The sequence below is a fragment of the Odontesthes bonariensis genome, chromosome 11, assembly GCF_027942865.1.
Source record: "Odontesthes bonariensis isolate fOdoBon6 chromosome 11, fOdoBon6.hap1, whole genome shotgun sequence".
Taxonomy (NCBI): domain Eukaryota; kingdom Metazoa; phylum Chordata; class Actinopteri; order Atheriniformes; family Atherinopsidae; genus Odontesthes; species Odontesthes bonariensis.
The window spans coordinates 30,236,619-30,308,707 of record NC_134516.1 but is presented as its reverse complement, the minus strand read 5'-3'; the positions used below and the strand labels follow the sequence as shown (position 1 = coordinate 30,308,707).

General features: G+C 44.1%; 1 protein-coding gene and 1 long non-coding RNA gene across 2 annotated transcripts; both read right to left on the bottom strand.

Annotated features, from left to right (window-relative positions):
• Positions 1 to 25,950: 25,950 nt before the first annotated feature.
• LOC142391242 (NLR family CARD domain-containing protein 3-like) lies at positions 25,951 to 55,838 on the bottom strand. The gene is made up of 8 exons (XM_075477014.1): positions 55,801 to 55,838; positions 54,926 to 55,004; positions 54,579 to 54,786; positions 52,667 to 54,455; positions 52,245 to 52,418; positions 42,046 to 42,207; positions 26,616 to 26,662; positions 25,951 to 26,489 (listed from the first exon to the last, which is right to left on the bottom strand). Exons 1-8 carry the CDS (start codon positions 55,836 to 55,838, stop codon positions 25,951 to 25,953), a joined length of 3,036 nt encoding a protein of 1,011 aa, XP_075333129.1.
• A 7,230-nt stretch (positions 55,839 to 63,068) lies between these two features.
• Positions 63,069 to 68,282, bottom strand: LOC142391900 (uncharacterized). Its single transcript, XR_012770633.1, has 3 exons — positions 68,170 to 68,282; positions 63,285 to 63,395; positions 63,069 to 63,200 (listed from the first exon to the last, which is right to left on the bottom strand). It is a non-coding gene; the product is annotated as an uncharacterized LOC142391900 (long non-coding RNA).
• Between the last annotated feature and the right edge of the window lie 3,807 nt (positions 68,283 to 72,089).

Below are 72,089 nucleotides of genomic sequence, written 5' to 3'. Positions count from 1 at the left end.
AATCCTCTACATCCTACTTCCACTGGACAAATTCTAACCTTCCATCCTCGCTGCTCTGCTTCTGCCCCCAACTCCACATATCTAAGCTTTTTCCTTTCATATGCTTCCGCAACTAATTCCTCCCAAGGAACAGTCAGCTCTATGAAATAGACTCTCATTCTACTCCTAGACCACAAGACTATATCAGGCCTTAGGTTTGTAGAGGCTATTTCCTGGGGAACAACAAGCTTATTTCCTAAATCTACCTGCATCTCCCAATCACAAGCATCCTCCAAGCTGCCGTGCCTCCTTATCGTCTTTTTAACTTTCTCCCCCTCTTGAACAAACTGAATTGCAACTCTCTTCACCTTGGACCCTCCTAAGTTTACCTGCTTTAGTTTATCTTCAATACCTGCAGCTAAGCTTCTTAATACTTGGTCATGTCGCCATGTATACCGGCCTTGTGACAGACTAACCTTACAACCTGACAAAATATGCTTTAGAGTTGCAGTACCTGAACATAACGAACATAACGGGTCTCCATTTACCCAGAGTTTTAGGTTCTGGGGAGTTGGCAAAACATCATATGTTGCCCCTATCAAAAATCTAATACTCCTTTCCTCCATACTCCACAGTTCTTTCCAACTAAGCTTTTTCTTTTCTACACCTTCCCAATTCACCCACCGTCCCTGCTTAGCCTGAGCCACTGCCTTTGCACCCCTTAACATTTCCTCCTGTCTACGAACCTGCTCAACAACTAGCTTTCTCTTTTCCTTGGGACCTGCTCTACTCCACACTGGTTTGCCTGGGCCAAGTCCCAAGCCTCCCCGGCCTATTTGCACATTACCCACAATCTCTGTATGTCTAAGAGTTGCTTCTGCCTCCTGAGCTGCCAATCTTGGTTTCCACTTCCTCCCCTTGGTTGGGTTTGGAACCACCTTACTAACTACCACATCTTTACTCCTAGCTAACAGGAGCTCTGTCCTAACTTTAGTACATTTAAACTCCTCTACTAGACTAGATACTGGGAGCTGGAGTATTCCTTTCCCATACAGTGCCACAGTACTTAAGCATCTAGGAACACCTAGCCACTTCCTAATATAAAAGCTAACTAATCTTTCCATTTTTTCTACAACAGATAATGGAATCTCATACACAGACAGTGGCCACATCAACCTAGGAAACAATCCAAACTGCAGACACCACAGCTTCAACTTTCCTGGAAGCTCTGATTTATCTATTCTATCCAGTCCCACAGCAACATCTTCCCGAAACTGCACTGACTGCTTTCCATCATTCATGTCTGCCTGGTACCACCTGCCTAAACTCTTTACTGCCTTTTCCCTTATTATTGGAATGCTTTCTTCATCTATTACAAACTTTCTATCACTTAATTTCCCTCTTATTATTGAGATACTTCTAGACTTAGTAGGTTTGATTTTCATCCCAGCCCACTTTAGATTTTTATTAAGTCTCTCAAGTATTCTCTTCATACATGGCACTGCTGTAGTCACTAACGTCATATCATCCATGTATGCTCTAATTGGCGTAAGGCGCATGCCATCCTGACGTCTCTCTCCACCTACAACCCACTTGGAAGCTCTAATAAGTATCTCCATGGCCATTGTAAATGCTAATGGAGAAATTGTACACCCTGCCATTATGCCTATTTCTAGCCTCTGCCAACCTGTTGTGAAACCTGCTGTACTTAAGCAAAGTCTAATATCTTGAAAATATGCTCTTACTAAGTTAACCACTACTACAGGCACTCTAAAATACTCAAATGCTTCCCAAATAAGGCTATGTGGCACTGAACCAAATGCATTTGCTAGATCCAGAAATATAACATGCAAGTATTTTTTCTTAATCTTGGCTGTCTGAATCTGATGCCAAATCATGCTAGTGTGCTCTAAACACCCTGCGAAACCTGGTATTCCTGCCTTCTGCACAGTAGTATCTATTAAGCTATTCTTTTCTAAATAACTAGCTAATCTCTGTGCAACCAAACTAAAGAAAATCTTCCCCTCTACATTTAGGAGAGAGATCATCCGGAACTGACTCAGTTCCGAGGACTCTTTCTCCTTTGGAATAAGAACGCCTCCTGCCCTACGCCATGCTCTAGGAATAACCTGTTTCTCCCAAACTATTCTTAATTGCCTCCACAAAAACTTTAGGATATCAGGTGCACTTTTATAAACCCGGTAGGGGACTCCATTTGGCCCTGGGGCCGACGAAGCCTTTGCACGTCTGACTACCTCCTCAACCTCCTTCCACCTAGGTGGTCTAACATCCATCTTATGAGCTATCTCTCCTAACGGTGGCATGTCAGGTGGAAGGCCTACTACTCTACGCTGCTCAAGATCTGAATATGTATTTCTTAGATACTCTTCCACCTCTAACTTTGTTGCCTTAAGCTGCCCTCCCTTTTCCTGGTTAAACAACCCTTTAACAAACTTGAACGGGTCCCTATAAAATGCCGTCCTTACATATTCTTTCTTCTTTCTCTTTTTCCTAAGACATTCAGCCCTTCTAAGTATTGCTAGCCTGCCTCTCAGTTCTTCCTGCAAAACATTAATTCCCTCTCTCTCTTCTTCTGTAGCTTTTTTCCACTGCTTTCTTAAATTTCTTCTTTCCTTAACCAATTTCTCCATCTCTTTTTGCCGTCTAGACTTACTTAACTGTACTCTTTCAAACCTCTTTCTATCTTGCACCCCAAATCTTTCTACACCATAGGAATAAATAATTTCTCCCATCTTCTCTAGCCTATCGCTTGCATTTCCTCCTAACCTACCCAATATTATTGATAAATCTTTATTGACTGCCTCCCATTCTTTGTAACTATTTGCCCTAGGCCACTTAACTCTATCTTTCTGCTCCATATTTCTCTCTCTAACTGGCCTGTTCACCTCAGTATCAGCTGCATCCCTTCTTAGAACCCCCTCATCCACCTCCATAGCTGTGTTATTGATATCCTTCGGACTGTGGTTTTCTACCTGCCGCTGGACTTCATCCGACTTACTCGATTGACTTCTTAAAAAGTACTGATCGATGCGGCCACACTGCCCTTCTTTTACCACACATCTCTTTCTTCCCTGATGCATTTTAAGGCCTCTAACTGATGTTACTTTCTGCCAGCCACAAGGACAAACCTGAAGCTTACTTCCCTCTAGTCTACCACTTTTATTTACGCTCTCTTTCCTCTGAGAACTATTCTGGTCAGTTCTAGCCCTAGAGAATAGGTCCGTGCCCCTATCTTTCACTGAGTCCCGTATCCACCTCTTAGTCATGTTCGTTCCAGTGTCAGTTGCCATGTAGTCTGCCTGTGAGTCATCTTCCGCCCCTGCTCTCGCTGACTCGAGGGGTATTCTCCTTAATCTTTCTGTAGCTTATACTGGTTGTAACAAAGCGGCTAGGCCTTGCTACTGCTACCATGGATTGCTAGCCCATGGCAGCACCTTTGGGGTCTTTGCCTCCTGTCAGCTGTCTTTCCAATCTGTCACATGGTCTTTCCCTTGTTGTCAGCTGCCCTATTCACAACAGTCACTAGCTAAGCTAGATTTGGATTCAATATAAACACAAGAAACTTGTGCTAAAGAAAATAAAAATAAAATAAATAAAGGACCAGACTCAGTGAACAATTCCCTACACTCCGTATTATATAGATCAATGAGCAGTGCTGACCAACATATCATTGGGGTCATCAGGTGGGAACCTCCTTTCATCAGTGTTTCGTCTAGTTGGGCCCACGACACCTCCAGGAGGCTAGACAATGACCACTGGCGTCCCAGAGTCACCCCCCTAATGCCAGCCAACACTGCCCCTCACACCACAACGACCATAATCTACCTCAGCCTCTCACCAACTGCACACCAGTTACAGCGGGGTGGGGATGCAAACCCTGGTTCGGGTAGGGGAAGAAATAGAAGAGGTAAGAAAAGCAGGAATGGGATTCAAACCCTGGTTCGGGTAGGGGTAATGAAAATATAGAGAGTGCCAGAGGTGGAGGAAGGACAAGACACACTAGCAGATTCAGCAGACAAACTCACCTAAATAGTCCTATAATCACTAAAATACCAGCAAAAACAAATCCATACAACTCACTCTCACCAACTGCACACCAGTCACAGCGGGGTGGGGATGCAAACCCTGGTTCGGGTAGGGGGAAGAAATAAAAGAGGTAAGAAAAGCAGGAATGGGATTCAAACCCTGGTTCGGGTAGGGGTAGTGAAAATATAGAGGGTGCCAGAGGTGGAGGAAGGACAAGACACACTAGCAGATTCAGCAGACAAACTCACCTAAATAGTCCTATAATCACTAAAATACCAGCAAAAACAAATCCATACAACTCACTCTCACCAACTGCACACCAGTCACAGCGGGGTGGGGATGCAAACCCTGGTTCGGGTAGGGGGAAGAAATAAAAGAGGTAAGAAAAGCAGGAATGGGATTCAAACCCTGGTTCGGGTAGGGGTAGTGAAAATATAGAGGGTGCCAGAGGTGGAGGAAGGACAAGACACACTAGCAGATTCAGCAGACAAACTCACCTAAACAGTCCTACAATCACTAATAATGCCATCAAAAACAAATGTGATAATTGTCTGTCACTGGCAGGACATTGCTGCCTTCCCCCACATGCTGGCTGAATGGGGCGTGTTCTCACCTGTGAATAGCCACTCAATCACCTGGTACTTTACATGTGAATAGCGATAGGTGTGGCCTTGGAAGCTGCTGCAGTCTGAGACTACAGAAAATCCAAAGATTTCTGTTCACTCTCTTTAAAAAGGGCCACCTATATAATTTATTTGAAAATATATATATTTGAAAACTAGAAGTTTCAAGGGTTTTAATGGTGTCACTTATATGTTTCAATGACAAAAACTCACAGAGTTACAGATGTGTTTTTGGAGATGTGTCAAAAATGCCCACTGGTGGGCTTTAGACCCCAGAGTGTTGCCTACAGACTTTGGCTACGGCTACACGAAAACAAAACGAGGTTTTTTTTTAAAACGGGTACGAAAATTATTGCGGCCATACGGCAACGCTGCTGTAAAGACTCAGGTCCAGACGAAAACGATGAAAAACGATGAAACGATGCAGTACACACGAAACACCTCTAGGTGCGCTGTAAGCCACCCCCACCGGTTACACCAGAACAATAGAAGAAACAATGCGCATGCGTGTACGCCCCTACTTCTACCAGCGCGAAGCTCACGTTGCTTCAACAATGCCGCTGTAGTTAGCAGTGTCTGCAGCAGTGCTGCTATCAATGTTGTGGGGTCCATGATGATCGCTGTCAGTCCTTGTTGTGTTGTCTTCTTCCGGATTTTGAATGGAAGCCGCTTTTTGTTCTGGTCACTGACGTATGTATACGTCACTGCGTTAGCCATGTGACTGATGCAGAAACGTTTTCGCTGTAACAATGGAAACGAAACGACACCGTTTCCAAATCTTCCCACTCTGGAACCCGTTCTCAAAAACTATCGTTTTGGGGTAGTGGGAACGCCGGCTCCGTGTGGCCGCGACAGCCAAACGATAAGAAAAAGTATCGTTTACAGTGAAAAACGTTTTCGTGTAGCCGTAGCCTTTATTCACTTCAGTTACTCCCCGTAGAGGGCTTAACACTATTCTGTAAATGGTAGACCTACTTTTGCAACTTAAATAGCCGAGAATGTTACCTAACTGCTCTACTTGTTTAACATGTGGAAACCACAAGACCTGTGTTTTTTTTTTCTGTTACGTGGTGGAGGGAGGGGTGGGCTGGGAATAGCGTTAACTGCGTTTGATGTGGCCACGTATCTTATTCTTGTATGGGGGGTGTTGCGGTCTCGGGGGGAAAGGGGGATTTTATATTTTATGTTTTTGTCACACCTTGCTTATTTTTCTAGCTATACAGTCTGGTAACAGAATCGTTTAAGTAGAAAAGTCAGGTAGAGTACATGTCAAGCTACAGCAACATTTAGAAAATGGCTGAACTTTCTGTTATGTCAGTTAATATTAGAGGTCTCAATAGCCCAGTCAAACGTCACAAGTTTTTGGATTTTCTAAAAAGAAAGCGCATAGACTTAGCGCTCATACAAGAAACACACCTGCACCAGAAAGATGTGAATCGTCTACAAAATAAATATTACAAAGTAGCAGCTTCATCTAGTGATAATACTAAGACCAAGGGCTCCACTATACTGATATCAAGGAAATGCGGCCTTACCATAGATAAATGTAGCAAAGGCACCACTGGAAGAATATCTTATATATGCACCACCATAGGTGATAGAAAAATTGCTTTTGTGAATGTATATGCACCAGCCATATTTGATTAAACTTTTTTCCCAAGGTTAACTAATGAATTGCTTGCGCTCTCAGTTAGTGAATAGTCTTTAATTGTCGGAGGAGATATGAATGCAGTGCTGGATTTAAAACAAGACAGATCAAGTGTTACCTACACGAAAGCTCAACAACAGGTGTCAGAGATGTTTAAAACAACATTGGATAATCTGCACTTGACAGACATTTGGAGACTTCATAACCCAACTAGCAAAGATTACACATTCTTCTCCACGCGTCACCTAACACATTCCCGCATTGATTACATGCTATGCTCTACTGAACTGAGACCAATGTTTCCATCTATAGTTATGGAACCAACCATCTTATCTGATCACAATCCAATAATATCAACATTTAACTCTTATACGTCAGGGGGGAAATCTAGAAGATGGCAATTTAATACATCCCTTCTTCAGAATTCAGAATTCGACACAGAGTTCAGAGCAAAAATGGCTGAATTTCTAGTAATTAATACAGCTTCAACTACAGACCCATCATATGTATGGCAAGCCACAAAGGGGTTTATTAGGGATTTTACATCCTCCTTTTCAGCCCATTTAAAAAGGAAAAGACAAGAAAGGATTAAAGAAATGGAGGAACAATGTCAATCATTGGAGCACAAACTTAAAAACAAATTTTCTAGAACAATACATAATGTTTTTGCAACAAACCGAGCAGAACTAAATGATTTACTGCAAGAAGAGCTGAATTTTTAATGCATAGAGTAAGACAAAACTATTATTCCAATGGCTGCAAACCAAGTAAACTACTTGCTCTTAAGCTAAAATAAAATGCATCCAGGGCCACAATTAATAGCATATTCACAGAGAACGGCATCTTAACAAACTACCAAGATATTAACACCACCTTCAAGTCCTTTTATTCAGAATTGTACAGGTGCCCAACCAATTTCAACACAGCGCAATGTCAAGAATTTCTTAAAAATCTTTAGCTACCTTGTCTAAGTCCAGATGAGGCAGAAGAACTGGACCAACCAATCTCATTAGAGGAACTTAAAACTGCCTTGAAGGGTGCTAAAAAGGGCAAAACCCCAGGTTTAGAGTCCCATCAGAACTATTATTGCAGTACTTTGATATACTTGGACCTACAATTCTACAAGCTTTAACATCAGCTATGGAGAGAGGCGCTTTTCTCCAACAAGCAAATACTACACTAATATCAGTCTTACCCAAAAAAGGCAAAGATCCGAAACATTGTGCGAATTGCAGACCTATAAGCCTACTGGGGACGGATATTAAGCTGTTTTCCAAGGTGTTGGCACTGCGCTTGCAACGTGTCATTGAAAATCCAGACCAAATTGGCTTCATACCCAACCGCCATGCAGCAGACAATATACGCAGACTGCTACACATAATTCATGAAGCTAAAAACCTCACAACTCCTTCAGCAGTTTTATCTCTAGACACGTTCAAAGCATTTGACCGCCTGTCCTGGAATTATTTGTGGCAAGTACTGGAGAAACTTGGTCATGGATCAAAATTTATTGACATGGTGCGCACTTTATATGCAAACCCAACAGCTATTGTTTCAACCAATGGTCTACACTTACTGCCTTTTCATATTGAACGTGGCTCCCGACAGGGATGCCCACTGTCACCCCTCCTATTTGCACTTTCCCTGGAACCGTTGGCCCAAGCTATAAGACAAAACGGAGTCTGCAATTATCCACTCAAATCATGTGACAACTCAATATCCTTATTTGCTGATGACATTCTACTGTATATATCCGACCTTGAGGACTCCATACCTAAAATTCTACAAATCTTCAGTATATTTGGGTCAATCTCTAGTTACAAAATCAATTGGGACAAATCTAATTTGCTTAAACTAAACAATGTACCAATTAATGGGCCAGCTAATAATCCAATTCCATTACAAAACAAAATCACTTACCTGGGTGTCACAATTCATACATCTATGAACAAAATTGTCCAAGACAACTATGAGACTATGTTAAAGAATGTGCAGAGAGATTTGAAAAATTGGGCTGCACTTCCAGCATCATTCAGATCCAGGGTAGCAGTGATTAAAATTAATATTCTGCCCCCTGTGAATTTTTTGAGCGCAATGATCCCTCTAGCACCACCGGTAAAATACTGGAAGAGACTTGACTCACTTATCAGACAATACATCTGGAACAATAAACAACCTAGACTAAAATTTTTAACTTTGCAACGCACCACAAGTAATGGAGGAGTAGCTCTTCCCAACTTTAAAGTGTACCATCTGGCCTTTCAGTTACGTGCTCTTAAGATATGGATGGACCCCTTAGCTACTGTTCCATGGAAAGATATAGAACAACAACTTATTCATCCTGTAAGAATAGAGGACTTAGCCTTTACATGTGTTAGTCTGAAAAAATGTTCTTTAAGCTATGGCCCTATCATCACAAACACAATATCCAATCTTAGACATGCAGAGGGACTTTTGGGCTACACAAATAAATGGCATAAGCATACACCTTTATGGCACAATTCACACTTAATGTCTGGTAATAAACCCTTTACATGCAAACTGTGGAGTGAGAGGGGTGTGTATACGTTGGACCATATTTTTAACGAAAAAGGTTTATTGAGCTTTGAAGAACTTAAAACCAAATTTGATATCCCTAAAACTACCTTCTACATGAATTTATGCATACGATCAGCCCTGAAAAGTCAGGATATATCAGGGGGAACCTCACCTGATACACACCCCATTTGGAAATTATTTTTTTACTTTCCAGTAAAGAGAGTGGCATCTACCGTCTATAAGACAATGATGGAGGCAATTATAGGGAAACTTCCAATAATTCAAATATGGGAACGAGACTTAAACATTGAAAACGACATGATCGACTGGGAAGCAGTGTGGGAGAACATTTTTCAATGCTCTAAAAACCCAAATCACCAACATATATACTTTAACATCTGTCATAGGACATACTGGACACCTCAGAAAAGGTACATTACAAAAGCCATTCCAAGTCCCCATTGCACTTTCTGTAAACCAGAACAAACTGGGACGTTTCTACACATGGTCTGGGAGTGTGAAGAAGTACAGGAATTTTGGCACAAAATAGCAGAGACTATAGGTGGTTTAATAGACCGTCCAATTCCTGTTGACCCCATCGTCTGGTTATTGAATGATGATTCCAAACTTCAGCTGTTTGGAAAACAGAGAAAAATCTGGCTTGCGGGGTCAACAGCAGCCAAAAAAATGATAGTGCAGAGATGGTTGCCACCACACTCACTTTCTATGCAGCAGTGGATGTCTTATTTCTTGTTTTGTTCATATATCATTCTGTGAATAAGGAGAAAGTTAATACAAAAAGACATCAATATACTCTACCTGTACAGGAAGATCTTGTAAATGTAAATGTACCACAAGCAAAGATATGTAAGTGTTGAATTTCATAATTGATTTCAATAAAAAATTGATCACAAAAAAAAATAAAGACTTTTAAAAAGCTAATTGACCATGTGCTCTGTTTTACATATAACATCAGTTATAGAGGTAAACACGCAAAGTTAACATATTGACAGGTTTCAAATATATTTTTCAGTGGCGGCCGTGCTTTGGCTCACTGGGCCTTCAGTGCGGGTTTACCGTCCATTCAGAGTCGCTATTTAAATCCGTCCTGAGTGCCCACATGGATCTGGATCTCACTAACCGTGCTGTATGCCAATAAACACAGAGAGACAGCTGTTAGAAGACTTTCTTCTGCAGGTTTCCTTCTGATTTTTTATTTTTTAAACACATATTCAGCAGCAGGATGTTTATTCATCAATTAGCCGACTAATAATGAATTATGAGAGAGATTTCACGTGTTGAGAGCAGCTACCATTGTTATTGTTATTATTATCACATATATCAGCAGATCAGAATATTTGATAATTTATATTTATAATCTAATATTTATATATGTAACTAAAATACATAATACTCACTAGAGTTCCTGATTATTATGTATTTATTGACATAACATTGAGATGCTCCATATGTTAGTCCATTGTTGCCAGTTAACTGCAGCCTTGTGTAACGGAGTGTTAAGGACAGGAAAAGTTTTAAACTTCAAATTTCAAAGTTCTTCTTACTTCGAACCAGACAACGCCACCCTGGGATAATATTGGGAACTACAGCCCAGGGACTGTACAAGAACCTCTTATTTGACCCCCACACAAGTTCTACTGCATTTAAGGTCCACTAAGTTAAATCAACAAAATTTAACAGTGATCTAGTTGTGTTTTCATGTGTCCAGATAGATACCTTACATTTCTGATAGTGATTTTTACGAAAATGTACTAATATCTGGAAAACGATATTTCATCCGTTATCAGGTCCAAAAGCTCCACCCTTCAAAAAAATAAACAATGCGCGGGGTTACCAAGGTTACTTATGATGACGTACATTTCAGAATAACAAAGCGCGGCAGGTAGCAAGTAATTTGAGTTGGTAGTCCGTATAGTAGATCGTAGGTTATTACAAAAGACAGTTTTCGTTTACAGTTTTCGTCGCTAGTATCTAAACCATGCCTACTAGATGTATCATCGCAGGTTGTAGTAACACTTATGAGGACGGGGTAAGCTTTCACCGCTTCCCCAAAGATGAGACCATCAGGAAGGTGTGGATGAAAAAGGTGAGGCTAACTCGAGCTAAATGGAAGGGACCATCGCCCTCAAGCTCAGTGTGCAGTGAACACTTCACTGACTCGGACTTTGAGGATTCGGGGAGCCATTATTCACAGTTTGGCATGAGCAAAAAAAAAATTTGAAGCCTACAGCCATACCCAACGTAACGCTTGGAGTAAAGCGGTCACCGAAACCTCAGCCAACAAGAACTGTTTGGATGAAGAGAGAGAGGAAGAGGGTAAGTAGTAGGTGATTCATACATTTATTATCTCATGTGGGCTTCTATGAAAAATACTTTAAGTGTGGGACATGTTGGACATGTAACAGAGCACTCGGCTAGTTCATTTGTTGGCGACAACTCCTAGCTAGTCGGCTAATTCATGCTCGCGACGCACTGTGTCCCGCTAAAATGAAGCGCGACTCTGGATGTTCTTTACAAGGCTATAATTCAGTCCAACTCGTCATTGTTATAAGATGGTAATACCATCATCAAATTTGCCCTGTTGAATGGGTGTAAGATTTTGCTCCACATCATGTTGTTGTTACTAAAATTACGTGCGTAAATGGAAATCCATGAACTTGTCAGCAATGAAGCCAGTCTTTTTGTATGGCCGTAATGGCTTACAGATCGCGAAATAAACAGACAAAAGGCCAGCTACTCGCGGTGCGTACTCTTACGAGTCGGTCTATATTATTCTCTCTTGCATTATTCATTTTCAGGCGGTCGAAGAAGCACTTGCAGGTGTGCAAACCGACCAGGCTCCTCCACATCAATCCGAATCGGAACATGAACCGGGATACAGCAGTTGGAGTGAGGTAAACATCACCTAATGTTACAGGGAGTTTGTATAATAGAAACCTTGTATATCATTGCTAGTCTTATTCTGCTTCCCTTCAGCAGAAAGAAAATGTTGTGCTACATCACGAAAAAACTTCATATGTTTACTGCAGTGGTTTACTTTGCCCTACAAAGGCAAAGTGCAGTAACTACGCCAACATTGAAACTGAGAAAAAAAATCTACAAAGTATTGGTATTTGGTTGGATATTGTAGTTATTGCAAATTTGACATAGCGATATCTCTAACACAGGACATATTTGGACCATAAGACTTTGTCATGATAAACGGCCGATTTTCAGACAATTTTCAGTCTAAACTCAATTTTGACCAAATATGTAGTTACTGCACTTTGCCTTTGTAGGGCGTGGACCCAATCATGTTCGAAAAAAAATATTGCCCTTGTACCACAGTGTTTTTCACATGGCTGGTGAGTGTCATATGAATGTTATTGCTATTTCCTTTTCTGCAACAGCAACCTGACACTAGTGAGCAATCTAGCCAGTGTGCTGGTACCCAGACGTGGGTCCCTACCAGCTGTATTGGTACCCAAACACAGCCTGCCACATTGTACACAAAGCGTAAGTCTGAATTAAATTTACTAACCATGTACCTAAAAAGTACACCTCAGTCATCTTATAGTTTGAATAAACAAGCAAATGCACATGTAGCACTGACAACGTGGAAGTCCGTCTGACATCAGTCTGTCAAAAGATGACTACATGTGTTCAGCGGAGACATGCATTATGTCATGAGGTGGAAAATGTGAAAGCCATGGCTCATTATTGTTATGTATTTGTCTCATTTTATTTAGGTATTCAGGTGTCAGTACAGACACGTGATGCTTGGACACAGTACATTGCACCGGATGTGACTGGGAGGAGCATAGGGACCTTTTGCGACCTGTCAGAGGAGGAAGCCCAGATGGACATTGAAGAGGCGAGGCAGGAGGAAGACCAGATGGACATGGAAGAGGCGAGGCAGGAGGAGGAAGGCGCAACCTGTTCAGACTTCATACCTGACAGTGATTCCAGCTCTGAGTCTTCTGATGGCCAAAGCACGCCCGAGAGACCCACACAAAGGCTTAAGAAGTACGTATGAAACATTTCATATAATACTTACTCCATAGCATAGTAAAACAAAAGCCAGAAAACAGAACTATTGTCATGCATTCAACCCTAATACACTGATTCACTGTCACCGATCTGTGATGTTTTAGAATTCTTTTACACAATCTGGACGACATGTAGAAAACTACTACTGAGTGACAATGATATGTCATGTTTTTAATACTGTATATCCTGTCATTGCAGACAAGGTGGAAGAGCTCCTTCTGTCGAAGTGAGGCACAACAGGGTTATTCCTCCCCATGAAGACAATAAGTACATTGTGTTTGAGACAAAGCTCCTGGACCTCTTCAAGCTCTGCCGGGATTGCGGGTCAGGCAATGTCTACATCAAGAAAAGAGTCATGGGCACATTACTTATCATAATTGTCGAGTGTTATTCGTGCAACAAATCAAACAAGTGGGAAAGCCAGCCTTTCTACCAGAGCCGTCCAGCAGGAAATTTGCTGTTGTCTGCTGCAACGCTATTTTCTGGAGGAAGCTGGACCATGATGCGGCGCATCCTTTCGCAGCTGAGACTCGCTTGCATAGCTGACCAGACCTTTTATACCACACAGAGAGAGTTACTGCAACCGGCTATTGAGCGCAGGTGGTCAGAGGAACAACAGAGAGTTGTGGGACAGCTGCTGTCGACCAGTATTCCTCTCGTCATCGCCAGCGATGGACGCGCCGACAGCCCAGGCCACTCTGCTAAATTTGGGGTTTACACGGGACTGGAGGCCACCCTCAACAAGATTGTCGATCTGGAGCTGGTGCAGGTATTATTCCTTTTCACTTTTTGTTGATTTTACAAAATATGCACATGTTATATAGTTCCATCATTTACATGAGGAAATTTGTTTTGATATCTTTTGATTAACCAGAGCAATGAGGTTAAGTCATCATACCATATGGAGCTGGAAGGATTCAAAAGACTCGAGGGTTTCCTGTCTCACCATGGGCTACAGATTGGTAAACTGATCACGGATCGCCATCACCAACTCGCCAAGCATGTCAGGGAAAACCTACCGCACGTCTTGCATGTGTATGATGTTTGGCATATAGCAAAAGGTAAACAATGTGTGTTTTAGGAATCACACATTTGCATGAAAACACCAGACAGAAAAATCTGATTTAGTAATTTAGTAACTTTCATGTCATTATTACACACAGTAGAAAGTGTCATTTGATATTCTTACTTACACCTTTCTTACATATAACTGTGTTACATATAACTATCCACTGTGGCTTCTAGACATGTCTTATGTCACCTGATTATATATATCCTGTTCTGTACTTTGTCAACAGCTGTCCAAAAGAAGGTCCATGCCCTCGCCACACAGAAGAACTGTGACGATCTTCTTGGTTGGGAGAAGAGCATCAACAACCACGTGTATTGGGTTGCATCTTCAACTCAGGACCAAGAGGAGGAGCTGCGTGGTGCGAAATGGAACTCCTTGGGAAACCACATACAGGGGATCCACTCTGGGCATTCAGCAATCTTCCCAACCTGTCTTCATGGAGACCTACAGGAAGATAGAGCCAAGAATTGGCTCAAGCCAGGTAAATGTATTTGAACTTCATCTGTCTTGACCTATCCCTAACAGGGATATACTATGAAATATATCCCAATATCCTCTGAGCTGGCCAGGATACCATGGAACCTATGAGGTCCTTCAAAATAATGAAGGCCTGTGCATTGAGATATGTATTTTTCTGTATTCTCAAAACATGTTGTGTTCTCTTGTTCTGTCTAGGCACAAAAGTGGCTGAAAAGTTTGATGAAGTCCTCAATAATACCACCTTGGTGAAGGACATCAAGAAAATGTCATCAGGTCACCAGACATCATCTCTTGAATCCTTCCACAGTGTCATCAATCAATTTGCACCAAAAATTAAGTCGTACAGATATCATGGCATCCTCAGCAGGTAAGTTCATACCTCTCACTAATGTTGATCACTCAGAATGTTACTGTATTCATGCTGGTGGTAGAGAACATCCCATTCAATATCAATATTAACAGCATAAACAAAATCATTGTTTCTTTCCCATCATTTCTACCTCAGGTTTCAATTGGCAGCACTGCACTACAATGCAAACAGTGGCAGGGAGCAGGCAAGGACAAGTAAAGGGGACCTACGCTACAGCATTCGGAAACCAAAGTACAGGCCAGGGAGTGCTTCAGCTAAGCCAGTCAAAGAACCATGCAACTACTGTAAGTCAAAGGTGGAAAATGTCACCACTTTGTGTGTGTGGGGGTAGTTATCTAATTTACTTAGTGTTACAAAACAGACACCCCACCAAAACTAAGATCCATAATCTTCTTTTCAATGTGTTTTTTAAATGTGTGTACTGTGTAGCCTATGTTGAGCAACTCATGGCTGATGTGGCGGAGCAAGACTTCAACACTTCTCCACGTGAGAGGCAGCCATCACCACCACCTTTGAGCAGCGGCCATGTGTACCCCCCCAAAGAGGAGATAATCCGATGCCATCACAGCCGATTTTCAAAAAATTAATCAAATACAGATCAGAGCGACTTTTTTTTTTTTTTGAACTTCTTTTTATTTCCTTTTATCAGGTGCAGTCATATACATTCATACATTCAGAGGTACATCACAGGTAGAGGTAGTCCATGGATTTTGGCATCCCAACAATGTCCAGATAGAGTCCGTATTTGAAGGTGGGCAATTTGAATGGCAGGAGTGGGGGGGAAATAAATAAATCAGACAAAAACACATGCATATAGAACACTGCAGTCACATCAAAGGTCATATCAATTAATAAAATGAGAGATAATTGGGGACCATTTAGTCAGGAATACATCAGTTTTCAAGTGCAACCTTGCAGTTATATTTTCCATATAGTAAACATCTTTAACTTTCTCTCTTCATTGTGCTACTGTGGGGGGCTGTGGTCTCAGCCAGGAAATTGTAATCATCTTCTTAGCAATTAGAAGAAGAATTCTCAGCAGTATTCTCTGATTATTATTTTCTAGATCTTCTGGCAATATTCCTAATACAAAACACACTGGATCTAATGGAAGATCTACATTTAAACACTTCTTTATTTCATTTTGTATGTTTAACCAGTATCTTAACAGTTTCGGGCAGTCCCAAAATATATGCGTGTGGTCTCCTATAATGCCACAGCCCCTCCAGCACTGATCTGAGATGTCCATAAATTTTGATGTGACAAGAGGAGTCCTGAAGAACCTCATCTTAATTTTCCATTCAAATTCCTTCCAGATGGGGCTATTTGTAGTTTTGTGTCCCTCTCTGCATGACAATTCCCAGTTACTATCTGGAATAATGGTGTTCATTTCCAGTTCCCATTTTTCTTTAATGTCGAAACTGTTATCTGTCAATTCTTCTTGTAGTATCTTATATAAGTGTGATATAATTTTCTTCTTAATAGTCCCTTTAATTATTAAAATAAAGAAGTGTTCTAGATTAGAGGGTGAAGTGCATATTTTTTCCCATTCTTTGTGCTTCTGTAAATAGTGTCTCAGTTGAAGATATTTAAAAAGATCATGGGCTGGAAGGTTATATTTGTGTCTAAGCTGCTCATAGGACATCAGGACTCCTCCGTCAAATAATTGGTCTAGCATAACTAAGCCATTCTGCTCCCATTTCTTAAACCCTGTTCTTAATTCGGATGGAAGAAAGTCTATATTATGCGCAATCTTCATTGCTCTGGATATTGATGCCGGGAGTCTTAATTTCTTTCTCACATTGGACCATATTTTTAAAGTGGTTTTCACCCACTGGTTATTAATTTTATTTATTTTCCAGGTGTCATGACTCATAAATGGGATAGTGTCTAGGGGTAAGTTTAGGCAGTCACTTTGCTCCATCTTAACCCAAATAGTATCATTGTCTTGAGAGATCCATGCAACCAATGATCTGAGCTGGGCCGCCCAGTAATATTTTTTCAAGTTAGGTAAATCGAGGCCCCCCTTTTCTTTTGTACATAGCATTTTTTTCAATCTAATTCTGGGCCTTTTGTTCTGCCAAATAAATTTAGATAGCCAATTATCGATTGTTTTGAATGTGGAAGCGGGGACCTCTATGGGTAGAGATTGGAACATAAAAAGCAACCTTGGTAATATATTCATTCTTATTGTTTCCACTCGTCCTATTAGGGATAAGGGGAGAACTTCCCATCTCGTGAGGTCATTTTTTATTTCGCCCATCAATTTACCATAGTTGGCCTTGTACAGCTGTGATGTATCAGGTGTTATAATGATACCCAAGTATCTGAACCCTTGATTAGACCAGTGGAATTTAATACTTCCTGTTAGTTGTACAGGCCAGTGCCCTACCAGCATCATTGCCTCTGACTTTGATTGATTAATTTGGTAGCCTGAGAGTTCTCCATATTCCTTTAAGTTTCTCATTAATGCTGGGACAGAGGAGACCGGATCACTAATATATGTCAGTATGTCATCTGCATAAAGAGAAATTTTGTGTTCTACTTGGCCTTGATCTTTTATGCCCTTAATGTCTTCATTTTGCCTGATTAATGCAGCTAGAGGTTCTATATTTATGGCGAAAAGCAAAGGGCTAAGACAGTCACCTTGTCGAACCCCCCTCTCCAAATAGAAAAATTGTGAACAACATCCATTCACTCTGACACGTGATTTTGGTTTTGTGTAAATAACCTTTATCCAGTCTACAAATGTAGGATGTAACCCCATAGCAGCCAGTGTTTTATATAAAAATTGCCACTTCACTGTGTCAAAGGCTTTCCGAGCATCAAAACTAATAAGCATAGAGTTTTGTGTATTTTTTTTCTTGGCACATGTTATGATGTTTAATGTTCTTCTTATATTATTAGCTCCTTGTCGCCCAGGAATGAATCCTGTCTGGTCTGGATTAATCAATTTTCCTATAATTTTTTGCATTCTCTTCGCCAGGATATATGTCAGCAGCTTTTGGTCATTACATAGCAGGCTAATGGGTCTATATCCCTCACAAAATGCAGGGTCCTTACCCTCTTTATGGATCACTGATATAATAGCTTCCGACCATGTATTCGGTGGGTCGCCTTTAGTAAGAACATAGTTAAAAACTTTAGTTAGCACAGGTATTAAATCATCTATGAAGCATTTATAAAACTCTCCAGGTAGTCCGTCTGTTCCCGAAGATTTGTTGTTTTTCAGTGTTTTTATGGCTTCTCGTATTTCAAGTTCGGTAATATCTGATATCATTTGTAATGCTTCATCTTCAGACAATGAGGGAAGATGCAGGCTGGAGATGAAGGCCTCAGGATCGCCGTTTTTAGTTTTTGATCCAGTGTCCCCATACAGTTTTTCATAGAATGTTGCAAAAGCATCTGCTATTTCTTTTGGATGCGAGACTGTTGTTTTAAATGTGGGGTGTACAACCTTAGAAACCACACGACTAGCCTGGGCCTTCCGAAGTTGAAAAGCTAGCACGCGACTTGCTCTGTTTCCCATCTCATAATATCGTTGTTTGGAGAATCTTAAGGCTCCTTCTGCTTTATATGTAAGGAGTTTGTCCAGAGCTTTCCTAGTTTCTTTTAATTCTAACAAAATGTTATGTATTCCTGTAGATTTATGTTCTGATTCCAACTGCTTTATCTTATTTTCTAATTTAGTTTGTTCTTCCAATCGTATTTTCTTTAATCTAGACGCAATTTGAATCATCTTTCCCCTTAAAACTGCCTTAGCTCCCTCCCATAGGATTGACGGAGTCACCTCCCCATTATCATTTATCTCAAAATATTCTTTTAAATTTTGCTTTAGATCCTGTATAATCACAGTATCGGTCAATAATGAGACATTCAGTCTCCAGTATCTGAAGAAATTTTCTTTGCCTAAATCTATGTTTAAAACTACAGGAGCATGGTCACTCAGAGTTATTGGTTCAATATGGCAATCTGTTACTTTGTATGTATGCTGTTGAGATAGACAAAAGAAGTCAATTCTAGAGTAGCTGCTGTGTACACTAGAGAAAAAACTAAAGTCTTTTCCTGAGGGGTTTCTAGATCTCCAGGGGTCAACAAGTCCTAATTCTGAAATCATACTGTTAAGTGTTTTGGTTTTTATAGTTTGGGGTCCTCTCTCTGCTGGCATTCTGTCTAGCCTTCCATCCTGTACAGCATTGAAATCTCCCCCAACTATTATGATGCCCTTAGCATTATCAGCAATAACCTTTGCAATTTCCTTAAAGAAATTCTGGTCCGTTTCGTTTGGAGCATACAAATTCAATATAGACATTTATACTTCTCCTATTGTACCAACGACCATAATAAACCTCCCCAACTTATCCTGAATAACTTTTTCAGAGGAGAAGGCCAATGTCCTGCTAATTAGGGTTGCAACTCCCCTTTTTTTACCAAACGATGCACTGAATACTTGACCCACCCATTCCCTCTTTAGTTTTTTATGTTCTCCTTCTGGTAAGTGGGTTTCCTGTAATAGGGCAATTGAACAATGTAATTTTTTTAATTGACTATATATTTTTTTTCTTTTAATGGAGTGATTCAGTCCACGGACATTATACGTAATTATGGTCAAATTATTCATACATGTAAAGCAAAAGCTTCATCTTGTCCTCAAACCCAGACCTCTGTTTCACTGTAATGCACCTGTTAAGTACCTGAGACATAACACATGACTGCACAACTGTCAGAATGATATGAACAAGTATTGAACGTGATGAGAAGAAAAAACTTCTACATAGGAACAAAGAACTAACTTCCAAGACCTGAGCTGGTTGCCCGAATCAGAGCGACTTTGTATGGGAAAATGTGTGTGATGTATGATATTTGAAAAAAATTCAGTCTTTTTTTCTACACCATATATATATATATATATATATATTTTTTTTTTTGCTTGTTTGTTTAAAATCCATTGCTGAGGTTAACAAATGCATTATAACAAATAAATCAGATTTATCAGGTATACTGTACATTCAAATGTCTTTATTTGCCACATTACACCACATCCTGGAAACCTGCAAATTCTGTGGATGGGAAGGTCTGCCGGATCTTTGTGACGGCACAGGATGGCAGTGGAACACGAACATGGCGGCCTAGGAACTCCCAGCACCATCTCACCAACTGCCGATATGCAGTATGCCTGAATTTCCTATAACATTGTGTACGGGTTATTATTGTTGTTACTGTTGTAATAATAACAATAATAATAATAATTATTATTATTATTATTCATACTTCATTATTCATACTTCATAGAATGATTCTAGGGGGACAACTCACTCATTTTCAGATGGATCCTGCCGTGCAAGCCCACCATATTGCTGAACATACTGGTAGTATGCTGTCTCCAGCACCCATCTGTCTAAGCATACTGTGTTAAAGCCTGGATGAGATGTTATGCACTGTAGTTGTGCGTTGTGCTCCTCGTAGGCTTCTATTTTCGCGGCCACTTCTGGTATCTCCCTGCAGCACACAGATTCAACTGCAGTCGGCATTGCCGCACAGGCAGAGCATGTGCACCTGTGTCACAGAGTGAGCATAGTATTACAAATCAGGACTTTGAAGTAACATTGTATGTGCTACACAGACCTACACTTTTCGTGACTCCCACGATCACCATGCAGAAATAACAATGTATATAAGTTGAATGTTGTAATAACACACGGAGATATAGTTCAAATCTATAAGGTTGTTAGAAGATTTCCCTAATACAATCCCGTATTGCCTTTTTACAAGAGTCGGCGGGCCTGGATGCCTTATATAATGACATTGTAGTACACCTCAAATGGGAAATGAAGGGGTGCTGCCAGTTATAGTTGCTGTCCAAGGTAGCCCACATTTCACCCGTTTGAGATGTACTGCTACCGAGTTTAGAAAGTCGTCTGTTGCGATGTTAGTCTAAGCCGATTCGGTTCAGGTGGCAAAGCCAATTAATTTGAGTTTAGTTGACAACTACAAAAAACATTTTGACAGCTTTCCCCGTAGCATATGGCTACTTCATCGACATCAAGACTGATTTGTAGCCTGTAGGCAACATAGCCTGGTAAATCCCATGCTGCCTTTAGTTCTACACAATCGTAATCAAACTTGTGATTAGGTCTGGTGGTAACCAGGTAAGTAGGCAACACATAGCATTGCTATATCATCTGCTAAAAACAAAGCTAAAGGAAGGAAACAGACAATAATGATGACAACGTTCATAAACGAAATGAGATGGTTTATAGAGAGCCAACACTACTCCGTTTATTGACACTGTTTCAACATGTATTTATTTCCCTTCCCGATATATGAGCGATATTGACACGACATTGAAATGTGGTTGTAGCCTACCAATTGATGTGCCCCAAACGAGCGCCAACTCCTCCCGCAGCCTCCCCGTCCATATCCACCTGTTCCCCAGCCTCCTGCGCTGGTGGTTCAAATAAATACGGTTGGACACCTCGTGGAATAAACGGTTCATCTTCACTGCTGGAACTGCTGTCGTCCATTGTATTGAGCTCAATCCAGAGATACTGAATTATACGTCATTATTTCGATCAGTATCAATCACAACAGCGCGTTGTTCAGGTAGGCGCACAGGCTAGTTCTGCGCTGTCTTCTGAAATGTACGTCATGACCTGTTGTCCAATCAGAAAGACGTATTTTATAACTTCACTAAAAATTACGATTTTGACAAGTACAACTTTCTCACTTTACTCAAAGTTTGAGTTTGTGTATTTTAGGTAACAATAGACGTATAAGGAACTTTAATTTTGTTAATTTAGTGGACCTTTAAACAGGAAACGTGGATTCCGTAACAAAATAACTTTTTATTCACAATCTTCGCATCTAAATATTAAAATAGACACTTAAAATGTTTCCCAACCACTCGCACACACAAATCTGTAAACAAGTAAGGGGTCCTCGACACAGGGCAGGTGCACCCGGAAGGGGGGGGGGGGGGGCTATACTAAGCCCCCTGTACAGGCCTTGGGTAAGTACACACAAACACGCGTGCTCATGCACACACTAAGTGAAGGTGAATTATGGCACTCACTGCTGGAACACTCCCACAAAGGTAACACTGCACTGCAATTCACTGCACACCACGTGACCGGACCCACCACCAGGGGGGAAGAGGACCTCCCTCCGGGATTACCTGCACCTGTTAACAAGAGAACAAGGGTAAATGAGGGGAATAAAAGGTCTGCCACTTGACCAACAAATAAAAACAAACAAAATCAACAAAGAGACAATTGCGGGATCAACACAAAATAAATGCAACCACCACTGGTCATGCGAAGTTACTATAGGCGAGAGTCACACTGGTGGACAGTAGTAACAACAGCAGGCCAGGGACACTGGTGTGTGAGGTCTACACACCCCCAGGGAAGTTACAAACAAAAGGAAAATAATACAAATTGAAATACTCAACTCAATCAAAAGAAAATTTCAAAACAAGGAAAGAGCATCCCACCAAGAAATATACAAAATAAACAAATTAATCGTGCTCTCACCACGATATACCAGGACACTCACTCGCACAAACTAATAGTTAACATTCACACATTGAACTTGACCACAGTGGAGCACCACCAGCGCGGGTTGAGGCTAAAACTAGCCCCACAATGGGCTGCTTAACAGCCTCAGAGTGATAACGGGTGACCGGCACCGCGTCGCGTGAAGTCGAAGCAATTGCCCGGGTGGGACAAAACAGGAACAATCCCGAGAGAACTTGGAATCAGCAGCTACACCCAGGCGCCTACAAATACAGAGCATAATATGATGTAACTGGGCCATTGTACTAGTTCTAATGGCGTGATGGAAAGTTGAAATGTTATACTCACGTTCCAAAGCAGCAGGAGGAGAGGAGGGAGACAATACAGGCCGACGAGCAGAAGGAAATTCATAAACCCCCGCTACAAAAATAAAACCTTGTTTAGAACCGAGTCAACATTCAAACACCTAACAGGCGGTTAGCGTCGCAAGGGTGGCCTACCTGAGCAAGAAGGAGAGAGCTTCGGAACTTTGGTAGATGACAGGGTAACCAACAAACAGATGATGGCACCGAGCCAGTAGATACTCTTGTACGAGGCGGGGAGCGTTAGCACGCCAAGTCGAGCTTCGCAACAGATTGCAGCGCAAAAAGCAGACCAAAGTGCACACATGGATGAATGAGGAAAGGCACGTTGACCGTTGGTTCTTCCTCCTAGCTCGCAAAAGCCAGCATCTCAGCTTGAATGATATCAGCTGTGGAATCAGCTGATAGGTCAGCGTGACGTGATGGCGCACGTAACGTGATGGGAAAGGAGCGTCAATGCCCACCTTGCTACAATCTACCCCTAGGATTTGCATCGCCGTCTGGCTACTGCAGCTGACGATGTTCAGCTGCAGTAGCCAGACGGTCCCGTGCCTCGCTAAAGGCAAGATTGAGTCGCCGTTGATGTTCCACTATCCAGTCATTAATCCAGTCATGATGACAATAAATGTGACAAGACCCCCACTTCGCCCTTTAAGTTATTTGAGCCCTTAGGAGCCCCACCTGAACTGCGACTCAACAGATCGGTGGGTGTTAGTTTTCCTGCACCTGAGTGGAGGATGTAGGACCAAAGTGTTGCATGGAAGAGCTGGAGGTGGAGGCCGCCCGGGAACGCGGTGGGCACCACTGGCCACCGCAATCACGCGCAAAATGTCCTGGTTGCTGCCACCGCCTACAAATCAGGGGACCAGAGAAAGGCGGGCTAGTAGGGGCCTTAGCTTCCTGAAGGAGGCTAATGCTAGGGTAAGAAGGTCCAACTGTTCTTGCTGGCGCTTTAGAATCTCCTTCACGTTGGCGCTGGCCTAGTAGCTAACGGGCGGGGATCGCCCTGGACACCGTACACCAGGCCATACGCGGAGGGTACAGACTGACTTCTGGCCCTCATGGCCACTGGCATGCCTTCACGCTCCCACCTAATTGCCTCCCCTCGAACATCAAGCAATGTAGCAGTCGGGGTACCTCGAACGAACTGCTTCAAATCCCTGCGCAAGGCTCCATCCATGACGTACTCTATAAATTGGTCTCTCAAAAGAACATCTGCGTTTGGTACTGCATTTGGTGCCACCTGCTTGATCTTCCCCATTAAGCTCATCAGCCCCAAAGAAAATTCCAGCAAGCTCTCACCCTCCTGTTGCTTTCTTGAAAAGAAAGCTTCCTGTAGTGCCACATGTGCCACACACTCCAGTTTGATGGTTCTGGGACTAAATTCCCAGTATGATATCAAAGGAGAATTCTGCTTTGTTTCCCTTTACTGTTGCTCTAGTTACTGCATGATCATTTTAAACAAGGACTCAAAGAAAACAGCTGTTTGAACAGCATGATCCTCCTTCAGATTTCTGGATGGAAAAGTAATTTAGTTTCTGGTTCCGACTCTGTCCCAAACCCAAGAACTTGAAAGCAGCAGAACTGTTTGTTATATTCTTTATTAAGGTTCATACATTTTCAAACTTGTTTTTAGACATTTGACCCTCAACTCATTTTCAGGTGCTCTGCATTAATTATCAGAACTGAACTGAGCCTCTGACATGATTCAATAAAAGGATTCAAAGTATTTTAGAAGAAGCTGTTGACTTCAGTAAAGAAGTCTTTGTGGATCTGAAGCTGCTTCATTGATGTGTAACAGTAAATGTTGGCTGTAAAAAGTGAGTCTGTGTCAGATTTTCTAGATATTGTTATGTCACTGTTAGCACTGTCACCTCACAGCATATGAGGTGTATGATTGGGTTCTCTCCGGGTACTCCGACATCCTCCCACCGTCCAAAAACATGTATGTTAGGTTCATTGGTGTCTCTAAAATTGTCCTTACGGGTAAGCGTGAGCATGTGTGTGGCTGTTTGTCTCTGTGTGGCCCTGTGATGGACTGGCGACCTGTCCAGGGTGTACCCCGCCTCTCGCCCAATGTCCGCTGGGATAGGCTCCAGCCCCCCCGCAACCCGACCGACGGATTAAGCAGTTATGGAAAATGGATGGATGTTAAATCACTATCAGCTGAAGCTGCAGTCAGGAATGATTCAGACCATCAGTTTCTAATGAGATGTGTTTGTGGCCGGACAGAGGTTTGACTTTGCTTTTTCTCATCTAAATGTCTCTCGAGTTGCTGGAAAAAGCTTCATGTTTGACATTCAAGGTTAATCCACCATTAAATTAGCCTGGGAATTCCCATGCTGCTTTGCGCGCGATTTCATTCACCCTGCAAAGGCAGCCTGGAAACCACCGCCCTTATTTTTGCCTGAGTTAGGGAACCAATCACAGAACGGGGGGGGGCAGCAAGACGATGACAACGTCTATGCGCGACACCGAAGCTTGTAGAGTGTTAATCCAACATGGCAGCGGACACAACGTTACCGTTCGATGCAGCCTTAGAAAGTGTTTTAAGTAGCTTAGAATGCAAGTTTACTTTTAAAAAAGAGCAACGTTTGGCGTTGAAAGATTTCATTGCTTTCTTCCTCATCGAATTTCTGTCGCTCTACATACGTCATCTGGTATAAGTGATACAATTGGCTATGAATCGCGCGCAAAGCAGCATGGGAAGAACCAGACGCCATTTGATAGACATTCGTAGCGCCCAATAAACGGCTCGAGGCATTCGTAAACCACGCCTCAAATACGAGAAAATGCACACCTAGTTCCCAGACCACCATCTCATCGAGATTGTGGATGCGTCAGCCAGGCTACCATTAAATATTACATTTTGTTTCCTTAAATATTTGAATTATTCAAAGAACATTTAAATATTTTAAAAGAAAAATCTAACAGATAAATGCATTCAGAGAAAAAGTAAATATTCTTCAATTAAAGTTCAAATCAAGGGTTTCAAAATGATCAAAATTCAATTCAACATACTGATATTCAGTGTGAAGCTTTGACTGGAGACACACAGAAAAACAACATCCTGGAAGAATGGCAGCTTTCAACTTTAAAGGACTGGAAGAGGAAGAAGTTTCCAAGGAATCATTCAGAAGAGTTTCAAACAAACTGACTGAATCCATGAATCTGAAAAGGTGTTTCTGAATGAAAAAGACAGACATGTACAGACTGAACTATCTGTTCAACAGTGATTCTCTGACAGGAGGAAACTCTTTATACTCATCACAGAGACACTGAGGAACCAGATGAACTGAACAAAAACCCAAAACCAAGATATAGAGGTTCTTCAGTGAATGTGGTGTTGAAGGTGTGGAGGTGGATCAGTGTGTCAGAGGAGACTCTGTAGAAGGACAGAGTGCCAGCAGAGTGGTCCACATACACTGCTGCTCTGTTAGAGACGGAGGAGGAGGAGGAGATGTGTGTTGCTCCCTTTTTATGACAGACGGAGAAACCATCATCATCTGAACATCTCAGACTCCAGGACTGATCATTCCATCCAAACATACACTCATCACTGCCCCCTTTCCTTCTGATTCCTCTGTAAGTCGCTGAGAGAAAAACTCTTCCTCTCCACTCGACCTCCCAGTAAAAGCGACCAGTCAGAACATTGCTACACAGCAGCTGAGGCCGGCCATCAAATCTGTCTGGATGATCAGGATATGACTGAACCTCCTCCTTCACATATGTCACCTTCCTGTTGTTGTCAGACAGTTTGAGGTTTCTGTTCACTGTGTTTGTGTCGATTGTGAGTTGACAGGAATCTGATGGAGAGAACAAACACAATCCAGCTGCAGTTATTGATCTATCATCTGTTCACTTTGATTAATGAGTGATGTGACAGTGTGACGATGGCTGGATGTCATGAATCAGATGAAGAACACACTTACACTTCCTCAGACCTGGTGTCAGCCATTGTTCTCCAGCAGGCTCCATCCTGAAAGGAGGAGGGGGGTCAGAGCAGCACATTTCAGCATGCAAACATGGACATTACATGGCTCTCACACACACATTGTTCTACACAGGAACAGGAAAACATCTGGACAGAAACATTCGAATGGAGCATCTTTTAAGTCCTGTCCAGTAATCTTTATTAAATTAGAAAGAAAGAATTGGAGACCATTCAGTATGGAAATTAAGTTGTTTGAAGTTCAGTATAGATTAGATTTAGATCTGTTTGAAGAAACAGTACTTTGAGATTTGGCAAAAAAAGTAATGTACACAGAGTGTATAGTGAGCTAACAGATCTTTTTTGTGGCTCTGCATTTATTACTTCCAGTCGCATTTTCAAAAGATTGTTGGTTCTCCCAAGTCAAACTGGTCTGAGGAATCAGACTAAGAGCGATTCAAAGACATCGATAGAGCGACACTGTGTCACCTTGTCACCTATCCGGAAAAGAGAATCCGGGGGACCCCATGGAAGGGGGCTTGTCTGTAAATGCCTGATGGCTCAGCCCGAAGAAGCCACAGGATGCCACCTTCATATTGGCTCGACACCTGAGGGAAGGAAATTTAAGGTTGGGTGAAGTGTGAGCTGAGTGACAGAAAAGGCGGGGGCCAGGGCATATGATTCCTAAAAATCGCAAATTTGGATCTGCACATGCAGAACATAACTTTGATGGCAGAGAAAGAGCCTGAGCTAGTGTTTGAGGTGAAGTAATATTGATTAAATATTGTTGGAATCACCGGGCTCTGGAACCTAACTCATGGAGAGGGGGTTGACTCAAGAGCTCCCAACTGAGGCATGTTAGTGTTATGGCGCTTTTCCACTAGCTCGGCTCGGTTTGGTTGTGTTTCCATTACAAACGAGTATACTTCGTGCCTCCTCGACGTGGGCGGGGTCGTAGTAACACGGCTGTGCGTGTTGCTGCTCACCCTGTGGCTTTTTGTCGCACAGAAGGCAAGAGAAGAGAGCCAGAGAAGACTCCTGGCCGCCAGACAAAACAGTATTGAAAAGTACCGGAGAGTTTTGTTACGAGCTTCAAAAAGACGACGTTTGGAGGTAAGCTAACGGTTGCTAACGCTAGCTTTTATTATCCGCGTTATGATGCTTCCAGTGACGACACCCATCGCCCAATCAGTGGAAGGCAGTCGACTGGCGTCACGTTTTAGTAACGCTTCGGCCCGCTTGGAACCAGGGCTGAGGTGATACGGAAAATCGTCCCGGTTCCAGGTATGGCGTGCTAGTGGAAACACACAATAGCACGCCGAGCCGAGCTAGTGGAAAAGCGCCATTAGAGTTCAGTGACCAAGAGATTTATCTCGCTGTAGCTGTTAGAAACTCTGGCTGTTGTTAGTGTGCATGCAACAAACAACGTTTCAGATGATCAGGCCTTCTTGAAGTCTCTGGGTGACATCCTGGTGGGATTGCCACCTGGTGATTCTATTGTTCTTCTGGGGGACTTCAATGCCCATGTGTGCAGTGATGGAGTGACCTAGGAATGCATGACTAGGAGGAACAGGCCTCCCTGATCTAAACCCAAGCAATGTTTTGGACTTCTGTGCTTGTCATGGATTGTCCTTTACAAACACCGTTGCAGGAGCCATATATTGTTTTGCTCATCATTTTTTGGGGTTTGATTTGTTTGGTGTGGTTGACACGGTGATATGTGGGGTTTGGGTCACATTGGCGTCGTAGATGACCGCCATAGGTTATAACAGGGGCGGAATCCCCTGCACTTGGGCAGAAGAGAGGCGAGTTAGGTATCTGTAATTTTTGTTGACCGCTTTTTGTTTAGTTTGATTGCTTTGATACATACGCAAACGGTGTATACGTTCTTACATCTTATGTACACGTTTCTTATTAAATACCTTGAAAAGCCGCAATAACCTTGTTCAATCATGAAGTGGTTCATTTGTGTAATTTGTACCAAGGCACCTGCGGCAAAAGGTCGACTATTGATTTTCTGGTTCTATCATCAGACCTGTGGCCATATGTCTTTGATACTCGGGTGAAAGAGGGGCAGAACAGATCACTTGCGGGTGGTGAGTTGAATCTATGACAGGAAAGACTGCCGGACAGATTTTACATCTTCGACATACAGCTCTGGGAGTTATTTTCTTCCCTACCGGGAGTTGGGCACATGGAATCTGAATGGACTATGTTCAGGACCTCCATTGTGGAAGAAGCTTCCAGCAGTTGTGGCCAGAAGACTGACTATCCTTACCTGACTCCCGCCCTCTGGTATTCGCATACCATCTGGGACGAGCCCACAACCGACATGATTTCAAATGGGGCTATTTTTTCTAAAACTCGTGCATGTGATTGGATGAAGAATCTGTCCGTCATCTTGACTGACACGCCACTTCAGCCACTCCCAATGACTCAACCTGTGACGTAGCTCAGAGCTTACCTGACTCCCGCCCTCTGGTATCCGGCCATAACGCCGCCCATTCATCCAAAGTCCCACCCAGCGATTAATGATTGGCTCTGATTATTTTCTAATCAGACGAAACACCAATGACTCCCAGGCTCCTCAGATGGCTGTGTGAGGAAAGGGAATGCCCCTGTGTGTAGTTGGTGAACGTAGCCAGATGACGTGAGTCAGGTTATGACTATCCAACCACGGAGGAGGATGTGCAGTGTGGTATTCATCCAGGTCGTATAACAGTGGGCCAGACGTTCAGCCATGTACAGTTACGAAGGAAGTCAAAAGAGACTGACCATCCATTCTACATGTGTTTCGTGGATTTGGATAAATGTTACGATCGTGTCAACTAAGGAATTCTATGGGGTGTGCTGTGGGAGAACAAGGTACTAGAGTTGCTTTTGCAGACTATTCCTGTCCCTGTATAAATAAAGCAAGAACTGTGACCACATTCTTAGCACAAAAAACACTTGTTTTCTTTTTTATGGTTGTTAGACTGCCATGACTGCCACAAGTCCTCGATCTGTTTGTGGTTTTCATGGACAAGATCTCAAGATCTTTTGTTGGGGAGAGGAGGGGGTCTGGTTTGGGTACCCCAGGGTCACATCACTGCTTTTTGCAGATGATGTGGTTCTGTTGTCTTCTTCAAGCCATGAGCTTCAGCTGCACTGGAGCGTTTCACAGTGGTATGAAGCAGCCAAGATTAAAGTCAGCTCTTTTAAATTCGAGGTAATGGTTTTCAACTGGAAGTAAACAGATAAATACTGGTGAAAGTTACCAATGATCTCCTCTTGGTCCCTGATAGCGGACTTGTGTCTGTGGTTGTCCTCATGGATCTCAGTGCGGCATTTGATACGATTGATCACAGCATTCTGTTACAGAGACTTCAATTGTTATTATGTTATTGGGATTATAGGAACTGCATTAGGCTGGTTTCAGTCATATTTATCTGATAGAATACAGTTTGTTTATGTAAGTGAAAAATCTTCCTCACACCAGAGAAGGTTCTTTTCACTTTATACATGCTTCCATTAGGTAAAATTATCAGACAGCATGGCATACATTTCCATTGCTATGCTGATGATACTCAGCTGTACTTATCTATAAAACCAGATGAACCCAATCAGTTGGTCAGACTACAAACATGTCTGAAAAACATAAAGACCTGGATAACTCAGAACTGTCTGCTTCTAAATTCAGACAAAACTGAAGGGAAAAACCTAGTTATATACTTACTCTGAAATAAATGGTATTTTCTTAGCTTGTAGTACTACAGTGAGGAGTCTTTTTTTATTTTTTTGTAACCAGGATCTGTCCTTTGATTCACAAATAAAACAGATTTGTGCCTTCTTTTACCTTCGTAATATTGTTAAAATCTGGAACATCCTGTCTCAGAGTGATGCAGAAAAACTGCTCCATGCGTTTGTTACTTCAGGATTGGACTACTGTAATTCTTTATTATTGGGCTGTCCCACATATTCTCTGAAAAGCCTCCAGCTGATCCGAAATGCTGCAGCCAGAGTTCTGATGAAAACTAACAGGAGAGATCATATTTCTCCAGTTTTAGCTTTTCATTATTGGCTCCCTGTTAAATTCAGAATAGAATTTAAGATTCTTCTTCTCACATATAGATCTCTTAATGACCAATCTCCATCATATCTTAAAGATCACATAGTTGGATATTTCCCTTCAGTTATCAGGCACCGGCTAGTTTGGGTTCAAGCAGCCTAATCTCTAACTTTAAGATTAGGTTTAAAACTTTCCTTTTTGATAAAGCTTATAGTTAAGTATGGCTCAGGTGACCCTGAAACATCCCATAGTTATGCTGCTATAGGCCTAGACTGCTGGGGGACCTCCCACGATGCACCTCATCTCCCTCTCTTTACTCTCCATGTACATATGACATTATTGTTGTCATTAACTTGTGTTTCTCTTTCTCAGCAGGTATCTCTGGCCTGTTGTTATGGTGCCTGTTGTGCACACTTTCCTGTCCTCTCAATCCCCAGCTGGCCGTGGCAGATGGCTGCCCTTTCTGGCTCTCGTTCTGATAGACGTTTCTTCCTGTTAAAAGGGAGTTTTTTTCTTTCCACAGTCGCCTTGTGCACACTCAGGACGAGATTGGAGAAGAGAAGTGTCAGTGCAATTTGTTGGTTTCATTTGCTTTTTAATTGGCTCTGTATGAATTGGACTAATGTGGAATATATTGAATTGAGATCCCCTTCCTGGATCGTGGCCTTGCTGGGGCGGAAGGGCTTGCGTGGTCTAGTGATCTCCAGAGCTATGTCGTTGGAAGCTCTATGCTCCTGGTAGGGTCTCCCAATGAGAACAGGTCTTGAGTGAAGACCCAGACAAACAGGATCCGAAAATCATGCAGAAGAAACACAAGAAAGCGTGTACCCTGCCTGGTGTAGGTTTGCTGGAACCAACCCCTTGAGCCAGGTCTGGGCGTGGTGTTCGCTGGCGAGCACCTGGTAGCAACCCACATAACCCGGGCTTTAGCCCGAAAAAGGCGATGTGGGAGGATCGTGTGGGCCAACCCCCCGCAAGGTCCAACATGGGGGCCAGGTTCAATGCTGCTAAGGCAGTAGTGGAGAGTGGGGGGTTCGCTGCATCGCGGTCCCCTGTGACAGAAACTGATTTTTGGGACGTGGAATGGTCCCTGGAATGGAGGGAGGCACCGTGCAGCTTTGGGGATGCTCACAAGCCCCTGGCTGGCTGGCTGCCACAAAACTGTCACTTCACCTGACCTGAGACCTTTTGTTCTGGACACTTGGGTGAAGAGAGGTGCTGAGCTTGCAACAAGCGTGTCGTGAGGATATGCTGGGAAAGACTGGCAGAGGAACCTGTGCGGAATGATTTCAACTCCGACCTCTGTGAGAAGTTCTCTCATGTGCCGAGATACGCCCAGAAATGCTTATGGCTCTGGGTGGTGTGGGGCTGTCATGGCTGACATGTTTCTGCAATGTCGCATGGACCTCGGGTGCAGTACCCTTGGACTGGCAAACCGGGGTGGTGGTCCCTATTTTTAGAAAAGGGGATTGGAGGGTGTGTGCCAACTATCACACTTCTCAGCCTCCCTGAGAAAGTCAATGCAGGGGGGTTGGAGAAGAGGCTCCGTCCGATAGTTGAACCTCAGATTGAGGAGGAACAATGCGGGTTCCGCCCTGGCCGTGGAACAACGGATCAGCTTTTCACCCTCTCACAGCTCATTGAGGGGGCATTGGAGTTTGCTCATTCAGTCTACATGTGTTTTGTGGACTTGGAGACGGCCTAAGACTGTGTGCCCCAAGAGGTCTTGTGGGAGGTGCTGTGGGAATATGGGGTGCTGGGGCCACTAGTGCAGGCTGTTCGGTCTCTTTATTCCCAATGTGAGTGCTGCGTCCATATACTCGGCATTAAGTCGGACTCTTTCCGACTTCCGACTTGTTTGGCTCCATCACATTTGTGCCTCCAGCATGCACTGGAACGGTTTGCAGCTGGGTATGAAGCGGTTAGTATGCGGATCAGCACCTCCAAATCTGAGTCCATCATCCTTTCACGGAAAAGGATGGCATGCCCTCTCCAGGTAAGGGGGAGAGAACTTACCCCAGTGGGAGGAGTTTAAATATCTCGGGGTCTTATTCACGAGTGATGGGAGAAGGCATGGTGAGATCAGCCGCAGACTAAGGGGCAGCAGTGATGCAGTCGCTGTACCGGACTGTTGTGGTGAAGAGGGAGCTGAACCTCAAAGCAAAGCTTTTGATTTTTTGGGCAGTTTACATCCCTACCCTCACCTATGGTCATGAACTCTGGATCATGACAGAAAGAATGAGGGCAAGAGTACAAGCGGCTGAAATGAGTTTTCTGCGCAGGGTGGCGGGTCTCACGCTTTATGATAGGGTGACGAGCTCAGCCATTCGGGAGAGACTCAAAAGTAGTCCAGCTACTCCGCATTCTCCGCATTGAGAGGAGCCAGTTGAGGTGGTTTGGGCATCTGATTAGGATGCCTCCTGGTCACGTTCCTTTGTTGGTGTACCGGGTACGACCAACTGGGACATGGCCTAGAGGTCGGCCCAGGACTCGCTGTGGAGATTATGTCTCTCGATTGGCCTGGGAACGGCTCGGGGTCACCCAGGATGAGCTGGAAGTTGCAGGGGACAGGGATGTTTGGGCCTTACTACTCGCCATATTGTCACTGTGACCCCATGTGGATTAAGAGGTTAAGAAAATGGATGGGCTGCACGGTGGTGTGGTGGTTAGCACCATCGCCTCACAGTAAGAGGGTTCCAGGTTCAACTCCTGGATGGGGCCTTTCTGTGTGGAGTTTGCATGTTCTCCCCGTGTATGCGTGGGTTCTCTCTGGGTACTCCGGTTTCCTCCCACTGTCCAAAAACATGCACGTTAAGTTGATTGGTGTTTCTAAACTTGTCCTTTGGAGTGGGTGTGAGCCTCACATTCCAAACTGTGCCGTTACTGTGGAGGGCTTCACTAACTACCGCCAGGACAGAACGAGTGTCACCCAAGTGTCCAGAACAAAAGGTCTCAGATCAGGTGAAATGACAGCAACATCCACAAATATACAGACTCTGTCACTGGCTACATAAGTAAGTGCATTGACAATACCATTCCAAAGTGTATCGTCCGCACTTACCCAAACCAGATACCCAGGGTAGGTAGTGGAATTCGCCTTAAACTAAAGGCGAGGAACGCTGCCTTCAACTCAAGGGACCCTGACGCCTACAAAGCAACCAAATACGACCTCCTAAAGTCCATCAAATGGGCCAAGAAGGACTACAGGGAGAGCGTGGAGTCCAATTATCATAGCCCTGACCCCAGGCGCATGTGGAGCGGCCTTCGCTGTATCACAGACTATAAGGGGAGGAACACGAACACTGTTCAGCCCTCCGCATTATTACCAGACAAGCTTAACACCTTCTTTGCTCGGTTTGATGTGGAAAATACAATACACGCCAGGAGCCTGCAGGCTACTGAGGGGGCTGCCACACTGATCCTGGACAGGGACGATGTGAGGCGGTCCTTCAAAAAGGTCATGGCGTGTGCTGACCAACTGGCGAAAGTGTTCACCAACATCTTCAACCTCTCCCTGCGTCTGCCCGTGGTCCCCACCCCCTTTAAGACTTCCACCATCGTTCCAGTCCCGAAGAAACCAGTGGCTTCCTGTCTGAATGACTACCGCCCTGTCGCACTAACATCGGTCATCATGAAGTGCTTCGAGCGATTAGTCAAAACACACATCTGCTCCTTTCTTTTCTGACACTCTGGATCCCCTGCATATTGCCTACAGAGCAAATAGATCCACGGACGACGCCATCTCTCTGGCAACACACACTGCACTCACCCACCTGGACCAAGGGAACACATATGTGAGAATGCTGTTTATTGACTACAGCTTAGCGTTCAATAACATCATTCCCTCTAACAGATCTGGGGCTGGAATCCTCCATCTGCAACTGGATCTACAGCTTCCTGACGGGCAGGCCATAGGTGGTGAAAATGGGCAGTTACACCTCCTCCTCCCTGATCCTGAACACAGTGTTTCCCACACATAGACTAATTTGTGGCGGTGCGCCACAGATTCAACACCGGCCACCACATATTGCGTTTCGTTATTATTATTTTTTTTAACGCTATTTTAAAAATACACATCATATTCGTTAAGCTACATTTCCTTTCCCTGCTCTCTCTGTCAGTCACGCGTCTCTCTCACATAGCCTACACACACACACACACACACACACACACACACACGCACACACACACACACACACAGCCCCTCCCCTCTGTGCACACCGCGTGTGTCTCCATCAGCGAGATCATCCCTGGAAGCGTGGAAGCTGTGCCTTGGTATCACGCGCACCTTTATAAAATCACACATTAAAAAGTCCTATAAAAATATTTTATATTTTGAATACAATGTTGTCCCGTCCCGACCCGACCCATAGCAAACAAGCGATTACGCCTTCTTTATAAAGTTAACTAGTCGCAAGTTTGCCGTAAAAAAAAAAAAAAAGTAGTTGGGTTGTCGAGGTCAAAACACTAGCAGCTGTGAATCAAATAAAGTAGGTTTTTTAAACTCTTACACTGAATGTTTGCTGCTTCAATCCAGATGAGTATTGAAAAATATTTTCCACGATTGAAAAAGAGACGTGTTGAGGATGAGGACCAGCCTGAACCGGAGGTATCAGTCTGAAACAGAGCTGAACAGTCTGACCAGTGTAATTAGCTATGTTATTCATTTGTTTACAATATTTTCAGGCTTCAACCAGTGCTGCTCAAGCAGAAAGACAGGGTCAGGGGGAGAAAGAGATAGATTTGTTAGGCATTGAAGAAAGAGTAGGAGAGGAGGACAGCATCCAACATGCTGCTGTGACTGAGCCAGCTGAAACAACAGGTGAGGTGGACAAACAGATGTAGAAACAGAAAGCAGGTCTCAGTTCAAGGGAACTGATTTCTATTGTTCTGTTTCTGTTTAGATGGGACTTTGGCAACATCCAAAAGCGCCAAACACAGGGCCACTGGATTCAACCCTGAGTGGTTGAACATGCCTCAGTTCAAGTCATGGTTGTACCACACACAGCATGGTAAACTTAATGTCTGCATAATATGCTATCCTTTACAAATATTCAGAAATATTTTTTTTATTGATTCTTCTTTTTATATCATTAGCTTTTATGTAATACATGTAATATGATTTAAAAAAATCACAAAGTGATTGACTATTTGTCTGACTATTTAGCTAATTTGATGAATTATTATGTACTTTTAAAGGGATGTTTTGTAGACTGTGCAAGCAGCACAAGCCTGTGCCTAAGAGAGGTGCCACAAATAGGGCTTTTGTTGAGGTCGGGGCCATTACCTATAGAAAAGACTATTTAGAGCGGCACATCACCACAGAGCACCACCAGGAGAGCATCAGATGCCAGGCATCTGTTACATCTGGTAATTTCCAATAACATAATAATAATAATAATAATAATAATAATAATAATAATAATAATAATAATAATAATAATAATATAGCTTTATTTAGTAACGGCCAAATTATTTTCTAACAATTTTGGCACTTACAGGTGTCTCTGTAATGGACTCTTTTGAGCCTAGTATTGTGATAGAGCACGAGGCCATCATTGGTGGCTTCAAGTGTCTCTACTGGCTTTTAAAAATTAACAGGCCCATCATACAAACTATCCAAAGCTTCTGGGCCTGGCAGAACTTTTGGGATGTGATTATTTTAAAAAGTTAAAGGTAACACACCTAAACCTTAAGACAAATGTCACCTATCCATTATCTAAACATACATTTAATCTCTACATTATTGACTATACAGTTTTAATAAGTTATGAAGTACCTTTTCCCCCTTTCCCAATCTCTAGCTTGACCACAGGAATAATTACAGATCACATCGTATCATCGATGAAATGCTTGAGATTTTATCTCGTCAAATTGAGGAGCCTATCCTGATGGCCATAAGGTCATCACAGGCAATTAGAATTGAAATTGAGCACAGATGTGTCTGTGTCCAGGCAGCTAGATCTGCATGTCAGGTATGCATTTATTTTCTTTGTAAAATTACATACATCTTGGTCACTGTAGAAGAACTGTGGATATTAAATGCTTTTCTCACAGATACATGGATGAAGAGGGAAAGGTTTACAATCAATTTCTGGACCTTGTAACCAATGTTCCCTCTAATTTTTCATGTGTCTGGGCTAGTGGTGGGCCGTTATCGGCGTTAACGTGCTGCGATAATTTGAGAGTCTTATCGGGCGATATAAAAAATATCGCTGTTCATCTATTCTCAAAGTTGGGTTGGGAACTGGGTCAAAATAGGTAAGCAAACTGTGATGACTTTTACCTTGATATTTTAGCTCAGGTGTAGGCCGATGTACTTTGTCTGCCGTTAGGTGTGATGAAAACAGAAGAACGCCACTTTGCAGAGGCCTGTGCTAGGCAGTTTATGGAGGTCGGGGATAGTTGACAAAATCTGCTCTGTTGGAACAGACAGCGCTCCTAATATGGTGGCCGCAGGGAGGATACTGCCCTTCGAGCATCTGCCGTGTGTTGCACATGTTGTACAGAGAGCGATTGTAATGTCACTGCGAGAAGGGGTTTTTGATGCTGCACTTGCCAAGTGTCGTAAAATGGTGGGACATTTCAAACACAGTCCGGCCAACGCAGACGAGCTGAAAGTCCAGCAAACCTCCCTTGGGCAAGTTCAGGAGCCGCTCGTGCAAGATGTTCCAACACGGTGGAATTCCACCCTCGAGATGATCAAGCACGTGAGGCGCAACAGAGACGCACTGCACACAACGCTATCTCAACAGCAGCACCATCTGGCCCTCCCAACAAGTGCTGAATATGAGAAGTTGGCGAAGCTAGAGAAACTGCTGGAGCCATGCATGTGAATAAGCTGGTCTGCCTAAGTGACTGGTGGAAGAAGGAAAAGTAGCGCTTGGACTGATTAACAAAAAGCTACTGATGTAAACCTTGTAGGCTTACCGTATTAATTTCCATGTTTAACTGAATAACCCGTTTAACACAAGTACATTTTATTGAGCATGTTTTGTTTTTCTTCACCAAATATCAAAGTAGAACAGCTTTCTCAAGCAATCAGTGATGGGTTTTGGAAACAGGAAATGAGCCCCTGGTTTAATGCACCCCCTGTATTAAGAAACCCTATCTCAAAGACTGATTTTTAGTCATTACTTGGGTAGCAAGCATATTCTGAATGAGCCATTTTAATCTAGATTAATTTCAAGATTTCAGTGAGATTAATCTAGATTTGAAAAATTAATCTATGCCCACCACTAGTCTGGGCAAACACACCAGCTCCCTGAGCACACTGAGGACCACTGTGAGCAGCATCAGATGTGCACGCTGTGGCCACACAACAGTATCACACCTGTTCAAAACCTTGGATCATAGCAAGTTACATGGCTTATTAAAAGAATCAAATTCCAGCAGCAATTTTCATTAGTTTATATTTAATACAAGTGATTTGGCCCACTTAAAAAAGAAAAAGACAAAAATCTTGTTGTTCATGAGATGTGTAGTATGTTATGAGAGTCATGCTTTGGCCATGGGAAGAGTCATGCTTGCAGCCTGCATGTTTTGCAGAGTAGACCTTTCTCACTCGAAAAAGAAAAAAATCTGACCCAGTTTCACCGCTTGTTCTTCTGTTTGCACATACTCAGACAGCCATTCCATCCTAAAAGAACCGCATTTCTTTTTTACTTTGGCTTGGTGAGAGGATGTGTCGCTGGCGCTGCGGGGTTGTGTCTCTTAACTCCGCCGCACTGTTGTTAGCTAGCTAACCTGCACGGCGCGTATGGGCAGGGCACATATGCAAGCACTATCAATGCTATGATTGGCTGCATAGTGCAAGTAAACCGTATCGTATCATTGGCTGAACACCTGTCACTCATTGCGTTACATTGAAAAATGGTACAGAAAAACATTACGCCTGGTATTAGATATTAATTAATAAGTTTATGGTGAATTTTATTTTATGCGCTGCATAGATTTTCTTGTGCGCTGAGAATGTGCGAGCAGCTCAGAGGGAACATTGCTTGTAACTGTACCCGGCGGAAAAGCTGACACCATTGTGTCAGCTGTAAAACAAGTGCTTTTAGAAAAGGTGTCCCAACAGAGAGGCTGTATGGGCTCAGGACTGATGGGGCAGCCGTAATGACAGGTAATTATTTAAAACCATGTTAGAGTATCTCGGCGGTTGAATCCTAACTAAACAATGTTTTTTAAATCTAGGGCGTGTGAATGGGGTTGCAAAGCAGCTAACAGACAGCTTCCCCAAACTTGTGACCAATTATTAACGAAGGAATTATTTTGAAGAATTTTAATTTTAATTTTAATTTTAATTTTTACGCACAACATCCTCAAGGACCACAGCCATCTAGCGCACAGACTGTTCTCACTGTTACCGTCGGGCAGACGGTACAGGAGCCTGACTGCACACACAACAAGACTCAAGGACAGCTTCTTCCACCGAGCCATCAGGCTCATCAACAAATAGACTTGTATTGTATTGTATTTCAAAACTTGCAATTCTTCTATTTTGTGTCAGGATCTGGATTTTAAGTTGTGTTTTTGTGGCTTAGTTATTGATGTTATTTTTATTCAGTACTTTGTGTTTTCTGTATTTAGATTTCGTCTTTGTTTCATTTTAGTTCTGTTTATTCAGTATTCAGTTATGTTTTATTTTCTCCTTGTGTATTCCCTTAAGCTGGGCATACACTGTGCGATTTTTGGCCCGATTTAGACACGATTTTCACTCGTGCGACTATTTTGGAGATCGGGCCGAGTTTTGGCTCAATCGTGCGTCTCGCATCGTGTAGTATACATGGGGTAACGACAAACGATTAAGCCCTCCCGACCACCTCCCGATCGATCGGATGAAAATCAAACTTGTTTGAAATCCTGGTCGCTCCTCGTGAGGCTCTCGCACAGTTGAAGCAGTTGGACGAGCCGATTGACTTCATCCTGTCACACTACGCATGCGCGAACATAGGTACGGAAGAGAAAATTGTCAACAGAAGAAGAAAAAGACAACAGAACAGCATGGCAGCGACCGGCGACCGAGTCCGACGTGTCGTGCAGTGTGAGCAGCCAGATCGTATCAGACCATCGGGTCGTACAGTGTGAGAACAGGAATCGTGAGCTGTGACGTTTTAACCCTTGCGATTCACTCGTACAGTATGAGCAGCAGCTGAATCACGCGATTGAAAAAATCGCACAGTGTATGCCCAGCTTTAGTGTGCTCTCTCTTGCCCCCTGTGTTCTGCCATCTCTCTCTCTCTCCTCAGTCTCTCTCCTGCCCTCTGCTCTCATTCACTCACTCACCTGCAACCCGTTTCCAATCAGCCACCTGTTCACCGACTCCAGTAATCACCTCCCCAGTATATAATGTCTGTCTTGTTCAACCACTCCTCGCCAGAACCTCTTCATTACCTTGGTCTTTGGTCTTGTCTTGTCCCCTGGTCTGTAACTCTAGTCTGCCTTCCTCGCCTTTGTGATCTCGCCCCGATCCCTGGTTTTTCCTCGTCTGTCCTTTTGCAAGTTTTTTTTAGTCTGTTTTGTTATTTTCTTAGTTTTATGTCCAGTTTAGTTTTTGATAATTCCAGCTCTGCTGCGCCTTTTGTTGATCCTTGTTAAATAAATCCTTTAAGTTTATTTTTGCCTCCCGTCGTGTCTGCACCTGGGTCCTCCCCTAAACACATCATGACATTTTGCACTTTCTTTTATTATTTTATTCAATATTAATATCGCTATCTATTATCATTTATTATTGATTGCACTGTTCAGTCGCATGTTGGTCTCATCCAACACATTTCATTGCATTGTTGACCCTGTGTTTTCATGCATATGACAAATAAATTTGAAACTTGAAACTTCTGTGTGGTTGTTTGTCTCGTTTGTCTCTGTGTGGCCCTGTGATGGACTGGCGGCCTGTCCAGGGTGTACCCCGCCTCTCGCCCGATGACCGCTGGGATAGGCTCCGGCCCCCCGTGACTTACCCAGGCTCCGCCCTCGCAGTGACGCAACACCTTCGGCTCTGCTACACTTACTCAGGCAAACTGCTCATTCAGGTGGATTCGAGTTCCCGAAAAAATGGGAACTCCACCCACTTTGTAGGGAAGCAATCAACTTTGAGCAGCGCCAACGGCCCAGGGTAGAGGTGTGTTCAAGGTAGTGACGTGGTGAACTGCCACTCAACCCATGGATTGTACACGGAAGCGCTTCATTCAATATCAACATGGAGCAGCGTCAAGCTTTTGACACTGCTGTAGATGCTCTAATGAAAGTGTTCGACGGGAGATTCTCGTTAAAAATCGAGCAAAGAAAAGCCCTTGAATCATTTCTTGACAGGAAAGACGTTTCGCCTTGATACTGGCTTTGGTAAGAGTTTAATCTACCAGTTAGCCCCGCTGGTAGCTAAATCATACGTCAGAGGAAAGAGTGGTGTGATTGGCTTAAGCTTAGGCACAGCCTTTTCTGGCCACAACCAGTAGCAACCCGAGGGAGGCGGGTTGACCAGGCCATTTCGAATCGTATTCGTTATGGTCTTGGTCAGACCAGAATCTCGAAGAGATTTGAAAGTCTATGTTAATCAGGCTACCCGTGACTGACTGACAGATCCAGCGGGTATAGACAATGGATGGATGAATTGAGTTTGATTGGATTGTGATTGTATTACAATGAATTGGATTCTAATTGGATTGTATGTTTGAAGTGATTTGACATGACATTTGTTGTAATTTGGCACTTTATAAATAAAAATATTTAATTGAATAAATACTGCAATGACACTGTGATGTTGCACAGAGCACTGGCAACAATAAGGAGGGAATTAATCTTAAAAATATTTCCAAATTCACGTTTACGTTGATGTCTGTCTAATCTAAATTCATTTTCTGGGTGTGTTGCTGTATTTAAACCATCAGGAGCCTCAAATCAGCAGGAGCATTCCTGAGCATCAACATTCATGAGGTGCTCTGCATCCACCATTTATGGTCAAATGTGGGCGTATGGAAGCAGGGACACAGGTCTAATCCACATGTGTCTCATTTCCAGGTGAACAGTGATTTATAAAAGGGAACTTTACCTGAACAAGGTTTTATAAAACTTTGTGCTAAGCTAGGCTAACATGTCCTGGACCCATCTCTGTATCTGATCCAGGGTCAGGGGACCAACAGACACTTCTCACTGTTGTTCCTGCAGATGTTTTCCTTGGAGACCTCCTCCACAAATATCTGCTGTTTATGTTCAACCAGTATTTCTACTGTGAGCAAAGGAAAAAGGCTCCTACATGTGTGATTGTTCTTGTAACACTCAGCAGGAAGCAGAAGCACAGGGCTGAGTGCAGGACAGAGAACATGTTTCCAGCTCTTCCTCCTCTATCAGACATTGTGTGAGGCTGCAGCAGGCCTCTCCATACCTGAGTGTGTGTGGATCCTTCAGTGCAGCCCTCAGCAGCTTCTCTCCTGACTCTCCTGGATGGTTGTAGCTCAGGTCCAGCTCTCTCAGATGGGAGGGGTTGGAGGTCACAGCTTCAGCCAGAGAAGCACAGCCTTCCTCTGTGATCAGACAGCCTGACAGGCTGCAGACAAAGAAAACAACAGAAACTCTGAGAGAACTGCTCTGATACTGAATGTCATCAAATGTTCAAAGAAACTGGAACAGTCTCACATCACTGACTTTGTGTCTTCATATATCTAAGTCAGAATTAAACTACACACATGGATGAACCTGATCTCCACTCCCATTTTAGCCCCGAACACATGCAGACACTCCCCTACTGAGTCCTTTTCAGATAAAAATATGGTCTGCACCACAGTGAGAGCAGCAGTAAAGCAGAAGCTGATTTAACAAATGTGAAACTGAGACGCTCATCAGTGAAGCAGAGAAAATTAAATCTATTTTATTTGCTGATCCTCGTTCTGGAATCACCAACAGAAGAAAAGCTGCTGGTTGGAAATAGAAACAGAAGAATCAACTCTGTAAAGTCTGAGCAAAGGACCCTGTAGAGTTAAAAAAGAAATGCTGGCATTATAAACGAGTCAACACATCAGGTGTCCGTAGGACAACATCGGGGCGATGGGATGAGGACCGGTGTTGTTCCAAAAAGTGATGGTCCACTAGCCTGGGAATTCCCATGCTGCTTTGCGCGCGATTTCATTCACCCTGCAAAGGCAGCCTGGAAACCACCGCCCTTATTTTTGCCTGAGTTAGGGAACCAATCACAGAACGAGGGGGGCAGCAAGACGATGACGACGTCTATGCGCGATACCGAAGCTTGTAGTGTTAATCCAACATGGCAGCGGACACAATGTTACCGTTCGATGCAGCCTTATGAAGTGTTTTAAGTAGCTTAGAACGCAAGTTTACTTTTATTTGACTTTTTTTTCTTCTTCTTCCTCGTCGAATTTCTGTCGCTCTACATACGTCATCTGGTATAAGTGATACAATTGGCTATGAATCGCGCGCAAAGCAGCATGGGAAGAACCAGACGCCATTTGATAGACATTCGTAGCGCCCAATAAACGGCTTTAGGCATTCGTAAACCACGCCTCAAATACGAGAAAATGCACACCGAGTTCCCAGACCACCATCTCATCGAGATGTGGACGCGTCAGCCAGGCTAATGGTCCACCAGGCTAATGGTCCACCAGAAACTGGTCTGATTCTGTGGGAATGTGTGCAGGCTGTTGGAACTGTATCGCTCCATGTATTTACCTCTACTGCTTCAGTGCTTTGGATCAAACTGTTACAGCATTTAAATACACATCATTTTATGTCTGGGCTTATAATAAAGGGATGTCTTTGTGAAACTTTTAACTTTACTTTCATATAATCAGATTTTTGGTGAAAGTGTTTCAGAGTTGATTATAACCAGGTCTACATTTAAGCTTTGGTACAACACATGTAGGATGGGATGTAATGCCTTCGCGTGTTTTGGCAGAAGACACCTTTAATCACGCCTTCAGGCAAATGATGTGTGATGACGTGTGACGAGCCCCACCCGCACTGTATATACAGTCATCATTCCAGTCATTCCTCAGTTCTTATGCTCTTCAATTCGCTAAGAACGCCTCTGTTGATCTCAGGCTCGCTAGTTTCTGCTAGTTAGCCTTGTTCTCCCATAAGGCTACAGCCAACTGAATTACTTTTACCACTCTTGTTGGCGTTAGTCACTGATGCCTGCTGCTTAGTGTGCTGGCTGCGGAGCACTGATTTTGGGTTGTCATTCTGGTGACAAGCTTACTGTCTCGCTATGAGCACCAAGCTAAAACAAGTAAAACAAAAGTCCTCTGTTCGCCCTTGTCCTCAGGGGAGCAGCTTATCGCTTCATGAGAAGGACCAGCATGAAGCGTGCCCCGTCTGTCTGGGGATCGTCCACGCCAGACGAGCGTTGAGACTTGTGCGTTCTGTCACCAGCTTCCGTGATCAACCCTGGAGAGACGGGTCAGCTTTTGGAAGGAGTGCTGGGTAAGACAGCTGCCTCAGCTGCTGACCCCCAACTCTCTGAGTCGAGGGACCCGGCTTCGTCCGAGTCCAAAGACCAACATCTTTTGGTTGACGTCCCTATGTGTAACTAGGCAGACTGCATGGAGTATGTTGTTGGGTTATCAGAGACTGAGCAGGAGCACCATCGAGACTCAGTTTCAGTTGGCAAACAAGGATGACACATCGTTCATCTTGCTGTACCGTTGTGCAGCTGAAAAATTTGAAGTGAACTGCCCCCTCCCCATCTGCTCAAAAAGCTTTGCGCTTCGCAGGTTTTTATTTACAGACTTGTCCAACTACGGTGAAAAACCATCTGCCAATGTATCTGGACATTGGCCCGGAGCAAAGATCGTCATGGACACTATGTGACACTATACACTGATATTTAAGCATGGTTATTATGTGGGACCATCTATGTGTATTGCATGTTCATGCACACACACACACACACACACACACACACACACACACACACACACACACACACACACACACACACACACACACACACACACACACACACACACTCACACTCACACTCACACTCACACATTCATTAGCCCAGTAGCATGCTCACTATGCTCACTAAGCAGTTGTTGTGCTGTCCTGTGGTTTAAGGTCACCTGTGTATTATATGAGATTGCTGCTGCTTGTGTTTTTTTTGTTTTTTTGTTTGTGTGTTTGTTCTCTGCTTGTCTGCTTACAGGTGCTCCTGGTGCCTCTAAGGTTGGATTCCCCACAAAAGCCGTGAATCGTCTTCAGTTTTGTTTTTACAGGTGTAGCAGCTGGTTGTCGGATTTTTCATTGTTTTTGATGTTTGTCTCTTCATGTTTCTGTTCTTTTTTTCTCTTCTTCGCTTTCCCTCTCTCTCTGTCCCCCGGTCCGGTTCGGCACTATTATCATATCATGTTAAATATTGTAACAAAAATAAATAAATAAAAATGAGGAGTTGATGGGCATCAAGGGGAGCTTTACATTCATAAAGCTTCCCTTGGCATAACAAATGTGTTTGGCATAAACGGTATTCAGATTACAATTCTGCTGCCATAATGCTGGACAGGACAAGGAAAAAAAAAAAAAAAGAAAGATCCTCATGGACATCTCGACCAGCGTTACGGTGCCCAGTTGTGGACAATATTTGGACTTGGAAGGCGCGTAAAAAGCTGGGTTGGTTAACCCCTCGCTCATGAGCTGTCCTTAACGGCTTATTTGGCCGCTTATTTCCTACAACTATGGTGTGAACGGCCCAAACACACTTCTATCCAAGCCCTGCAGATTTTCAGCGTCTCAGCTGGACAAAATGTATCAAGCACAAGCAGCCACAGCCCGCTGAACTCTGTCTGTGTCTGTGTCTGGCGGAGCTTGGAGTACAAGTAACCCCAGATAACCCACTGGTATCCCTGCTGAATGAGGTCAGAATCACCACTGATTACACCCTTCATGTGTCCCAGTGTTATTCCCAGACGTGATGTGAGACCCAAACCAGTGAGTGCTCACAAACCTGTAGTATAGAGAGGGCACCGAAGCCACCAGTCAGTGAAGCCGCAAAACCCTGATAAAATTCTCCTCCAGTCAGTCTGGTGTAAAGGTCCACCGCTAAGCCTCCAGAGTGACTTGCCTCTTTGCAAGAAGAAACCACAGCCCTCCTAGCTGTGGAACTGCATAGACAGGAGCTTCAGCTGCAGGGAGACGTGGCTACCCCACAACTGCTTCCACCAAAGAGAGGCCATCTTCGTTCTGTTCAGGGACCCTGTCCAAAAAGACATTGTGTTCCCCTGACACAGTCTCCCAAGCATGATTTCTCCTCTCACACAAGTGCATTTATGTTGCCTCAGGTGGCCCTCAGTTCGGGTGTATTAAATGTTTCTCAGGGACTCATAGTAAATGTTGCCTATGCTTGTGTAAATGTTCCAGATGTTTCAATAAAGAGTGCATTTTGTATCGAAAAAGTCCAAAAGACACAAATGTGTGCAAAACAAGTGGACAGTCAGCTAATGTTCCTCCACAGCCCACAAGAGGGCGAAAGCTCCCCTCTGACAAGTCAGTTGCTTGGCTATGGGTTACTGGCTACAGTCCCGGACGAAACCACCCCATTTCATTTCAGTTGTAAATAAACGTTTTTTTAGGAAACGAAGCAGCGGGAGTTCTGGGAGAGGAAATAAACTCACTGTTGGAAAAGAGAGCAATACGAGTTGTTCTCACTTTGGAGGCGAACAAAAGCTGCTACAGCCGTCACGTCGTTGTTCCAAAGAAAGGAGGGGGGTTCCGCCCTATTTTGGACCTGCGAGTTTTGAACAAATACCGAGGAACGTACAAGTTCAAAATATAGACACAAAGGCAACTGCTGAACGCAGTCGGCCCAGGAGATTGGTTTGCAACAATCGATCTCACAGACGCTTACTTTCACATAGTAATTCATCCAGACCACAGAAAGTTTCTGAGGTTTGCGTTTGAGGGCATCGTCCTACAGATACCTGGTGCTGCCCTTTGGTCTGCTGCTCGCTCCCCCGCACCTTTACGAAGTGTGTACCTAAGCTATCCCTCAGAGATAGGGGTATTGGCATCTTAGCTCATCTGGACGATTGGGCTCTGATAGAGTTCCAGAGAGCAGGTTGCAATGCACCTGTCGCTTGTTTTGTCTCACATTCAGATGATGGGGTTTTCCGTGAATTGTCAGAAAAACTCACTGATCCCAAGTCAGCAGTTTTGAATTCTCAGGCTCAAAATATGCTCTGTGTCATGTCGAGCCGAGCGCGTCTATCGGAGCATTGAGTGGCCGCGTTTTATCGCTGCCTCACTCAGTTTCAGTTAGTACACAGACTGCGTTTCCGCCCGGATCTCCTTTCTCAAGCAAGGTGGAGATACAGACGTACTGCATGCATACCTGCTGAGAGGTCCAAATTAAGTGCTCAGGGCCTGTCTCCAGCTGTGGAGGCAACAATTCAGAGTACTAGAGCATCTTCCACGAGAGGTTTATAGGCCTATAAAGCCTCGTTTCCACTGTCAGTACGGTTCGGGTCACTTCGTATCGGTATGGTACGGGTCGGGTCGCTTTGGGGTCAGCTTTGCGTTCCCACTGTACAAAGGGGACCCTCAGGGGTTGGCGGAGTGCGTGCCGAAGCGTGAATAGCATCCATAATTTTGAACCACCTCCAGTGTTTTCGGTCCACGCCACTCCTGCTGTTGTGGTCCTTGATCCGCCGGTAATCGTTCTGAAGCTTCTTCAGCTTAATGTGACACTGGCTCGCAGTCCGGTTGAAACCACTCTCTGCCATTTTTGCGGCAATCAGCTGGAAAACTTTTTCGTTTCGCACAGCGCCATCGAGCTCCCGCTAACCAGCCTCCTCACTAACAACGGAGAGCAGAGCCTGGAACCGGTCCTGTGTGCTCGGTACCCCAAGCAGAAGGGTTACAAAAATGGTAACAGGTACTATGGGACCGGTATGCTTTCGTGGTAGTGGAAACACTGAAATAAGCGAACCGTTCTGGACCGACCCGTACCGGACTGCATAGTGGAAACGGGGCTCAAATAGCAGGATTTTGAGAAGTGGTGTCAGGACAGGAACGCTGTTCCTTTTCAGTGCTCTATTGTGGATGTTTTGACGTTTCTCCAGGAGCTCCTGGACAAAGGTCTCCACTTTTCCACAATTAAAGTCTATTTAAGTTGCTGCCCATCATGTTGGTCTTGATGGAGGGACGGCAGGCGCTCATCCTCTGGCCATGCGCTTTTTTAAAGCAGGGCTCTAGACTAACTTTTTGCCCAACTTTTTTTCTTAGGTGCACCAGCACAAAAGTTAGGTGCACCCAAATTTTCAAACGCATTGCATTTAACACCGCAGTTTTACAGGTTCACTTTTTTTATTTATTTATTATTTTTTTTTTTTTTTTAAATCGCTGTCCATATAGGAAATATTGACTTGTAAACGATTAACTAGCAATCTGGTCAAAATAAAGTTCTTTATTTGAAGCACAATTCTACAAACTTACTGAATTTAATACTTACTGAAACTTACTGAAAAAGTGTTGGTGCTTAAAGTGCTTCACTGGACTGAAATTTAAACTTAAAACATCTCAAGATAAATTAAATAAAAAGAAAATCTAAATTAAAATTGCAAGTGTTTTAAGGGCTTCAAACTGAACATCTCATGGCTCAATGTCTTATGGACTATCCTCCATTGCAGTCACATGCCCCTCGGATGGCCAACTCCTGTAGTTGGGTTAAATATATATTAGGGCTGGGACTTTAGCGCGTTAATTTCGATTAATTAACTACACACATATTAGCGCGTTAAAAAAAATAACGCATTTTAATCGCACACTATAATTTTATTTTATTTTTATTTTTTTTAAATACAGACGGATGGAAGCGTCGACAAGAGCGTGGTTGTGTGCAGATTATGCAACAAGGAATTCGCGTATCACCGCAGCGTATCAAGCCTCAAATATCACCTCAACGCTAAACATGTAGCAGCTTGCGTGGAAGCTAACGGGGGCCCAACGCAGCTTAACATCCAAGATTCTATATACTGTGTTTTCATGCATGCTACATTCAGATTTCAAATAGGGATATGTTCTGTGTTTGTTGAAATATTGTTGAAAATGTTAATTTTCTAAAGGATAAAGTATATGCGATTAAAATGCGATTAATTTTGATTAATTAATTTCAAAGCCTGTCGTTAACTCGATTAAAAATTTTAATCGAGTCACAGCCCTAATATATATATCAGTATATTCACCGGTCTTCCTCTCCTTAAGATACGGCCGTACACAGTGATGCATTCCTGAACGATCAGGAATGCCATGTACTCACTGTTCAATTAGCACAGACATCTTTTTTTTCAATGCATCTGCGATGACTCCTATAAATTGCGCACACACGACATCATTGCTGTCGGGTTTATGTTGAAGCCATTTTTCTTTTGAAGAATTATTTCGGACTTGAACTTAGTGAAGGGAACTTTTGCAATATGGTAGGTAACGTTAAACTTGATTATCATCTCGGCCTCGTCCGATGATCTGTTTGCTGCTGCCTGCCGCTGAAAGGCAGCGGGGAGAGGGGACACTGAGCAGGTGATGTGTTTCATAGATGCGTTGTGCTTTTTCAGCGTTTCAATTCGAAATGTCCATCCATCCATCCATCATCTTCCGCTGGGGGGACCCCGAGGCGTTCCCAGGCGAGCCGAGAAACATAGTCTCTCCAACGTGTCCTGGGTCTTCCCCGGGGCCTCCTCCCAGTGGGACGGGCCCGGAACACCTCACCGGGGAGGCGTCCAGGAGACATTCTCACTAGATGCCCGAGCCACCTCATCTGACTCCTCTCGATGCGGAGGAGCAGCGGTTCTACTTCGAGCCCCTCCCGGATGACCGAGCTTCTCACCCTATCTCTAAGGGAGAGCCCAGACACCCTGCGGAGGAAACTCATTTCGGCCGCTTGTATTCGCGATCTCGTTCTTTCGGTCACTACCCACAGCTCGTGACCATAGGTGAGGATAGGAACATAGATTGACCGGTAAATCGAGAGCTTCGCCTTCTGGCTCAGCTCCTTCTTCACCACGACGGGCCGGTGCAGAGCCCACATCACTGCAGACGCCGCACCGATCCGCCTGTCAATCTCCTGCTCCATTCGTCCCTCACTCGTGAATAAGACCACGAGATACTTGAACTCCTCCACTTGGGGAAGGATCTCATTCCCGACCCGGAGAGGGCATTCCACCCTTTTCCGGCCGAAGACCATGGTCTCGGATTTGGAGGTGCTGATTCTCATCCCAGCCGCTTCACACTCGGCTGCGAACTGCTCCAGTGAGAGCTGAAGGTCACGGCCTGAGGACGCCAACAGAACCAAATCGTCCGCAAAAAGCAGAGACCCGATTCTGAGGTCGCCAAACCGGACCCCCTCAACGCCCTGGCTGCGCCTAGAAATTCTGTCCATAAAAATTATGAACAGAATCGGTGACAGAGGGCAGCCCTGACGGAGTCCAACCCTCACAGGAAACATGTCCGACTTACTGCCGGCAATGCGGACCAAACTCTGACACCGGTCATACAGGGACCGAACAGCCTGTATCAAAGAGTCCGGCACTCCATACTCCCGGAGCACCCCCCACAAGAGTCCCCGAGGGACACGGTCGAACGCCTTCTCCAAGTCCACAAAACACATGTAGACCGGTTGGGCGAACTCCCATGCTCCCTCCAGGATCCTGCGGAGGGTATAGAGCTGGTCCACTGTTCCACGGCCAGGACGAAAACCACACTGCACCTCCTGAATCCGAGATTCGACTATCTGTCGGATCCTCCTCTCCAGTACCCCCGAAAAGACCTTACCAGGGAGGCTGAGGAGTGTGATCCCCCTATAGTTGGAACACACCCTCCGGTCCCCCTTTTTAAAGAGGGGGACCACCACCCCGATCTGCCAGTCCAGAGGCACTGCCCCCGATGTCCACGCGATGCTGCAGAGGCATCAAATGCACTATTGCCACACTTTACAGTAAATGCAGTGCATTATATTATCGGCTTTACTGCATCTTAGCCAGGGAAACTGTTCAAGCCACTCTCCCTTTTAATTTTAGTTGGTTCTGGCTCGGAGTTGATCGTATGTGGCTCATTATCTGATGCTAGCTCCGGACCAGGGCATGACATAACGTGGGAGGTTGATGGCTCCGTGTCAGAGCATTGGTTGTGGTTATTTTCGGACGAATCAGGCCTTAACTTAATGAAAAAGTTGTCAATCGTTCTTTTCATCTTACGGCTACATCCACTGTTTATCTGACTGTTCATCACCTCTGTCTGACTACAGGATGCACGTGTTCAAACGTACACACACGTACACGGGCCAATCAGAGGGGGATCCCGCCCTTCACTATCTCTGATTGGTTTAGACCACGATATGGGTCTAATGTGTGTCTGTTGTTGAACCACAGGGAGACTTTCAGAGTCGCGTAGACTTTTTTTTTTTTTTTTTCCTCGAACGGGTGGTTGCACCTGTGCGATCTTAGATTTTTCTTAGTTGCACCATTGAGAAAATAGGTTGCACGTGCGACCAAATTGGTCACACTCTAGAGCCCTGTAAAGGGGTCTGGAGACTGAGACCTGTGATTAAATCAAACATCCATTCATGGGTTTGACCTTAGTGCTTAAGGCCCTTTGTGGTCCTCCATTTGAGCCAATTGAGCCTGCGGATATGAAATGCTTTTCATACAAGATGGATGCACTCTCAGTGCATCCATCTTGCACTCAGTTTGTATCAGATGGCTCTGCAGTGACTTTACGCCCAAATGCATCTTTCTTACCTCAGGTTATTCCATCTGACTACAGCTCCATGGACTACAGCTTCATCATCATGGAGCTCTTAAGTTTCTACGCCCCTCCTTTTGAAACTGAGGAGCAGAGGTGCTTACATTCCCTGTGCCCGGTGACCGCACACAGAATGTGCGTTTATGTGACCAGCTGTTTGTTTTGTCAATCCAGCCAGGGGAAAAGCTCTGTCTAAGCAGGGACTGTCTCATTGGATTGTCGAAGCTATTTCTCTAGCTTACAGCTGCAGGGGTCTCCCTCCACCTCAGGGTGTCAGAGCTCATTCAACCAGGGGCGTGGCAGAGTCATGGGTCCTGTGGGTGATGTCTGTGCTGCTGCCAGTTGGTAAGAAACCACACACTTTTGTTCGGTTCTACCGCTTGGATGGGACAGGACCTTCGGTCGCTCACTCTGTTCTTTCTGCACCCGAACTGCACTAGGGTGCTGGTTTTGACCCAGGTTTGACGGCTGCTTTGCGGGGAGTGTATATATGTCCCATACTATATATGTTGTACCGAGTGAATGGACTGAAAGGGAGCGTAATGTCATGCATATAAGTTAAGTTATAAGGAACAAGGTAAAACACCTGTGGAAGACAACTCACTCAAATCATTATATATGAATCTTCACTCTACATTATTTATTGGATGAAAACGCAGCCCAAAAGGAAACTGATCAAATGACCCAAAAAAGAGTTTCTTCCAGGTTTCAGGTTGTGGGCCAGGTTCCAGGTTCAGGTAAGTTCCTGTGGTGTCAGAGGCCTAAAGCTGCTGTAACATACAAAGACCATCCACAGGTGTTCTGTTAGATGTTCATAAAAACAGTTTGATGAATCCTGACCTCAGTGTTTCCAGTTGGCAGTTTGGATTCTTCAGTCCAGCAGACAGCTGCTTCACTCCTGAATCCTGCAGGTTGTTGTTACTCAGGTCCAGTTCTGTCAGGCTGGAGGACTGGGAGCTGAGAGCTGAGGACAGAGCTGCACAGCTTCTCTCTGAGAGCTCACAGTCAATCAGACTGAATAGACAATAAAAAGAAAAGGTTATAATAATAAGTTATTAAACAATTCTTGAATTAAATAAACAAAGAAATGTCATAGGGTCATGCTCAAATGCATCACTGGATTTCTCCTTTCTTTATAGAAAGTGACAAAAATGACTTTTTGTTTTGAGGTGGCACTTTATACATTAAACTGAAATTAGAAAAAAACATTTAGTCACAATAGAAATGAAAAATAAATTTACATGACTAACTGACTAACTTACATAGCTTTGTTGGAGGCTTTGACCACTGGCAGCAGCCTCAGAAGAGCCTCCTCTGAAGCAGAGTATTTCTTCAGGTCAAACTCATCCAGATCTTTTCCTGATGACAGTAAGATGAAGACCAGAGCTGACCACTGAGCAGGAGACAGTTTATCTGTGGAGAGACTTCCTGAACTCAGGGCCTGTTGGATCTCCTCCACCAGAGAACGATCATTCAGTTCATTCAGACAGTGGAACAGATTGATGCTTCTCTCTGCAGACAGATTCTCACTGATCTTCTTCTTGATGTAATGGACTGTTTCCTGATTGGTTTGTGAGCTACTTCCTGTCTGTGTCAGCAGGCCTCGTAGGAGCCTCTGATTGGTCTGAAGTGAAAGACCCAGGAGGAAGCGGAGGAACAGGTCCAGGTGTCCATTTGGACTCTGTAAGGCCTTGTTCACAGCACTTTGGTAGAAGAGAGTCTCTGCTCTTGTTTCAGGTATTTGGGAGATTGTTTCTTCTATTAGCAGGTTGACTCCAGAGCTGATGAAGGTCAGATGGACATGAAGAGCAGCCAGAAACTCCTGAACACTCAGATGGATGAAGCAGAACACCTTCTCCTGATACAGCCCTCTCTCCTCTTTAAAGATCTGTGTGAACACTCCTGAGTACACTGAGGCTGCTGAGATATCGATGCCACACTCTGTCAGGTCTGATTCATAGAAGATCAGGTTTCCTTTCTGCAGCTGCTCAAAAGCCAGTTTTCCCAGAGACTCAATCATCTTCCTGCTCTCTGGACTCCAGTGTGGATCTGTCTCAGCTCCTTCATCATACTTGAGCTTCTTCACTTTGTCCTGAACCACCAGGAAGTGGATGTACATCTCAGTCAGGGTGTTGGGCAGCTCTGCTCCCTCTCTGGTTTCCAACACATCCTCCAGAACTGTAGCAGTGATCCAGCAGAAGACTGGGATGTGGCACATGATGTGGAGGCTTCGTGATGTCTGGATGTGGGAGATGATCCTGCTGGCCTGCTTCTTATCTCTGAATCTCTTCCTGAAGTACTCCTCCTTCTGTGGGCCAGTGAACCCTCTGACCTCTGTCACCATGCCAACACATCCAGGAGGGATCTGATTGGCTGCTGCAGGTCGTGTGGTTATCCAGAGGCGAGCAGAGGGAAGCAGGTTCCCCCTGATGAGGTTTGTCAGCAGCACATCCACTGAGGTGGGCTCTGTAGCATCAGTCAGGGGCTCCTTGCTGTGGAAGTCCAGAGGAAGTCGACACTCATCCAGACCGTCAAAGATGAACACAACCTGGAACTCTTCAAAGCTGCAGATTCCTGCTTCTCTGGTTTCAGTAAAGAAGTGATGAACAAGTTCCACCAAGCTGAACTTTCTCTCTTTCAGCACATTCAGCTCTCTGAAAGTGAATGGAAACATGAACTGGATGTCCTGGTTGGCTTTGCCTTCAGCCCAGTCCAGAGTGAACTTCTGTGTTAAGACTGTTTTCCCAATGCCAGCCACTCCCTTTGTCATCACTATTCTGATTGGTTCATCTCTTCCAGGTGGGACTTTAAAGATGTCTTCATGTCTGATGGTTGTTTCTGCTCTGCCTGCTTTCCTGGATGCTGCTTCAATCTGTCTGACCTCATGTTCATCATTGACCTCTCCGGTCCCTCCCTCTGTGATGTAGAGCTCTGTGTAGATCTGATTCAGAAGGGTTGGCTTTCCTGCTTTAGGAATCCCCTCAAACACACACTGGAACTTCTTCTTCAGAGCAGATTTAAGTTTAAGTTGAGAAACTGAAGGAAGAAGCTCTAAATAAACACAAAAGAAGAAAATAAAGAATGAAATAATTAATAGCTGTTGTTCTGTGTGCTGAGACATCAGTAAATGTGTCCTTTATCCAGCAGGTTAAATCTTTAGAGGAATCCTCTTACTGCTCTGCAGACGGTCAGCCAGCTCCTCCTGCTTCATTCTCCTCAGGAAGTGAACTGTGATCTTCACTAATGCCTCTCTGCTGCTCCTCTGCTCTTCATCCTCACCCTCCCTCTGACTCTCTAAGCATTCTGGGTAATCTGGACTCAGAACCTTCTGCATCTTCTTCAGCTCCTCCTTCACAAAAGTGAGCATGTTGTCCTCCAGCAGCTGGAACAGAAAACTATATGAATGAGTCAAACATCAGATCCATGTTGGACACACTGACAACCCACTGGTCTACACAGTGCAGCATGGAGAGGACTGTGAACAGAACAGGTGGAAAAGTAGTTGTTGTACATGTACATACCATAAATATGGAGTCCAGCTGTGTTTGATGCTGCTGGGCAGACTGACCACTGGGACCCTCTGAGCTCTGGTGGTCCACTCTGTGGAGGAATCATGAAGAATGAGCTCACATTCTGTCTGTCCACACAGAGACCAACACAAGGTGAAGGTCCATGAAGTGATGTGTGGATATGAACAGTACGACTCCTTGTAGTAAAAAGGGGTTTAAAGATTAACCATGATCAAATGGAATCCAAATATAACATTAAAAGATACTAACGACAGAAATTATTGAGGCAACAGATCCAGGAGGTAAACCCAGACATCCCTCTCCCCAGCGACACAATCCCAAAGTGTTCCAGATGGGATATACAATTCCTCCTTAAAGTTCTGGGTCTGCCCCTGTGCCTCCTCCCGATAAAACATACTCAAAAAAAGAGATAAACAAGCGATATTGTAATCAGATGCGTGAACCACCTCAGCTGACTCCTTTCTATGTGGAGGAGCAGTGGCTCTACTCCAAGTTCCCTCCGGATAGTGGAGCTCACTTCAGCCACTTTCAGCCACTTGTATCCACAACCTCATTCTTTGGGTCACCACCCAGATCTGTGACCATAGGTGAGGGTTGGAACAAAGATGGAGCAGTAAACTAAAAGCTTCTCCTTCCGGCTCAGCTCCCTTTTCACCACAATGAAACGGAGCAGCGCCCTCATTACTGCTGAGGAAGCCCCAATCCGTCTATCCATCTCTAACTCAGCATCACTGACAACAAGATCCAGAGATACTTAAACTCCTTGAATTATGGCACAGACTCATCCCTGACTGGAAGAAGCACTCCACCTTTTTCAGGCTGAGAACCATTGATCAAAGGCCTTGAATTTGAAAGAGCTGACTTACATCCCGGCTGCTTCACACTCAGCTGTGAACCACTCCATAGGAGCTGAATGTCATGGCTTAAAGAATCCAACAGAAGCACATCATCTGTAAAAAGCAGAGATGTAACCCTGAGGTTCCCAAACTAGACGCTCTCCTCTCCCCGACTACACCTCCAGATCCTGTCCATGAAAACCACCAACAAGATCAGTGTCAAGGTTTGTTTCAAGAATGTGGACACAGCTCTCATTTTGGTCATACAGGGACCTAATAGCCCACAAAAGAGACTTCGGTTACCCATACTCCCCCATAGAATTCCTCAGGGAACATGGTAGTAAGTCTTCAAGTCACCAAAACACATCTAGACTGAATGGTCAAACTCCCATGATGCCCTCAGTAACTCTGTGAGGATAAAGATCTGGTCCATTGTTCCACGACCCCGAGAGAAAACCACACTGCTCCTCCTGAATCTGAGGGTCTGGTTACACAGAAACGTTTTTCACTGTAACCGATATTTTTGCTTATCGTTTGGCTGTCGCGGCCACATGGAACCGGCGTTCCCAGTACCCCAAAACGATATTTTTGGAGAACGGGTTCCAGAGTGGGAAGATCTAAGAACGGCGCCGTTTCGTTTCCATTGTTACAGCCAGAACGGATTTGTTTACATCTGCGTCACAGCCATATGGCCAATGCCAGTGACGTATACGCATACGTCAGTGACCAGAACAAAAATCGTCAAGGACAGACAGCGATCATCATGGACCCCACAACATTGATAGCAGCACTGCTGCAGACACTGCTAACTACAGCAGCGTTGTTGAAGGAACAACGTGAGCTTCGCGCTGGTAGAAGTAGGGGCGTACACGCATGCGCATTGCTCTGGTTCTGGTGTAACCGTTGGGGGTGGCTTACAGCGCACATAGAGGTGTGGCGTGTGTACTGCATCGTTTTCAGCAAGCGTGGCGTTTTCATGAGGACACAGAAGCTCTCCTGTGTGGTCGCAATAATTTTGGTACCCGTTTTAAAAAAAAACCTTGTTTCATTTTCGTGTAGCCGTAGCCTGAGATTCAACGGTCAATCAGAGCCTCCTCTCCAACACTCTAGAGTAAACTTTCCGAGAGACTATGAATGGTGTTATCTCCCTATAAATGGAATCTGGTCCCCCTTTTTTAAGATAGGACACACCTCCATGCGTCATGTGAGTAGCAGCTAATTACAGGAGTTTTGAACACCCTTTACTTTCTTAACGTCCTTTTCTTCTTTTTAGTTATTTTATTGATCTTTTTTCTACAAATGTTTCAACTCATCACAAGTATGGTCGTCTGAACCAACAAGCAATGTTATTTTTCTACTTTTTTAATAATTTATGGACTGTTTAACCCGGTTCTGGGAGATTTGTTAATCTACGGCTTCATTGTTTACACCTCTTAAACAAGCTGTTAGCACTTAGCAACCAGCCAATACACCTCAGAGAAAGATCACAGATCCCCAAGTAATTACAGCGGAGGAGCCAGGGATGCAGAGCTGGAGTGAAGTGTTGTGAGTGGAAGAGACGAAGAGATACAAACCATGTACACCGCCGATTATTATGGGGAATGTTTGATCTCTTCAAATAAGATCGATGAACTTACGGCACTTAACAAACTTCAGAGGGAGTATGGAGAGGTTAGCATGATGTACTACACTGAGACTCGGCTCACCGACCTCACACGAGGTTCCACCTGGTGAGAGCGGATCAGAAAGTGGAGGAGAACTGCAAGAGGAAAGGTGGGGGGATTGTGATGTACGTGAATGAGCGATGGTGTAAACTGGGGCACATCAGCATCAAGGAACGACATATGGTACCGGCATAACGGTACATGGGATGGGGAGCTACTAGCTGTTAGCATCCAATGGCATTACCTGCCACAGGAATTTTCGCATGTTATCGCGATAACTGTTTACATCCCGGCAGCAGCCAATGCAGCAGCAACAGGTGAGACAATTCACACCGTTGTGTCCCAGCTGCAGAAATTACACCCCAAAGCCTTTCTCATTATCTCCGAAGTTTTTATTCATGTCATCCTGTCTTCAACTCTCGCAACTTTTACCCAGTATGTGGACTGCTGCACCAGGGAAAATAAAACCTTGACCCTACTGTATGCAATTACTAAGAATGCATACAACGCATCACCCCTCCACCTATTGTGTCATTCAGATCATGACCTGGTCCATCTAGTGCCTTCATACATACCTCTGGTGTGCAAACAACCCCCCACTACAAAGTATTTGAGAAGATAGTCTGAAGAGACATACATGGCACTGGAGGACAATTTACCCCCAAACTACAGACTGGAAGTTGCTATGCAGCCCACATGGAGAGGACAACGTGGTCTGTAGACCGGGACTGGGTTAATACACTGAACCTGTTCTTCAAGGTTTTACTCGGCGCCCTCCCCCATCCACCAGAGCTCATCACCTGCCCTCCCTCCCCTAGACACCTCCCTACAGCTCCCCTCGGGACCAAAGACATCAACTTTGTCCTCTCTGCCCCCCCTCCCAGCTCAGCTCTACTGCCCCTTCACCCTGATCATCACCTTCACTCCCCACGACAGTCTCTCCATCACAGCCAACCAAATGAGGAGCCAGCTGATGAAGATGAAAGCCAGGAAAGCAACAGGTCTGGGCGTCATCAGCTTCAGACTGTTGAAGGACTGTGCATCCCAGCTCTGTGAGGTGATCACATACACACATCGCTGCAGTTTGCCTATCAGCCGCACATCGGGATATATGACGCCGTCATCTACGTGTTATAGCAGGCCCTTTCCCACCTCGAGAGCGCCGGGAGAAGAGTAAGAGTCATGCTTTTTTTTTACTTTTCCAGTACCTTCAATACCACTCAGGCTTCACTGCTCATGGGGAAGCTAGAAAGAGCGGGAGTGGACCATCACTTGTCTGCATGGACCATAGACTACCTCATTAGTAAACCTCAGTACATGAAGCACAAGACACTGTGTGTGTTTGAGGGGGTAACCTGCAGTACGGGGGCCCCACAGGAGACTGTCCTCACCCCCTTCACCTTCACGCTGTATGCTGCAGACTTTATCTGGACAGCGGCCTCATCCAGAAGTTCTCAAATGACTCCGCTTTTGTTGGCCGGGTGTTGGAGGGGAACAAGCTGGAATATTGAGGGGTCATCGGGATCAGCTGGTGTGAACAGAACCATCTTTGCATAAACGCTGGCAAGACAAAGCAGCTGGTGATCGACCTCCGCAAAAAAGGCACCCCACCTCACGCTGGTGAACATCCAGCGATGGAACATTGAAACTGTAGTGGACTATAAAATACCTGGGTGTTCACCTCAATAATAAACTAGAGTGGTCCACAAATACTGATGCACTTTACAAAAAGGGCCTCAGCTGTCTTCACCTGCTAAGAGGACTCAGGTCCTTTGGAGTGAACAGGCCTCTCTTCGGGACTTTTTATTACATTGCGGTAGCGTTTGCAATCTTTTATGGTGTAGTCTACTGGAGCAGTGGAATGGCAGAAAGGGACAGGAGGAAACTCAATAAACTGATAAAAAAGAGCCAGCTCGGTCTTGGACTCCCCTTTGGACTCAATCGAGCAGGTGGGTGAGGAGAGGATGTTATCTAAACTAATATCCATCAGGAACAACACCTCCAACCCCCCTGCATGTGACGATGTGGGCTCTAAGCAGCTCGTTCAGCAAAAGACTTTTACTCAGCAGTGCAGGAAGGAACGCTATGTCAGACTCCATAACACCACATGAGCGCACCCACTCCTCTCTACTTACTATTTCACCTGCACTATACCATTTTCATATGTTGTACATACTATTTTACATCTTGTATAAACCATTTTACATATTGTACATATCTTTTTGTTTTTGTTTATTTATCTTGTGTATATTCCTTCATCACAGAGCTCTGTAACATGCAATTTTCTCACTCGTGGGATAATAAAGGTTATACTATTCTATTCTAAGACAGCAACAACATGTGCAGAGCCTTCAGCATCTCAGGGCAAATCCATACCCGGTGCCCTATCACGAGCAAGCTACCTCAGGGATGGGACTTGTCCATTACCTTGGCAGGAGTTTGGTTCCAGAGGCCACGCTGTGTATGGAGGTGAACCAATCTAATGAACATATCTAATTCTCCTCAGACACCAGCTCAAGCCCTATTTCCATCAGCGAGGTGATATTCCATATTCCAAAACGCCCAGGCCCCACCACCTTCATCTGCTGCCCAGCTTACACTGTACTGTTCCAAGCACAACCGAGCTCCATCATATCTTAAAGATCTCATAATTGGATATTTCCCCAACAGAGCACTTTGCTCTCAGACTACAGGTTTACTTGTGGTTCCCAGAGTTTCTAAAAGTAGAATCGGAGACAGAGCCTTCAGTTATCAGGCCCCTCTCTGTGGTACCATCTGCAAGTTTGGGTTCAGGAAGCAGACACCCTCTCTACCTTTAAGATTAAGCTCAAAGCTTCCCTTTTTAAAAATTTATAGTTAGGGATGGGAACGTTTGGTGGAATTTGTTCAGGTTGTTAAAAAGCATCAATCCCAGCGCCTGAGATGCTAAAGGTTCTGGACCTGGTGGGGCTGTCTTGGCTGTAATGCCTCTTCCCAATTTTAAGAATGGGAACCAGGGAGTGTGTTTCAACTACAGGGGGATCACATTACTCAGCCTTCCCGGAAAAGTTCACTCCAGGGTGTTGGAGAGGAGGTTCTGACAAAATACCTGAGATTCAGGAGGAGCACTGTGGTTTTCCCCCAGGTCGTGGAGGAGTGGATCAGATCTTTACCCTTGCAGAGTTACTGCGGGGATCGGGGAGTTTGAACATCCAGTCGACATGTTTTTTGTAGACTTGGAAAACGGTTATGACTGTTTCCCGAGGGATTCTGTGAGGGGGCGCAGAGGGAGTATAGGGTACCGGAACTGCTTTTACAAGCTATCCAGTGCCCATTTAACCAAGGAAAGAGCTGTGTCCACATTCTGAGCACTAAGTCAAACTCATGTACAGTGCGTGTTGGACTGCACTTGGGCTGCTGCTTGTCAACGACCCTGTTTAGTGAGTGTTTTATGTTTAGTTTAGTGATCCAGTGATATGATATGCATGTTTTATCACTCTGTCATTGAGAGTGCACTGTTCTATGCTGCTGTCTGCTGGGGGAGATGCACTACAGACAGAAACTGTAGGCGCCTGGACAAACTGGTGAAAAAGGCTGGTTCTGTTGTAGGCAGAAGGCTAGACCCTCTCAGTGCTGTGGTGGAGCAACGGATGAGGAGGAAATTAAATTCTGTTTTGGAGAACAATAAATATCCTCTCCACAGCATCCTGACAGGACAGAGGAGCAGCTGCAGTGAGAGGCTCATCTCTCTGCGCTGCAGGACTGAAGCCTGGTTTATAGTCGGTAACGCAAGAGGCAAAGCCAGACGCAAGAAGAAACGCAAGCCCTTGCGCGGTTGCAAGCACCCCTTTGCGTGCTTCTGTGTGTCACCTCAATTTTCTAAACTTCACGCAACGTGAAAAAAAAAAAAAAGACGCAAGCCACTATCTACCACCTCCTGTCCTGGCGGTGAATCGCCACGCAGCACATGCAAGCGCCGGCAAAGCTAAATAAGCATAAACGTCTCGAGCCATTAACACACGCGCAAGAAGAAAGCGCAAGGGCAGTTAAAAGAGGTATAACTCGGCCTTGAGATGTTCAGGAGGTCCTTTGTCCCGACAACCATCACATAAAGGCAGCAGCTCCAGTATTATGGGAGGTAAAATTAGTGTTTTTCTCAATGGAGCCTAGTGACTGTGAGAGCAACACTTTAAAAAGCTACTTGACAGAAAATATCACAGTAAAAAACATAAATGTAGCCTATTTTTAGGTTGAATGAGTTTTTTTGTTGTTCACTCCAAACTTCTGGAAACGTTCTACTAAAAGACATACTGTGGAGTTAAAAACTCACACTAACACACTTCAGACTTCCAAAACTATGTTAGAGCCAAAGCACAAATGTGATCCCTGCTGGACCAGCTGCTGTCCTACAGACACTCAGAAACACCTCCAACATCCATTCTTTCCTCTCTGACTGCTGTGTTTGTGGGAAACATCCAACACACACCGCTTCACATATGAACATAGAAATGGATGTGAAACAGAGCTGAGCTCACATTGGAATGAAAACCATTCAAACTGACTCTGCTACATTTTACTCTGCTACAACATTTACACTCAACTCACCTCTTAAAGGATGAACGTTGGTCTGATTTGAATGCAAGAGGAGGATCCTTTGACTGGTCACTCTGCATGGACACACAGCTGGGTTCAGGTTCAAATCCAGATGCTAGTCTCTGATGGATCCTGATAGAGAAAAACACTTGTTTTATTAGAGCTTACCTGTTCAGTATACATGTGTAATGTGCACGGAGCCTGGAGAGTGGCCACAGAAGGAAGCAAAAATGATTTCCAACACATATTAAGTGTGTTTTCCCCTTATCGACCAGGTGGTAGAGACAGTAAGGAGCAGTTTCTAAAATGACCTGCACCAAAGCCAACATGTTGCAGTAGCTTTCATCATATTGTAGTAATCTTTGTACCTTGTTCAGTTTTTCTGCAGAGATTTTTCCATTAAATTTCTAGTTTTTGAGAGATATTTCTATGCTGGTTTGGAATCTTTGCGGCTTGATTATTTCCCTGAATACTTTGGATTCCTTTTCACTGATGTTATGGTGAGTTACAATGCAGATGAAACACTGTAATGAATGTTATGAATGTAAACGTTAACAGTTAACATGGATGAGACTGGAGCTCTCATGAGGACACAGCAGTGATATAGAAAATGCAGTATGTGTTTGACCAGGACATGGCTGCAGGAGCAAATACTGGACTCTACACCTCTCTACTCAGCTTTTACATGATGTGGGCAGACAGAGGCAGCAACTAAAGAAACAGTGGGTGTATTTGAGAGATTGTGAATGTACACTACACTAATACAACATTTACATACAGCTCACCTTTTTGCACCTGAACGTCGGTCTCCTTTGTACTTATTAGGGAAATAAGTGGACAGGTTGCTCTGCATGGACACACAGCTGGATCCAGGTCCAGGTCCAGGTTCAGGTCTCTGATGGATCCTGAGAGAAAAACACTTGTTTTCTTCAATCTAAAGTATTCAGTGTTTGAGTCTGCAGTGAGACGGCCTGTCAGAGAGTCAGTGTGGCTGCTGTGGAACAATGTTAGAGCTCCCCCTTGTGGCAGGAAACATGATGCAGCCTCCACTGAATACCGACAGCTACTTACTGTTGGTCTGATGGAACATGATGCTGGAAATTAATAATCTGATCCTTTGATAGGTTGCTCTTAAAGGACACACAGCTGGGTTCAGGTTCAGGTTCAGGTTCTGGTTCAGGTTCTGGTTGGTTCCTGTGAATTAAGGTGTTTTGGTGATGTGAGTGCTGAGCTCTGACATGGAGAAGAGTCATGGACAGTTAGAGATGGTCCTCTCACCTCTGAGCTTTGCTCTGGCTCTCATGTTCCCCACACAGAGAGGTTTTAGTGTCCTCACACTGATCCATGCTGCTGAATTCACATCAGCTCACACACACTTTCTACCTTCATCTGCAGAGGAAACACAAATCATTCATCTGCACATCAACTCACATCCTCCTTTCCATCATTTGGGCTGTAAAAAGATCAGCTGCTGTACTTCCATCAGTCCACTAGATGGAGGCATGGAGCAGCCACCCAGCACACTCTGACATGACATGATACAGGACGGAGATCAACTGATTTAATGTCTGAACCAGAAACTGACTGATATGTCAGACCTCACAATCACTTGGCGCTATTTTCTCTTCCTTCTTATCACTACGGGCTATGTAGACCGTGCAGACCGAACCCCTGCTTCCGAGCAGTAAACACCGCAACAGGTGCGGCTGTCGGCAGGTGGCAGCAAACATTGATACAAAGGTAGAGAGAAAATAAATAAAAGAAATATGATTTATTGTCTCATGCTTTTCATTATGAATGAAATGCATGCATGTACAGTCCCTTGTTTTGAAGAATCTGTCAGATAATCTATAAATGATCATATTTATGATTTCATGCCTGTTTTCAATACATTGAAACATTGTTAATAAAAACATTTTTATTGTAACATTTGGTTTAATTACACCATTATCACTAATATGTTACATTATCTATTTTACATTTGTATTATTTACTTTAAAATGTCTTACATTATCAATGTGTTTAACTGCTGAAAGTGTGACTTTGTTTCAGTCATTTTGGAGGAAGGGGGGCGGTGGAGACAGACCCCAGCAGGGCCGAGCTGAAATCGTGGTCGTCGCAACTAACAAAGGCACTTCCGGTGGCAACCTGAACTGCCACAGTGTGCCAAAGGGTGCCAGCTAGGGTTGCCAACTCCCTGAAAAAAAAATAAGGGACACCTCATTAGAAGGGCCGGCCGAAACCGATTGCCTTCACCCTTCCTAGCCTGTTGAATTTTTTAGCCCCTTTTTTTGTGAGTGAAACAATTTTTTAACTATTTGACTCAAACCTAATTTGAATTAGATGCATATTTTTGAGTGACATGAACACCTGGAAAACTAATTATTATCCAGCAATTCACTTTAATATAAAATAACAAAATTAACAGAATAAAATAAGTATCTTTCTTAAAGGAGAAGAAGACGAATGAATGAAAAAATGTTTTTCCCCGTTTGAGTAAAAGTACTATTGCATTGTTAGCTCATAGTTGCTGTGTTGTTGTTATTTTGTAGCAGAGTGGTGCAAAAAGTTACACGTCAGTTCATCATTAAGTGGTTTCAGAGTTGGTTCTGTAAAAGCATTCAGAAAACAATACAGCAATGTACTGATATTAGAAAATGTAGTTTGTACTTTTAAAAGTAAGTTCTTCAGTACTTTAACTTTTGAGCGACTTTTACTTGTAGTTGAGTAAGATTTGACCATTAGTGGTGCAACGGATCATCATTGATCCGTGATCCGTTCGGATCAATTATTTCGGTTCGGCACACACATGATCCGCGGATTGATTTATGAAAAAAAAAATAAAATTGTGCGCATGTTCAGTCCTCACACAGCCGTTACCATTCCTGCTAGTTTCCAGGGACAGAGCTACTTTCCACGCTCTGGGTAAAAGTCTGCAACAGTTCCCTCTTCAATAAGCAAACAGTCTCGTTTGTGATCCTCAGCGTACAACATGTAGAACAGTGGGCATGGAAAATAAAAGTAGGCTAGACTTCGGTGACTACTGTAACGATAACTGCTGCCTCTAGTGCTACGTCTGTTTCCATATACTCGCGCTGCCACACAAACCTGTCGCCTTTGCAGCGACATCACCCCGGTGTTTCACTGACAGGAGTGAAACCGAAAGCGGGTGAACAACCGCTCATCACCGCGGTGTTTAAGCAGCCCCTTCCTTCACAATCCGACCGGGCTAAAGCGATCACAAACGCTATCGGTGTGTTTTTATGTTGCACTTTAAGTTGTTTTTCTTTGATTATGTTGAAAAGAAGATGTTAATTGTGCACTTTAAGTTGATTTTATATATTTCAATTTAATAATTTAAAAGTGTTAATAAACAAAAAGACAAAACATGTTTATTTGTCTTGTCTATTTTTTTTTTTTTTTTTTTTTTTGCTGATCCGAAAAATGATCCGATCCGTGACTCTGATCCGAGGAACGATCCGAACCGTGAGATTTTTGATCCGTTGCACCCCTATTGACCATGAGTATCAATACTTTGACTCAAGTATTGGAGTTGAGTACTTTGTCTCCCACTGCTTAAAGTAGTGTCGGCGTCTGCGTAACTGCCATGTATGCTGCTTGGTTGTCTTCCGCTATCTTCTCAGTACCTCCTCGACCAATGAGCTGACAGCGTATTCTCGTGTGTGAATATGCTGTCAGCTCATTGGTCACAGAGCAGTACAGGGCCTGGGAACAAGTTTACCGTACATTGTCATATTAAGCCCCCTGTTATTCATTTCCATTGGCATGATACTGACTATTTTTAGATTCTCACAGTAATACGGGACAAAGTGCGTCCCTTTTCAGCTCAATACGGGACAGGTGCTTTTGTTTCTAAATACGGGACGATTCCGTTTTTGAAGGGACAGTTGGCAACCCTAGCAGCTAAGAACTATACCGATGACATGATAACCCGTCAGCTTTGGCTTCGACAAACAGTGGCAGCTGCAAAGCTGTGGCAGTTCAGGTTGCCACCGGAAGTGCTGTACAGCTCAGGCCGCATTCAGAGGCTCAGACAGCGGGAGAGCAGCGACCAGGGGCGGACTGGCCATCGGGGATACCGGGGAAATCCCCGGTGGGCCGACGAAAATGGGCCGGCCCGTCACCGGCCCATGTCACACACCGACCAGCCCATTGTAATCATGATTTGGCCCATTCTTTGACAGGTCATCACAGTATGGCACGGAAATGTTGTGTAACCCGTTAACACATACTTATCAGAAATGCACAGACTACTGACTGACTTTTATATCACTTCTTTGCGATCTGTATTCACACTCATGGTGTTTATTTTCTTTACCCATGTAATTTCTTCTGTCAGTCTTTTAGGTGTTCTTAAATGTCAATCTGTATGTAAATAAAGTTGTATCATTATTATTGTTAATAATAATAACAATAATAATAATGTCAATCAGTCTAGCCTACTCCCATACACACTTGCGCCAGGAGGGTTTCACTTGACGTCACTTCTGTATTTTCTAAGCGCGCGAACCTAAGTGGTGGGCAACCTGAGCTGGAGCCCATTGAAAACACTGTGTTTTGTCTGCCACTTTTTGCCCAAAATGCCTCAGTTTTGTGCCGTTTTTGGATGTAGCAATCGGTCTAACCGAGAGAAGGGAAAGGGTTACTATCGAGTACCGAAGGTAATCGCCCATAGAGGTGAGAAATGGAAAAAACTCACAGAACAACGCCGTAAAAAGTGGATAGCTAACCTACGTTTACAGACTGGAGGAGCTGAATCTGCAAATGCTCGTGTCTGCGGTGACCACTTCGTCAAAGGAATGTGCAAAATCTAACTGTTTAGTAGTAGTGCAGTAAAGTATTATGTTGTTAAATGCCAATCAACAGTAATGTAATACAGGCTACGTTTGGGCTTTGTTTTGAAGGCTGTCCCAGCGCACTGCTGGCTACTGAGTCAGTGGACTGGGCTCCGAAGGTCAAGCTGGGTTACCAAAACACAGAGCTAAAGGCTGATTCATACTCGGCGCAACCTCGCTCATACTAGCTGGTCGCAAATGGCGCAAACGGTCACGTGACCCAAAATTCCGCCACGCCCCCCTTCGCAAGCTAGAAAATCCTCGCGCGGCGCAAGGGCGTGCACACAACTTTTTTTCTGACTTCGCGCGCTCAACCGGAAACAGCTGACCAAGAGAAAGGAAAAATGAACACTGCAGAGACCGCGGTGACCGAGAGGGTGTGCCTCTACAAACATCTGTACGACACGTCTATGAAGTTACACTGGGACAACACGGCAGTTGTCAGCTCTGAGATACACCCAGAGTAAATTCATTCCGCATCAGATTAGCCAGCCTCTGCTGACGTGACACCACAGGTGGCATTGTGTATGCTCTTCTTCGTATGCTCTTCTTCGTCCGGTTCTTCAGCTTGTTTCCTCAACAGTGACGCCCGCTGGTCTGGAGAGAACTGCAAATGTGACGCATACTCGGCGCAAACTGCGCTTATGAGCTGAAGGAACTGTGAAGGGGCTGGCGCTTTCGATGACGTCATTAATGGTTCTCGAGCCAGAACAGTTGCGCGTTTGCGCCGAGTATGAATCAGCCTTAAGACACCGTCATCTGTGTTTCATGCGATCTCTGAGATTATTTATAATCTATAATTATTTATAATTATTTATAATTATAAGTTATTAAAAGTTATTAAAAAAACATATATTTGTATTCACCCAAAATAATGTTAAGTGTATGGATATTTGTGCAAGTAGACCACTGACGTGCGAATCATTGAGTGGGTATCGCGCCGTGTATTGAGTGGGCCGCGCGCCGGGCCGGTCTGACAGTAACTCCCGGGCCACTTTTCTCCCCCAGTCCGCCCCTGGCAGCGACTCATCTCCGCCTCAGGAACACGCTGATTCAGGCAGGAAAAAACGCCAGCAGAAATGGGAGCTATACAGTAACAACGACTCCGTGTTTAAGTCTGCTCTTATTCCACATATTGTATTCACACAGTAACACAACATGGCGGACATTAGAACTACACGGTAAACTACAGTTTTACAGTTACAGCAGGAAATCAACAGAAAGGAGGACGCGGTATATTATGGCTGCTTGAACTAAGCTGCCAACAGCAGATATTATTATCAAACATTAAGAAGAGCTTCCATTACCTTCAGACGGAGAATTTCACGGAGCAAATAATCTGCGTCACAAAAAGGGAAGTTTAGTTTCGTTGTCCACTCTGAAAGACACACCCAGAGGCGTTGCGAATCCATACAACACAAAGTTCAAGAGCACAGTTAGTATTAAAAGCAAGTGTTTACTTCCAGCTTTATATGAATTTATCAAAATCATTCTATCAAAATCATACCAAGAAAACGGAGCTTTTCCTGATAAGTTCACACAGCAAAAATGCCAGTGTTGAATTAACACCCACAGAGTTTGTCCACACTACATGGTGTTAAAGTAACATTTTTGAAAGTGTTAAAAGTTTAACACCCATTTTTTTGTTAAATTAACACCAGATATTGTTAAATATTCAACAATACTGAGTGTCACATTAACATTATAATGGTGTTGGTGTTAAAAGGAACACCAGTGTAGTGTTAATTTCAAAACATAATGTGGTGTTAAAAAGGTAAATAATTGACACCATGAGGTGTTAATATAAGGGGCACTTTACACAGAAACAAAAACGGGTTAAAAACGCAAAACCTTTTTGCGGATGCACTATATCGTTTAGATGGTAACGGCGTTTTGGGGGCAAAAAAGTGAAACCGCCCTCCAGAGTGGAATTCTTGAAAACGCTCCACTGTCGCGCCACCGTGTAAAGGATGAAAAACGCAAAACTGCGTTTCTCGTCACATAGAAATGACGTGACAAGCATAATAAAGCGCCAGAAAACCGTGGGAAACACATTAGAGTATGGCAACCCGACCGAAGCCCGACTGGCCCGGTCGGAACCCGACGGGCCGGGCCGGACTCGGACAAAAAATTAGAATGTCTTGTCGGACTCGGGTCGGGCTCGAAAGCAAGCAGACATCGTGAAAATTACAAACAGCCAGAGGACAGGTTTCAGTTCATTGCAAACGTCAGTTTTTGTGATAAACATAAATAATTGAATATGCATAAATGAAAATGTTGGTAGGCTATTCGTGCCTCATGCCGTGCAGCATGCATCTGTGTGCATCTGTGGTCTGTGCATGCTCGGTGCGCACGCACGCATATCGAACATTCGAACAACTTTACATTAAACACGTGCGATCAGTGCAGCCGAGTTCAGTTGGCTGGAAGCGCTATGGAGGACATTAAAAGAAAAATAGCTTCTGGAGAACTGAAAGTCGTGGAAAATGAGAGGGGGAAATCCACTGTGTGGAAACGCTTTAAGCTGGTTGTTCGGGCCGATGATGAACAAGAACAAGCTGGACACGTGCAATGCAAGAGCTGTTCGAACATTTTAAAATACGACAGGTGGATAATGGTGCGCTGTCACCAATGTGTATTTACTGATTAGGGTGCGCCGTCTTGCGTTGGTCACTGGTCTCGGGCTTCCGGCGGGCTCGGACACAAATATTTTAATTAATCTCGGGCTCGGGTCGGATTTGAGAACTTTTCTGTCGGTTGAGAGCCGGGCTCGGACAGAAAAATCGATCCCAAAAAAAAAAAAAAAAAGTGAGGGTGAGGGTGAGGGGGGGGGGGGGGGGGGGGGGGGGGGGGCGGCACCAGCACCGGGTTTCGCCCGGGGCGTAAATCAGTGTCGGACCGCCACTGCGTGTTAAGGTAGCCTAAGGCTCTGTTTACATTAATTCATTTCACCATTTCTTCGTGTCGGCGTCTTGCAAACTATTTACATTTACACTGAAACGGGGATCGGCTGATTCGCTAGTCACATGACTAATCAGCCTTCACATCACATGATCGCCCTTGCATCTGGAGCATGCGCAACTGCTTTATATTAACAGAGTTATCAGGGCTGCTCTGGACATTCGAAAGTTCTCGCGCCATTCTTCGGCGACAACAACTTGGTCCACGAAATTGTCCCACCATGCGCTGCTTCTTCCCGGTGTAACCCAAAAGCGGCGCTCCATGTACGGCTTGCGTTGCTGCAGTGGCTGGGTTCTCATCATAAAAGCCGAGTAGCTAGAGCTCAGCACTGTGGATCCTCGTTGCTCACCGTTTACAACTGCTAAAATCAGCATCGTATGCGAATGCTTACGTGGGCTCCGGCGTTTTTGAATCCTTCCACCTATGAAGTCGTATTCCAGTAGGACTTTAGCGCGTTAATTTCGATTAATTAACTACACACATATTAGCGCGTTAAAAAAAATAACGCATTTTAATCGCACACTATAATTTTTTTTTTTATTTTTTTATTTTTTTAATACAGACGGATGGAAGCGTCGACAAGAGCGTGGTCAGCAACCCCATAGCTACCCCAACTTTGGGGCTAGAGGCAGGTTTACTGCTCACAAAGAACAGAAGTGCAGTGCAACAACGACAACAATATTAAGAAGTAAAGAATCACGTATGTTGCTGCGTGGTAGCCTACCCCCGTTTTTCGTTCTTTAGCTGATAAATATACATATGGAAAGGTATAAAACACCAGCTTTACTGGTGAAACGGCTATCCACATTGTTCCTAGATCTACAGTAGCTGTGGTGATGTCATTCTACAGTCAGCCAATCACGTCTGTTCTAAATTACCCGGGGAAATCGGAGGTCTAAAATAATATTTCCATAAAGCAGATTTAGGAGATAAATAGAAACCCTATTTAATTGTATTCTCAGTTTAATTCGTTTTTTAATAGTCATATGTTACAGTTTTCCTCTCATTTTAGCACCCATTCACTCATAACGTAGCTAAACTGCAATTCTAAATGGATATTTGGCGATTCTAACTGGAATATGGCGATTTTGAGGATGTCCTTCCTCAAGTAACACAAATAAGGTAGGAAATCCCAGTTGTTTTTCATATGCTCGCCGAAACACTATTATCAAATAGTCTTCTTGTGACTTGGTTTGTTAGTCGACTCTAGGGGCTTGCAGTCTATCTAGAGCTACTTGCTAAGTAGCCTAGTGTCAGTGCAGTTAGCACCATCTTTTGAAAATAACGGACACACTTTTTACTTTATGTTAGGTTGCCAACGTGCTTCCTCTGCCATAATGTGATGCGAGTAGATTGGCTTGAGTAGGCTATGTGTCCGCTGTGGCAGCGGACAGACTGGTGTGAGCAACAAGTTTGAACGTAATGTTGTGCCTGTGTGATTTAGCACTGTACGAGGCTACTGTTGGAAGCCCGCCGGGTAGAACTATCTCTTGAAAGTTGTCGCCTACAACTGTTGTGCGTCAGATGAGATGAAATAGAAAGTCCGCACTGTAGCTCATTCACTCCCAGCTCTTTTTTTCCAAGATGAAGTTGCTCAAAACTTATTTGAGGAACACAGTGGGCAAAGTAGCCTTTGTGGATTGGCTATTTCATCCTTAGTGAACGGGCTATGAATGAATGAGATGGACAGGTGCCTGGGTGTGCGTGTGTGGTTGTGAACACGGGCTGGGGCTGTCTGCCCCTGGATCTGCAGCTGTTCCACCACAACGCACAGTGCGACATCTGTCTGCTTGTGAGCAATAAGCTCCGCTGATAACAAAGTTTACAGTATGCAAGGTAACGTTGTTGCGTTGATGCGCGGGGGTGTGTGTGCTGTTTTGACTCGCAACCCCTCACATTCATGCAGCAACTGCATAGCAACCCCAACGAAAAATCGCTGGCACCGCCGCTGATCAAGCCTCAAATATCACCTCAACGCTAAACATGTAGCAGCTAGCGTGGAAGCTAACGGGGGCCCAACGCAGCTTAACATCCAAGATTCTATATACTGTGTTTTCATGCTACATTCAGATTTCAATTAGGGATATGTTCTGTGTTTATTGAAATATTGTTGAAAATGTTAATTTTCTAAAGGATAAAGTATATGCGATTAAAATGCGATTAATTTCGATTAATTAATTTCAAAGCCTGTAGTTAACGCGATTAAAAATTTTAATCGAGTCACAGCCCTAATTTTAATGTAAATGGACAGTGCATCCGCGATAGA

Excerpts from the sequence above, each read along its gene's own strand:
- LOC142391242 (XM_075477014.1), bottom strand. The coding sequence starts at position 55,838 with ATGGAGTGGTTCACAGCTGAGTGTGAAGCAGCCGGGAT. Across the intron at positions 54,787-54,925 it reads AGCTGGACTCCATATTTATG|CTGCTGGAGGACAACATGCT; the intron begins GTATGTACATGT and ends TTTCTGTTCCAG. Across the intron at positions 42,208-52,244 it reads TGCCAACTGGAAACACTGAG|CCTGTCAGGCTGTCTGATCA; the intron begins GTCAGGATTCAT and ends CTTTGTCTGCAG.